Source organism: Ambystoma mexicanum, chromosome 2q (genome assembly GCF_040938575.1).
Source record: "Ambystoma mexicanum isolate Mex_15411 chromosome 2q, UKY_AmexF1_1, whole genome shotgun sequence".
Taxonomy (NCBI): Eukaryota; Metazoa; Chordata; class Amphibia; order Caudata; family Ambystomatidae; genus Ambystoma; species Ambystoma mexicanum.
In genome coordinates, this window is record NC_090924.1 from 1,038,625,764 (window position 1) to 1,038,697,852 (window position 72,089).

General features: G+C 46.9%; 1 protein-coding gene across 1 annotated transcript; it reads left to right on the forward strand.

Moving 5' to 3' along the window:
- The first annotated feature begins 30,320 nt into the window (after positions 1 to 30,320).
- On the forward strand, positions 30,321 to 40,438 carry RPP38 (ribonuclease P/MRP subunit p38). The gene is made up of 2 exons (XM_069648397.1): positions 30,321 to 30,467; positions 39,377 to 40,438. Exon 2 carries the CDS (start codon positions 39,394 to 39,396, stop codon positions 40,300 to 40,302), a length of 909 nt encoding a protein of 302 aa, XP_069504498.1. The 5' UTR covers positions 30,321 to 30,467; positions 39,377 to 39,393; the 3' UTR covers positions 40,303 to 40,438.
- The last annotated feature ends 31,651 nt before the right edge of the window (positions 40,439 to 72,089 follow it).

Sequence of the window (72,089 nt, forward strand, 5' to 3'; positions counted from 1 at the left end):
AAATATCAAAACGGAATCTCATAAAGGTTCGACGAATTTTGGAACAGGGACACAATGTTAAATACGACATACGAGGTACTTGCCGATGGACAAATTTACTATATTCTGCAAACGAAGTATAACTTGCTATCTGCATACAGGTTTCTGCCCAATCATGTTGGAATAATTTTTTCTTGATTTTTTCCTGGCAAAACTCCAGGTCTGTAACAGGGATGTTGATCTTTTCCATCACCAAAAACATTTGTACTTTAAATTGATTCATTGAGCGGATGTTATTCCTCCTTAACATTTGATTGAGGTCTATGTATAAGGAATTTCTGGGAGGAAACAATATTTTTGCAAAATTCAACAACAGACGCCAATTATATCTCGCAGAAAGCGAAGTGAGGCCAAGTTCGTGTCTAATAATGGCGTTTGGCATTGTAGAGGGAATCCCTAACGTATATTTCTAGATTTGTCCTTGAAGTTGATCTAATAAAGGACCCAGATCATAAAGAAAAAGCTCGACTCCATATAACAGAATAGCCTCCACTTTTTTCAAATAAAATTCTAGAAGAGGCGTTAAGGAAAAGTTGCAAGTTTTATGTAACAGAATCTTCATTTGGCATTTTAAGGGTACAGCTTTGACAAGGAAAAGATCCTTCATTCGTTTATACGTCGTATTCGTAGATAGTATGAGCCCCAAGTAAGGTAGGTTAATGGAAATTGAAATGGGTGAGGTGTCAAATTTCCATACAAATTGACGTACCTTCTTTTTGTTTGAAAATATGATTATATTAGATTTTTGCGGATTAACAGTCAAATTGTTTCTCTTGCAATAATACATGAAGCTTTCTAATTTGGATTGAAGCCCAACCTGGGTACGATCAAAGAGAAGAATGTCATCTGTGTATGCTAACCATGACAGAGAAAAATCACCAAGTCTAATTGCAAAAGATTTGTCTGTATTCCAAATGTCCTCTATATCAGAAAGATAAAAGTTAAACAGAATGGCTGCAAGTTTACAACCCTGTTCTACTCCTGTGAAACATGGAATAACCTGTGTTAGAGAGCCCAATCTGTCAATTCTGACTTTAAAATTTGTTTGAGAATGAAGCATTTGAATAAGTGTGATAAGGTATTGAGGGAGATTGGACTTATGGAGTTTCTCCCAGAGTTTGCCTCTAATAACACAATCAAATGCCACTTTTAAGTCCAGAGAAGCAACAAATATGGGGCTGTTAGCAGGACTGGTGGCATGTGCAATAATATGTGCCAAAATACACGCATTGAGGGGAGTACCCATCCCTTTACGAAAGCCGACTTGAGATCGGCAAAGAGAGTTATTTAATCGTGCAAAACTTTCTAATTTGTGTAGGATCAATGAAGCAAAAAATCTTGGCTGCAACATCAATGATCGCGACCGGTCTATAGTTATTGGGATCTGTAATTGAACCTTTTTTATGAAGCGGAATGATAATTGATGTGAGCCAAGAACTGGGGATTTTTTTGGACCGAAATATTTCTTGAAACATGCTCATGAAGATGGTAGCCCAGAAAAGCGGATCATCCTTAATTAAACACGGGGGTAGTCCATCAGGACCAGCACATTTGGATCCTTTTAGTTTCTGAATTGCAGCAAGGATCTCTGACTGTAACGCTCACCTGACTCCCACGGGGGCGCTGGCCTGGTTCGCGCTGCTGTGACCTCGTCTAAGGTGATGCGCAGGGTTCGGAAGACGGACTGGACCGGGCCCCAGATCTGGCTTGTTTGACTCGCAGAAGTATCCTTCTGTAGGTGAGAATAGGGGGTTAACTGTCTGCGGGGTAATGCAATCGGCCTCCCATTTACCCCTCTCACCCTCCTCAAAACCCTGCTGTGCTTCCCCGTAGCGTCTCACCTTAGGGTCTGGAAGGACGAGCTCTCCATCCTGCTTCTGATGCAGGGACGCGTTGGTATCCAGTTACGTCACTGGATTTTCGGATGGGTGAGAACCAAACTTGCTTGTCTTCCAGGTAAGTTTTTCTATAAGTGGTTCCCCTTGTGTCCATGCATTAATGTTCTAATGCTAGTGTCTTTTTCCCCATAGGGGCCGGGGTACGGAATGCCGGGGAACAGGCACCGACCCGAGGTGAGCGGTGAAATCCTTGTGGAAATCAGGGAAGTCTTTTATGAGTGTTTTGGTAATGTCTTTTCATTCACTCATTAACGCTGATGTCTTTTTCCCCTTAGGGGGCCGGGGTCCGAAAATGCCTGGATGCGGCGCGGACCCGAAATGAAAAGGGAATGACCCAACAGGTAAGTCTTGACATGGAGTTTTAGCTTCCCTTTTCCCTTCTTTCTCTCACCTTTATTCTTGTCTTTTTCTCCCTAGGCGCGGGGGCGCGACTGCGAATCCGGATGGTCGCTGCTGAACATGGAGGCACCCTGTAAAGGTGAGTAGAATGCGGCGCTGCAGCGATCGATGCGATGTGCTTTTAAAAATATATGTCTTCCTTTTCAGGATTGTCGGCGAAATGTCTCTGGGATGCAGATTTAGCAGGTGAGGCCTTTTCCTTCTTCTGTTCTCTTGTTCCCTTCCTTTGCAGGTGATTCAGGATGCTGGCAGGTGTGGCAGAAGTCAGGATGCAGGAGCAGACACGGTGAGCGTCCAGCTGCTAGATGCAGAACAACGCAAAGCTCGTGTGGCTGATCGGGTGTGGTTTAAATAGCCTTGGAAGAAGTTCCTAGAATGTGTCCTTCCTCCAATCAGGTATGTATCCTTCCCCGACCACGCCCGGGTGGTAAATGAGTCCCACATGTAAAGTAGTTCCTTTCAGGCCTCAAGGAGGCCGGGGTTCTGCAGCATGGTCTGGATCAGGTAAGTGCACCCAAACACTTTCATAATGAGCTTGGCGCCTATGGCGCCAGGACTGACGTTTTCTATGAGCCTGGCGCCATAGGCGCCAGGATGCTGTCCAAAGGGCCCCTATAAGGGGTTGCTGGGACCTTCCCCGGGAACTTGATGTCCGCTTTCGGGGACGCAGGGCCTGAGCCGGCACCCCGGGAGCGGGCATCGTGACACTGACTTGTCCCAAGGGCTACGATCAAGGATTAGATGACATTCGGGAAGCTGTTCAAAAGAAGTGAATTCTTCAGGGAGTGCATATTTGCGAAGAAAGAAAGAAGACCAAGTTGTACTGTCTATACAAGTCAAATTCACGTGAAGTTACTTTATCAGTTGATCTTATAGTTTTCCAGATCTCTTTAGATTTACGGTGACATATTAAGTTGACAATTCTTTGATTTTGCCGTATTTTATACAAAATCCTGGTCTCCTTAAGTAACTTTTTATAGTTGACTATGATAGTTTTTTTTAAAAGGATATATTCAGGATTGATCAAATTCATCCTTGACTTCCTAGCCTGATGCAACTCCCCATTTTTTTTCTTTTTTAGCAAAGCTACCGTGATGTCAAATGCTCTTCGATCATCTTTCTCAACATCTTGCCCAATCACTTTTTTAGAGATATCACACACGTGTTTAGCAATCATGTCCAAATTCCACTGTAAAATTATAGACAAGTCAACAGGATCTCCACTTATACAAGACCAGAGATCTCTATTTACTAACGCTGTAAGTTTCCTGCAGGTTGATGGAGACCAATTGATTGAACAGCGTAGTCTATTACATTGAATGGGTATTAGCTGGGGTTCACTCAGCGATTTTATAAAGAAGTTTGGGATGGAAGTTGTTAACATTAAATAGTCCCCCAAATTAGACAAGATGGTATCGACCTTGGACAGTCTGCCAGAAAGTTGTACGGTGGAAAACATATGATCGATCCAAGACTGAGCAGTGCCCCGTTTCCAAGTAAACGTCTTATGAGTGTCTGCTGGGGATGTTAGAACAATGTTCCATGCTTTGAGAAAATTTCTCCACACATTCCTTTTCTGAGGAGAGAGTGAATAATATGAATTAGAACCCATACAGAAGGGGTTAGATCCAAATGCTGAGTTAAAATCACCTCCAATGAGGATTTCAGCATCAGGAGCTTTATTAAGAGCCTCATTAAGGATTTCACCAAATAGTTCACCCGCAGTTTCAATGGAATATTGCATGGGGTGCCAATAAAGTGAAATTAAGAGGATATTTTCTTTCAGATTCCCATCAAAAGTGATATCACAGATTAGGCACAAATCACATTTGTAAACATTATTAAGAGTGAATTTTAACCTTATATCAAGCAGGATCATCAACCCCCTGAAGGTCTACCTTCTGAACCTTTGTTAGCATGATGAAAGCATACAAAAGAACCATCCAATTCTAAACACTTTAATGCCATGGTCTCCTGTATAAGTAATATGTTGGGCAAGTGTTCTGTTTTTATACTATCTCTCCATTTTACCAAATTGCAGAAGCCACAGCAGTTCCACGACACGATAGTGAGGTCATGAATTTATGATTCGGTCGTGGAGTTGGTGGTGTTAACTGCTGTTTTGATCAGAGGTTCAAGCCATTTAAGCCCGTTTAGGGCGTTTGTGAGGGCAGAAAGTTGTTCCATCATATTTTTATTATGATCGTTTGGGCCTTGCGTGGAAGGAATGAGATCACCATTTACTTTCAGAGGAGAAGGTTGAAATTCCAAAAAGTCCATTGCTGTTTTTAGTTGGGGGAATCCAACCATTTCAAGGCCTAAAATTAGAAGGTCGCCCTGTTGCTCCCAAATCAGTTTCGCGATAATGGGTGATAGCATTCTGGACAACTTTCTGTTATTGTTCTCATTGGGTAATCTAATCCACTCAATGTCATTGTTTTCTTTTTTTTTTTAAACAATTTATTAAGTTTGCAATGAACAGCAACTACCAATAAAGTAAACAATGTCTCACAGTAAAGCGTCACAACTTAATTTACAGAACAATATAAGCATCATACATCTTCAATCTGTCATAATAGCTTTATCCTGCGAAACATAACAGCAAACTGACAAATATACACAGAACAACACAAGAGACAACACAAGTGGGGCGAAGAAAAAAAAAATACACTATCACCTCTGCCTTATCCCCCTTTCCTCCTCAGATGACATATCCACCAGATCAGCTCCACTGTCACATTCATCATAAAGAGCCAAAAATGGGACCCATGACTTTATGTATTCCTCACCTTTATCTTTATTTTCCAATGAAACCTTATCATACTGTGATAGAATATGCAACTCTGTTAACCACTCCTCGACATTAGGCTTCTTCCTCTTTTTCAAAATTCTGAGAATTAATTTAATTGCTATCATCACTGCCCTATCAATCCAATAAGTACATTTTCTAGAACACACACATCTATTTTTATGTGACAATAGAGCTATATTAGCTGCAGACCTTTGTAAGTTTATTCCATAAATCAGATCAATCCTATCAATGACATCCCGCCAATACAATTGCACTCTCGGACATTCCCACATAAATGTAACAGGGTGCCTCTACCAGTGTCACAGCACCAGCATAAATCACAAGATTGAAGACCCAATTTAAACATCTTAACCGGTGTCCAATATAGCCTTCCAATGATATTCCATTGTTAACCAGGCTTCTAAGTGATGGAATCTTAAAAAGTGAATTAATTAAATAACATTGATTGATACGAGCCGTGCCATTGATCTTATTATCACTTTTCCAACCAATTATGTTCTTCATTTCACAGGGTATGTTCTGAAACTGTTGAAGAGTATCCTTATGTGTATCTTCAAGGGTAGTCTCTATTAGCTTTTTAATGCCAACAAGTTCCACTTCTTCTGCTTCAGTAACACTTCCGCAGACTTGGTGTGGGACTTTTGTAGATGTCGCAGTTCCATGCGTGAATTTTGATTTTGGAACGATCTCTGAGGTTCCATCCAGCCGTGGGCAGAAGATAAGGGTGTAAACAAATTTTGACCCTGATCCTTCATACGTTGATTTTGGTTTCCAATGTATCCTTGTTTAATATGAATGTCTAGACTGCCTTCGCCTTCTTTGGGAATTGCTTCCAGAAGTGATGCCACTTTTTCTAATACTTGCTTGGTTGTCTCAGCCTTTAACCGTTGTTCATCTTGCGCACATAGAATTGGTGACTCACGTGGGCAACCTTCATTGCCACTTATTTCCCCGATTTCTTTTAACCCATCAGTTTTGTTTGTGGAAATGTCTGTGAAAAATCGAGTTAGGCGAGGTTAGAACTTTTTTTCGATAGACATACTTAAATCTGATTCCGTGTGGTGTTTTCCAACTTTCTCGCTGACCTCACTTTTTACAGCTCTCAGATTCAAGTTTTGTTTTTCATTTGTAGTCGTCGCCTTTTTTTAGGCAATTACTTGTATAGTTGGTGAGCAAAGTTGCAATGTTGTTTTGCTCTCCTCATTTAATTCATTTAAATTCAAGTTTTGTTCTGAGGGAGCTACAAATGTTGTTACTTGGCTTGGACATGTTTGTACTGCATTAACTTGTACAAGTTCAGACGCCAATTCATGCATTTTTTTCTCCCGTGCATAGAGATAGCTTTGTTCTTGTGCCTTCTTTTTAGGGCTTTAAGATGATTTTTCTTAGTTCTCCTTGATAAGAAATAGTGATTTTCTTTTGCACTTGACCCATCTTGTTGCGAATCGTTACTTTTGTCCTTTTCGATTAGTTTTATCAGAGTCGAGGGACTATCAGGAGTGGATACCGTCCCACTTGTGTTCACAGCGGTAACTTCATCGGTTATGATCATTTTGCAAATTTTATCTTTCGGTTCCATTTGAGCCAGTGTTTTTTCAACTTGTGGTAGTCTATCGTGTTGCAACTTTGCAATGTCTAGATAGCCCATTTTTGCATTAACTCCAAGAGATGAAATGTCCACTCCTAAGTTTTCTTTACCACTAATTATTTGTGCGAATGTAGTTGGAATTCCATGATACAGAAATGGCTCATTTTTAGTTTGCGAACCAGCTTCTTTTTTTTCCATATTGCCTCTAGAATGAAACAGATCATTTTTTAATAGTGAAGCTGCTCTAACATGGCAATCAGAGTGATAGATGTGGCATGCTTCTTGTGCCAAAATGTAACCCTCAATTTTTGCTAATTGTGTGGTCTTTGTCACAAGATCTTTTTTGATCTCTTGCAGGAGCAGATGGGAATATTCGTGAACTCGATCGAGTAAATTTAGAATTCTTGTAAAAATGGGAAGATCATCGATCTTCTGCTCAGGCCTATCATCTACAGGTATTTCTTGTGACAAAGGCAAGTCTGGTAGATTGGAAAAGTTAAGAACTGGAACAGAAGTATTCGTGTTCGAAGGATTCATTCTGTGTGTTTATTTTGTAAATATAATTCATAGTTGGTGAACTGATCGTGGGCATTTGTTTGCAGCTCGCATCTATGTTTACATTCCCAATAAATGGATAATTTGCATCGTTAACACTTGATTTATGGAAATGTACATGCTCCATAAGCATACCATGTGTAGAAACCGGAGTGGAGGGCCCGAGCGATAGCCTAATTCTTTTGTCTAGATCTGTCATAATCACTGGAGCAAGCAGGGATAAGTCGGAAATAGGAAGATACTTGTTTTCATGTATGTCATCAATGATTTTTTGCACATTAAGTGTGTGTTCATCAGCAGCAAATGGATCGTTCGTAAGATCTTCATTAACTTTTTTTAAGGAGCATATAATTTTTGGGCTGGTTGCCTCGGCTTTGCTTTCAGGTATAGAAGTCTTCTCTTCTATTTCCTCAGCGTGACTTGACATAGATAAGAAGGGAGGTTTCCCATTCAGCGAGGCAGAAGGACTAATCTTTTTTTTTATTTTTTGGAGAATCTGTTGATGAAAGCATTTTTGCGGGCCCCACCTTCCTCTTTTTGCCGTTTCTAAGAACCAATTCCATATAGTGGACACTGGAAGCGTGCAAAAGATCAGTGCTCTTAGGCAACAGTGAGGAAGGAAAATAACGCCGCTTTCACTCGATTAAGTCGAGTCTATTACTCAGAAAAAAAATAGGCAATTCAGTCCCTGTTTTCAACAGGAATGCTCCCCCTACCGCGCCCAAAGGAGGCGTTAGTTAACAAGTAATGGGCTCTGCTGCACACACCGCGAACAGCAAACAGTACTTCGATGTACTTCGCAGTGCGCGTGCGCGAGGGCTCTGCTATTAGTTCTTGCAGAGGGGGCGGTGCAGCCAAAAGGGGTGGTATCCAAGATAGAGGAGACACCATTAGGAAGGGAGCAGAAAGAAATAGAATGAATGAGCAACAAAAACCACTAGAGCGGCACAGGCAGTATACACTAGTAAGTCAAACAAAATAGTTACGCATAAGCGACGTGACGCTGGTTTTGAATTAACTACAATGCGTGGGAACAATACAATGCTGAATACGTAACTTAACCCACTCTGACTGACACGATGACTACGTGTCTTAACGCACTGTAGCTGTCACGTGGGCACAGCGTGCAAATGTCTTGTGCTTAAAGTTTGTAGTTTAGAGGAGTATGCTACAAAGGTCCACGCAAAGGGTATTCACCTTGAGAGGAGGTCGGAGCAAGTCCAGGAAACCAGGTGTTGCCACCTCAGACGTCCTGAGCGCTTCCGGAGTTCCGTTGGTGTAGGGCCAAGTCGGGGTCTCCAATAAGCAGTGTAATCCGCAGCAACAGCAAGAAAGAGGATAGCGCACACGCCCGCAGCAAACAGTACTTCGGTGTACTTCGCGGTTGGAGAAATGTTTTTTCCATGTTACTGAGGTTGAGTTCCTCGGATTTGTTCTAACCCCTCATGGTGTGTGCATGGATTCACGAAAGGTGGATGCCATTCTCAACTGGCCGTCGCAAACCTCGATTAATGGAGTTCAGAGTATGCTCTGATTTGCAAACTTCTATCGGCGCTTCATTCCAGGATTATCGCAACTAGTGCACCCCATCACCACTCTGTTGCACAATAACAAGCGTTCACAGTGATCCGAAGAAGCTGAGGAAGCCTTCCAGGAGCTAAAACAAAGATTCATCTCAGCCCCGATCTTGAAACACCCTCGTCCAGATCTACCGTATGTGGTCGAAACGAATGCTTCCAGTTTGACAATGGGCGCAGTGCTTTCACAAAGGGATACAGAAACTGGTCAAGTGCACCCGGTAGCCTTTTGGTCACAGAAATGTACAGCTCCCGAGCTGAACTATGCGATTACGGACAAGGAACTGTTAGCCATCAAGGCGGCCTTCAAAGCCTGGCGACATTACCTCCTCGGAGCTAGACACACCATCACAGTAATTACTGATCGTCTCAATTTACAGTACTTGAAGGTGGCAAAAGCCCAATCATCTCGTCAACTCTGATGGGCATTATTTTTTGCGTAGTTTGACTTTGTAATTACCTACCGCCCTGGCTGTCGAAATGGCAAGGCAGGCGCACTGTCCCGTATAGGAGTAGACGAAGAAAACGCCAATCCCGACCCAGTGCCTATCATTCCTGGTGAGAAGATTCTTGGGATTACTACGTCTTTAACATTAGAAGACGTTCAAGAGAGTATCTCTCATCTCATGGATTCCAACACCTTAAAGGATTGGCCGACCAAAGGCCCTTACCATTCGGTCACTAACCAACTACCCTATTTTCGAGGACGTCTCTATCTACTCAGCAGAGAACTTCAGGAAAATGTCATCTCACATTACCATGACTCATTAGTAGAAGGCCATCCTGGAATTACAAAAACTGAGGCCATCGTCAAATGACAATTTTGGTGGCCAACATGGCGTAAGGACATCAAGCAGTTTGTGCTATCCTGTGGAGTTTGTGCTCAAAACAAGGCCCAAAAGAAAAAATCACCAGGTCTGCTTCAGCCATTAGACATTCCACCAACGCCTTAGCATACACCATCTCTTGATTTTATAACAGACCTTCCTCTGAGTAATGGATTCAACACAATTTTAGTAGTGGTGGATTTGTTTTCAAAAATGGCCCACTTCATCTCGTTAAAAGGACTACCATTAGCTTCAATTCTGGCTAAAGAATTTCAGGAACAGATTGTTCGAATTCATGGATTCCCTTCCATTCTGATCTCAAACCGTGGCAGCCAGTTTATCTCACGCTTCTGGAAGAAGTGTTGCGAGTTAGCTCAAATCGACGTAAGACTTTCCACCAGTCACCATCCCCAAACCGATGGTCAAACAGAGAGAACAAACCAGACCTTGGAGCAATATATCAGGTGCATGTTACATTAAACTGAAGGCAGCTGGAAGGATGTTTTATGGATCACCGAGTATGCCTATAACAACTCACTCCATTCCAGCACAGGTCAAGGTCCCTTCTATACAATCTCCGGGTTACACCCACGAACTTCCAACCTTGAACCGCCACAACTTCTGGAAATGCCAGCTGTGAAAGGTTTGCACTCTACCTTCTCCCAAGCCTTCAAAGAAGCAACAGATCATCTAAGGCGGCTAAGGAAAGGTATAAGAAATCAGCCGACGCACATAGAAGTGAAGCTCCAAGTTATCAGGTTGGGGATGAAGTCTGGTTGGCGTCAAAGCACATACCCGTTAAAGGGCCTCGTACGAGATTCTGGACTCAAAAATCACCAAATCAAAACTCTTTTACTTGATAGACTGGAAAGGGTACGGACCGCATGAAAGATCATGGGAGCCTAGCGAGAATGTACATGCTCCACGGTTATTGAAAAAGTTCCCCTGTAATCACCCAAACAAACCAGGACCAATGAGTGGATCAGCCATTAGGGGGTCATTGGGGGAGAGTGCTGTCATTGTGCAGGCACCCAAACCCCTGAAACTGGTGGGGCCATCCCGGACCTTGGCCCCCTTGGGGGCTTATCAGGCCCCAGCCAGGCTTACCTGGACTCAGCTGGTGCCAGGCTCATGGAGGTGTTAGTTACATGGTCCATTAACTTGGCTCTGAGAGGCTGAGCCATTCAGTTCAGGGCGTGGCCTGGAACTACTTTACCTGAGAGAAGGGATACGGAGAAGAGGACTATTTTCTTCGAACTAACTGCAAGGCTATTTAAACCGCACCCAACAATCTGAACACGCTTTGCATTATTCTGCACTCCTGCAGCGTAACGCTCACCGTGTCAGATCAGTTCTTGCTTCCTTCTGCCACGCCCGTCCAGAGTATTCCATCCATCGGTACCTGCGAACAGAGAATAACAGGAGTTATTTAAGCATCGAAGGCCTTACCTGCAGTGCATCCAGATCTCATCTCCTGCTTTCCCACGGACCGCCGCATCTGCAGAACAGAACGAAAAGCACCCTCTCGGGTAGCTACTCACCTGATCGGCCTGCTCCAGGAACTTCATCGGACAGTTCTTCACTCAGCAGCGTGCCGCAGCTCGACGCTGCTACACGGATCTTCTATTCTTCTTCCTGGACTCGCGCCGTACCTGCTGAACAGAAAAAGACAAACAGGTTTGTCGCACGTAGCAAAGGAAGGCTACAGAGGCGAACATTTGCGCGCCCGGCACAGCGCAATACTTACCGGCAGGAATCCTGAGCATCATTGTCAGGAGGGTCATCCATCATCCGAAGGTCGCTTAACGCCACACCTGTAAGACAATAACGGACATTAGTTATCTTGAACAGAAAGACTTAAAGGCAGTCATTCCAAGCAGTTATTGGAATAGAGACTTACCTGCTTACTCCCGGGCCTTCTACTTCAGCAACCAGAGTTGTGGCCGGTGGACCAGATGGCGTGAGTTGGCGGCTGGCTTCTGCATTTGTCTCCGGTCGGGTTCCATAAGCCCCACTGTGTGGCTTAATAGTCAGTGTGGAAGTGCCCCCCTGTGGCCTCCAGGGCGGCCGTGGCGCTTTTACCGTCCTCGGTTCAATGGCATTCGTGGGTTGCTCCCGGACCTCAGGCAAGTGTCACCCGTGTGTGATCAGGTCCAAAACGGAGCGTGTGTGTCAAGGGGCGACCTGAGTGGGCCCGTTACCTCCATGGGGCTATAACCGCTTATAGCGCCCAGCCCTGAGTTCCATGGCGTTTGTGGATTGCTCCCAGTCCTCGGGCAAGTATCAACCACGTGTGGTCAAGTCCAAGATGAGGTTCCTGTGTCAAGGGGCGCTGGTCCATTTCATCCGCGTGGGGATTAATGCGTTTCCAGTGGCCGGCCCTGAGTTCCACAGTGTTTTTGGGTTAGTCCTGGAGGGAAAGGCTCTAATGTGGTTGGAGAAGCTTTGAGAAGGGCCCAGCAAGAGTTCCAGGGAGATGGTCGGGGCTGCTGCCCCAGCCTTGGATGCCTGTATTGTGCATGGTTTCGAAAGCCCCCGAGCTCAGGGGTGGTCGCGGGGAGCCCCGGTGGGGTTCCTATCGCTTCCCACAGGGAAAAGCTCTAAAGGTAGGGCTTGGTGGGGGGTCCTGGCCCCGGCCGTGGTTGCCTGTCTCACGTCTGGGTTGACGGTCCCCAAACCCGGTGGCAATCGTGGGGAGCCCTGTCGCTCCCTGGAGGGAAATGCTCTAATGTGGCAGGAGAAGTTCTGAGATGGCCTGGGCCAGAGCTCCAGGGTGGCCGGGGCTGCTGCCCCCACTGGCCTTGGGCGCCAGCCTTGTGCCTGTGGGTCGAGAGTCCCCAAGCCTGGCAGCGGTCGCGGGGAGCACCGGTGGGGTCCCCATCCCTCCCCAGAGGGAGAAGCTCTAAAGGGGCCCTGCTAAAGCTTCGGGCCGGCTGGAGGGGTGCTGGCCCCCTGGCCTTGGGTGCCTGTCTCACGTGTGGGTCGAATGTCCCTCCCCAGAGGGTCAAGCTGCAAGGTGGATGAAAAACCTCTTACGTGGAGGGGGGGAAGCTCTAAGGTGGCCTGGCCAGAGCTCGAGGATGACGATTGGTGCTGGCCCATGCCCTTGGGCACCTGCCGGTCCCCTGTCCTTTGTCAGGTGGGAGGGCAAAGGCCCTTCCCGTCCAGGCCTATTGAAATGCATTGCTCTGCCAGATGGCCACTCTCCGAGCTCGGCCATTTGGTCAATGGCCATAGGAATGTCTGCAAGGACCAGATGGCTGGGCTGCTCTGGAAGTCCTGATGGGCGTCAGTTTGACATTTTTCTCCAGTTGGGTCTATAAGGAGAATGAAGCTTTTGCTGAGAGGTGCCACTCTGTCACTCTGGGTACACAGATTACAAGAAACTTTAGTCACCTTGCTCCGGATTACTATAGATGGGGTTAGAGGGACCTGTCTGCGCTCCTCTTGGTTCTTGCTGCCCGATCCGGGCTCCGTGGCAAAACCACTGCCCATCCCCGGGCTGGCCGGAGGACTTTCCCCACGCAATGCCCCAGCAGAGAGTGGCCTGCTGGGGGCGCTCTTCGGAGCACTCCATGGGATCGATTTGGCACACTTGGTCCGTCTAGGGTTGAACTGCTTGGCCAGCCTCAGCTCTTTCAAGCAATTCGCTTGCACCCGCCTTGGGACCTTGTCAAGAGTATGCCCCCCTTGGGGAGGGCCCCCTCCTGTGGGTGGCTCTCCCCTCCGAGCAGAGCAAAGGCCGAGCAACCCAGCAGCTCCCCATTGGTCAGATCAGACGGGATCCCCCGCAAGCCACGACGCAGCCCCTCCTCCACCATGCACTTTTCTCCAGCAGTTCAGAACGCACGTTGAGTGCTGACCCCCTCTGTCGCCACACCGGTGGTGGCGTGCGGGCAACCCCTTACCGGTTCAAGTTCTGCCTGGGCCCGGCCTCTCCCTCACACCCACCCTGTGGTGTGGCGGAGCAGCCCGGGCCACCGGTGCCCGCATGACAGACCTGTCCACCTGACCTACACGCATCGGGGGACGCTCTTTGACGCTCAGGTCCTGCAGAGGGTGCGAAGGTTGGCTCTGAGGTGAACACGCGGCTCTCCCCGTTGCCACCCTCCAGCAGGTGCAGCTACCCGGATGATGCTGCCAGTAGCATATGCGTGTCTCAAAGATTAAGCCATGCACGTTTAAGTACACACGACCGGTACAGTGAAACTGCAAATGGCTCATTAAATCAGTTATGGTTCCTTTGATCGCTCCATCTGTTACTTGGATAACTGTGGTAATTCTAGAGCTAATACATGCCGATGAGCGTGGACCTCCCGGGATGCCTGCATTTATCAGACCAAGACAGTCTGGGCTCGCCCGGCCGTTTTGGTGATTCTAGATAACCTTGGGCCGATCGTACATACCTGTGACGGCGACTATGTATTCGGATGTCTGCTCTATCAACTTTCAATGGTACTTTCTGTGCCTACCATGGTGACCACGGGTAATGGGGAATCAGGGTTTGATTCCGGAGAGGGAGCCTGAGAAACGGCTACATCAAGGAAGGCAGCAGGTGCCCAAATTACCCACTCCCGACTCTAGGAGGTAGTGACGAAAAATAACAATACAGGACTTTTGAGGCACTGTAATTGGAATGAATACACTTTAAATCCTTTAACGAGTACCCATTGGAGGGCAAGTCTGGTGCCAGCAGCCGTGGTAGTTCCAGCTCCAATAGCATATATTATAGTTGCTGCAGTTAAAAGGCTCGTAGTTGGATCTTAGGATCAAGCTGGCGGCCCGCAGAGAGGCAACCTATCGCCTGTCCCAGCCCCTGCCTCTTGGCGCCCCCTTGATGCTCTTGACTAAGAGTCCTGTGGGTCTGAAGCATTTACTTTGAAAGTAGAGTGTTCAAAGCAGGCCGGTTGCCTGAATACTTCAGCTAGGAATAATGGAACAGGACTCCGGTTCTATTTAGCTTTTTGGAAACTGGTGCCATGATTAAGAGGGACGGCCGGGGGCATTCGTATTGTGCTGCTAGAGGTAAAATTCTTGCACTGGCGCAAGACGAACCAAAGTGAAAGCGTTAGCCAATAATGTTTTCATTAATCAAGGACTAACATCTGAGGTACGAAGATTATCTGATACCCTCGTAGTTTCAACAATAAACTATGCTGATTAGCGATCTGGCAGCGTTATTCCCATGACCCGCCAAGCCACTTCCGGGAAACCAAAGTCTTTGGGTTCCGTGGGGAGGAATATGGTTGCAAAGTTGAAACTAGGAATTGACACAAGGGCACCACCGGGAGTGGAACCTGGGGCTTAATTTGACTCAACACGGGAAACCTCACCTGGCCCGGACACGGAAAAGATTGACAGCTCTTTCTCGATTCTGTGGGTGGTGGTGCATGGTCGTTCTTAGTTGGTGGATCTATTTGTCTGGTTAATTCCGATAACAAACAAGACTCCTCCATGCTAACTAATTATTTCCCATGAACCAGGAATTCCCATTAAGTGCGGGTCATAAGCTTGCGTTCATTAAGTCCCTACCCTTTGCACACACCGCCCATCGCTACTACTGAGTGGATGGTTTAGTGAGGTCCTCGGATCGGCCCCACCGGCAACGCCTGGCGGAGTGGCGAGAAGATGATCAAACTTGACTAGAGGAAGTAAAAGTCATACGGGCTGGGTGAACCTGCTGGGGACACCCCCCCACCGGAGAGAGGGAGCTCCGAGCGGCCCACATCCTCTCGTCACCGAGCGGCCCCTGAGCCGCCGGGTGTGGGGCGCTCCTCCACCCTGACCTGCCAGCGGGCGGGCATTGGTGAGAACACCCCAGTCGGCAGGGAAGTCCCGAGTGGGAGCAGCCGGGAGCTGAGGGAAGCCTGGCCGTTCGAGGGACGCCTCCTCAGGCGGACAGGGGTCCGGCATGCCGGGCTAGCCCTGAGCCATGGTGCAGACGGGCGTTGAGGTTCCCGCTGCCCACATCCATGATATGTTAATGAGCCTCCTCTCTCCCAGACAGGTCTTGATAGTTTCCAACAGGTGGGGATAGTTTGCTTGGTACATATCCTCTAGGGTACTGGTTATTGTCACCCTAGGTATCGAAGGGATCCCTCTGCTTGTGCAAATTGCCCTGTATCTGATGTTTTTGAGGGCGTGCCTTCTTGTAGCCCCATTAGTTCTGATTTTTGGTTGTTGGTCTTCAGGCCTGCCACTCTGCCAAATTCCCCTAGGAGTGACGTTAACCTCGGGTCAGAAGTGTCCATTTCTGTTAGCACGACCAGGAGGTCGTCGGCAAACGCCATTGCCTCATGGTCTTCCCCACCAAATGTAATCCCTTTTATTCCCCTCTCCTGTCTAATTCTAGCAAGGAAGGGTTCGAGAAAGATCACGTACAGGACTGGTGACATGGGGCAGCCCTGCTTTGTACCCCTAGTGACCCTTATCGTCTGGGAGACATGCCCATTGATAGCTAGCCTGATAAGTGGTGCTCCATAGTTGGCTTTGCCCAGGTGGAGAAAGCCCGGGCCAAACCCCATAACCTCCGTGGTAGCAAACAAGAATGGACCATTCGACTCAGTCGAATGCCTTCTCTGCATCTAGTGCTAACACCCCCGCCCTCAGGACTGCCCCGTTTGACTTCTCTATCAGGTTGGATATTCGCCTAATGTTGTCAAATGTTTGTCTCTCCTTGACAAAGCCTGCCTGATCCGGGTGGATCAGGTCGGGGATTACTTTATCCATTATAGATGTTTGAATTTTTGTAACGATTTTGGCATCAAGGTTTATTTGGGCAGTAGGGTGGTAGGAGCTACAGAGGTTTTGTTTCTTGTTTGGCTTTGGGAAGAGGATTACCCTGGCCTCCTCCATGGAATGGAAGATGCGGTCTGTATCGGAGAAGGAGTTCAACAGGTATGTCATTAAAGGGACTAATGTGGTCTGGAATGCTTTATAGAATGTGGCGGGGTACCTGTCAGAGCCTGGGGCTTTATTTGGTTGTAGCGATTCGATCGTCACGCGCACCTCGTCTTTGGTAATCGTCCCTTCTAAAGTGTCGTGCTGGCTCTGTTCTAACCTTTTTAGCCAGCAAGATTTTAAGAAGGCCGTTTGGAGGTCACTGTCCGGTGCCTCCGTAGAGTAGAGGCTTGTATAGAACTATGTGAACGCCTGCAGGAACTCTTCTGTATGTGTGGTTTCCTGTCCCCCCCACCATCTGAATGCGGCGTATTGTACCTGCCGCCTCCTTCTGCTTAACCTACCTAAGAGCCGGCCTGTCTTGTTTGCCTGGAGGAAATACTTCTGCCTCAAGAATAGGAGCGATTTTCTGCTTGTTTAGCTAGAAGGATATTGATTTGCCCTTTCATATGCCTATACTCCCTCCTGATCATTACCACCTCCCTGTCGGTCTCCATTCTCTCCATTACCCCTTTTAAGCGCTGTTCTAGGTCCACCTGGAGGGCCTTCGCCTGTTTGGCTCGGGATGCCTGCTTTGCTGTGAGCACCCCCTGCATGAATGCCTTAAAGGCGTCCCATACTACATGTTTCTGCACCTCTGGTGTTTTATTTTCCCCAAAGAAGTCGTGGATGGACTCGCGTATCTGGTCACAAATTACTGCATCTCTCAGCAGATAGCAGGGGAACCGCCACTTCCAGACCCCCCCTCCCTCCCATTGGATTTCTAGCTGCAGGGGAGCGTGGTCAGAAAGGGCTATGGGTTCCATTTCTATGATCTGTACTTGGTCAAGCAGTGTCACCAAAACCCATATGTAATCAATTCTTGAGAATGATCGGTGCACTTGTGAGTAGTAAGTATACCCCTTGGAGTCCCCTTTTAGTTCATGCCATGTATCCGCTAATGACATTTTGTTTATGCTTGCCTGTAGTTAACTAGATGGCCCTTTAGATGTGGGCGTCCTGTCCGTGGATGGGCACCACGCCAAGTGAAAATCCCCTGTCAGTATTAGCTGGCCCGTTGTTAACTGGTCTAGCTTCTCCAAAACCCCCTGCAAGTATCCGTCCTGCCCTGAGTTGGGGAGGTACACTGTCGTGATTGCTAGAGGTTCCCCCCCACTGTAGCTGGACGAAGAGGAATCTACCTTCCTTGTTGGCTTGTGCCTATTATTTCGACATCAGGTAGGTGTCTAAACGCTATGAGGACCCCTTGAGCTTTGCTCTTGTGGTTGGCCTGCAGAACCTGGGGGTACCATCTCAACTTCATTCTGTGTCTGTCTTTTTTACAGATATCAGTCTCCTGGAGCATAACAATGTCAGGTTTGGTATCCTGGAGGAGGTTCTCTAGTTTCCGTCTCTTAGCCGGTGTGTTTAGTCTCCAACATTGAGTGTTCGTATTTGGATCCCTTTTCTGCTAACCATACCCCGCTACCCCGAGAGTAACCATGTTGTAGCGATCCACCTTGATCCCCCCCCACCTTCCCTCTTGCCCCCTCCGGCTGGACTCGGCTCCACTTCCCCAGGCCGTAGCATCATCCTAGGTTGCCTGATCTTGTTCCCATCCTGGAGAACAACTGTGCGGGGAGAGCCATTCCTCTGCTCTCCCTGTTTCCAAGATCCGTCACCACCCCCCCCCCCCCGTCTCCCCGAGCTGACTCTTAGCTGACATTCCCCTTGTAACCCCACTGGGTCTTAACCCTTGTCTCGTGATCCCTGCCACTACTGTTAAGTGGACGGCCTATTCAGCCTGGGGCTTCGCTTGCTGCCCCTCTGGCCCCGCAATTGTTTGCGTCTTGTCTTTGACCTCTCTACTCTTCTCCAGCCCCATGGCTTCTCTTGGTGGTCTTCATGTTCTGGCCTCCTATTATGTCCTCCCCCTGCATCCCCTACTTCTACAATATTCAGGATCTTGAGTACCTCATCCAACGTGGTGATGCAGTGTTGGCGCCCTTCCCACTTGAAGACCATTCCAAAGGGGAATGTCCAGCTGGATCTTATCTGGGCTTTGGTAAGGGCTTTGGGCACCTCTTTGTTAGTGTGGATTTGGCCAGGTCATGGAAAAGTTCTATGACTGTGTCGTTCACCTTATCAGGGTTGCTTTCCACGCCGCTTGAAGGATCAATTTGTTTTGGTCATATCACTGTAAAGCCATCACCACTTCTCTTGGCCTGGCCCCCGGGTTTGTCTCGCTGCGGACCCACGCTGTGAATTCTATCTATGAGAATTTCTCCCCCGGCCTCTGTCCAGCAAATCTTTGGACACGTGCTATTTCCCTGAGGTCGGCATCGGTCACACTTTCTGGCAGCCCCCTCACCCTGATGGTGGACCTTCTCAAGCGGTTTGTGTGTCGCTACCGCCTGCTGCTTTGCTAATACATCTATCTTCTGGGTGTCTTCAGTGAGTTCTTGAATGGCGTTTTCATTTGTACCAATTCAACTGTCGCCTTTGATTTCCTGCAGGGATGGTGCAGGTTCTGTGCGTATTAGGCTTAATTGTGTCTGAACGGTAGCCGTCATTTGCAGCACCTCGCTCGTGACCTTTTGCCCCTGTGGCAGCGTTGGAGGTTCCTCCGACCCCTGCGTCTCTGTCACTGCTGGATCCTATTCCTCCAGGGCTTCCCCCTCAATTCTCCATAGCTTTTGGAGGGTCCCTTCCTATTTTCTTGAGATCTTGGCCCATGGGGGGCCCTTTTTGGCCTCCTTGGGTTTGTTGCACAACATTGCCTGGCGATGGCGAGTGCCTGCCTGCACCTTACTGTAGGTGGCTTCTCCCCGGGCCTCTGAGGTTCCTCTTGATCCCGGGATATTGGCCAGTTGTTCTGTATGAAGGGGATGCTCCTCTCCCCCTCCTGTGTGCAGTGTGGGTCTAGCTCCCCTTTAGAGCCTGGGTTGGTTGCCCCCTGGGGGCCGTGGGGCTAATACGTTCAAAGGTGAAAGTGGTCAAGGTCGCAGTGTCACACTGGCCCATAGCCAAGGAGCTTCTTGAATTTCTTCCTGGGGTGCCCCCGTGCTCCCACCGCTCCTGAGCCTCTAAGTCCGCTCTTGCCCCCCCTGGAGGTTCCTTCTCAGTTAATCTTGCATGGCAGGGTTAGTTTTCATAAGGGTGGGCGGTGGAGCGGAGCAGCGCTCTCCTGCGGAGTCAAATGCTGAGGGTTGGGAGCATGCGCCACCGACCCCCTCTCCCCTCCCCGGGTTCCTTCCTTGGCCGTTAGCCGGGGGATGCTGCAGGAGACTTAGTGCTGTCGCCCTTCTATTACTGCAGTTTGCCTCTGTTGTTTCTGAATAGTATGGATTTGGGCCTTTGCCTGGGTCTGGGTATGCTGCGGGTCTCCTGCCGTAGGGGGTCTCCTTCCAAGTGAAGGTTATGATGCGTTGGCAGATGCTTTCATAAATCCCCATGTCCGTTGTTTGGGATGGGAGCGTCCTTCGGGCACCCACTTCGTGGCTGCCAACTCCTTTAATTATGCCTGCTCACCCTCCGCCAGTTGGGACACATCACAGCTCATGGGGGCCCTACGCGGTTTGTGGAGGCCCTGCATCGCGTGGAGCCGGCTTGCTGTATGGGGCTGAGGCGGGTGCAGGATTTCAGGGGAATAGGACCTGCCCCCTCTCTTTACTTTTGTAGCTGGGTGTCTGGGCCACACCGGCTCTGCTGGATTGCCGCGCTGCGGTGCTTGCGCCAATGCTTCCAGGCGGGCGCACTGGTCTGGCAGCTCTGTCGGCCGCCACGGTTCCGCAGTGGTCAGCTCACACTACCCAGTCTCACCTATGTTGCCATGGCTGAATGGGCACCCCGTGTCTTCTGAACCACCCGCGGAACCATCTCCTCCGGCTAAGCTGCCAGGTCCCACACAGTGTTACGCACACCTGGTCTCTGCAGGGGCATTGGAGCACAGTTGCAGCCCTCCCGGAAATTAGGCCGCCCTCGTCTGTCTTTTCCCCCTTGCACTTATGCGGTGAACTGCAGCAATAGGTAACGCTGTTCAGGACTGCTCCTGTGAGATATAAAGGGACGGGGGTATGCCAGTCTGTGATCCAGATCCCCTTCGAGACCCTTCCTCCCAGGACGTGATTGCTGGTGGTTGCGCTGCCCTTAGAAAGCTTACCTGATGATTATTATTAGTGACCACTCCGTCCTGCTACTTCTGGCAGGGGTGCTTGTCTGACTGGGACCAAGTTCCTTCACTGGTTCCTGCACGTGGTAGCCCAGTCCAGCTGCGACTAAATCACTTCTCTCCGGGTGAGTTTTCCACAGTGTCTTTGTCTTTCCTTGCCTGTTTGCTTTCAGTCTGCTTTTGTTCTATTTGTATGGTTTGTTCCTGTATTGTTATTCGCTCCTTCCATAATGTTGTTTGTTTGCTCTCTCTCTCTCCTTGTAGGTGGCATTGCGGACCTTGCAGCAGTTGCAGGGCTTGAGATGGCAGTCGACGTGAACGAGAAGTGAACCCACGATGGTCCGTTAACAGGTAAGTGGGCTTCTAGGGATGCACGCGTCATTTGAATGTGGCGCGACCCTAGACTGATGGGTGATAGCTTGTCTAACCTTGTCTTTCGTCTTCTTTGCAGGAATCGACTCCATGGATGAGGAGTGCAGTGTCAGGATCAAGATCGCTGGGTTCCAGAGGAAGAGTCTGCAGATGCGCTGATGAACGCTGGATTCTGGAAGGTGAGTGTGCAGGAAAAACACTTTGATCCAAATGGCAAGTAAGCTGATCGCTGGCATTGGGGCTAGCACAGCTTATATAGCTGAGCTCCTGGGGCCACGCCCACTGGTACTGGCCAGCCTGCCACACCCTGCAGTTTCTAGAGTCTGCAGGTGTAGTCTGGGCATGGATAGCCACACCCAAAGGTATGCTTGTGAAAACGTTCTCGAAATAAAAGCACATGGAAAAGTTCTTGTGCATGAAGCGCTCTTGCACAATAATAAAGTGTTCCTGCTTACATTCTTACATGAGCCTGGCGCCAGGACTTAGTCCAGCTGGGTCCCTTGTGTGTCTACGTCCTGTGACCCATTACCCCATCACTTGATGGTGTGGCGACTGTGTTCTTGGTCAGTGATCATGACACACAGGCATCGCTGCTGGCGGTCTCAGGTCCGCTCACTCTGCCCCTCTCTGCTTTCAAAACGCTCCTGTTGGGGTTTTCTTGGGGACTGTTCTGTTCGCGGGTTGTCCCCTTTGCTTTTGCTACCCTGGGGTCTTGTTTTTAACGCTGCTTATTGCTCCTTTTCGGGTCGCCAGGGAGGAGCGCGCTCCTCACAGTGGAGTGCTCACGGCGGCCATCTTGGAATCTTTTTATGAAGCTTTTTGAAGCCTTCGTCTGCCCTTTCCTGAGTAATCTTTCTTCTTCCACACTTCCCAATGTGGTTTTCGTCCAGGACGTGGCACAGAGGGGGTGCTGGTCTCCAATGTTGACGATGTGGTTTGGATGCACGACTCGGGTGGCGTTGGTGCTTTATTGTTACTTGACTTATCTGCCGCCTTTGATACCATTGGCCATGCTGGCTAGCTTGTGCGGGCCTGCTTTTCTAGTGCCATTCTTACCTGGTTTTCTTTGTTTCTCTCTGACCGAACAGTCAATTTCCCACCCCCCCTTTTCACTCTCTGCCGTCTGCCTTCAGATGAGGAGTCCCTCAGGTTTCCTCCAGCTTCCAGATTTTGTTTAACATGTACGTGCAACCTCTTATCAAGCTTATCTGCTCTCACGGCTTCCATTGTTATTCTTAACAGATGACATAGATCCTGGTCTGTTTTGATCTCTCTTTCTTGTCGACAGCGACCAAATTTAGTACCTGCCTCGAAGCTGTGGGTGCATGGATGTACAATAGCTGGTTCAAGTTGAACGGGGAACTAATTGTGGTGTTGGTGGTTGGCCCTCCTTCCTCTACTGCCTTTTGGACCCCCTCTTTAGGTGTAAATATATTAGCATTTATGTCTGCGGAATCTCAGATAAGTCCAGTATGTCAAAGGGGCTATCTTAAACTGAAACCCCCATAGTAATGTTCTTTATTTACTCCTTTCTCAGTTACGTGCCCATGTGGTGTCCTTACTTGTTATGTCCTCCATGGACCACTGCATCACCCTATTTCTGGCACAACCTGTATACTTCTTATGGCACCTTCAGTTCCTGGCAGGGTCACCGTCCTTTCCAGGAGGGAGAAGCTATAACGCAGGCCAGCCAGAACTCCAGGAAGGTGGGGGTGATGTCCCTGGCCTTGGGTGGCTGTCTTGCATGTGGGTCAACCGTCCCCAAGTCCAGCTGCAGTTCGGGGGAGCCCCAGCAGGGTCTCCATTCCTCCCCAGAGGCAAAATCTGTAATGCAGCACAGCCAGAGATGCAGCCTGGGCTTGCGGACAGTCAACCCACATGGGAGACAGCCGCTCCAAGGGAAACACCAATGTTATGCTGGCATGGGGGGCAATTTGTGGCCTGACCCTGCATTTGTGTCCCGGCCCACCAGAATACCTCCCCAGACTGCCCAATCCCGTAGAATAAAAAAAACTACTCGCATAACGTTGCAGATCCTCGCGTAAAGAAACCTGTAAACGAAACAAAAAACATTCATTACCCATGTTCAGCCCAGCAAAAACAAATCATAACTATCACACTTCAATCAGTGCCCCCCCCCTTCAAGCCATCCCTGGTGGTCTAATGACCCTCACACCCCAGTAAAAACATATTTGCCCCTTCGTAGGGGCAGATTTTTATTAAGACTATCAATGACCATAACACCATTTAACAGTATAATTATAGGTTTATGGATTTTGACGACCGCTTCCCCCGCCCCCAAACTGGTTGAAAATCTGCTGCCCCCTCCACCAATTTCTTTAAATTTAGTTTTTTTTTATTGTGACATTTTAGTTTTACATTTTTAAACTGATCACATTCATTCCCATTAAAATTCGTCCATGCCAATTAACCACAAAATTTTCTCATTTTCACCATTTCAGTTCAGTCCAAAATCAGCCATTGCCTCATTATTGTCCTCCGTGTTTTTAAGAATATTCTCTAAAACGTTTATGCCCTGGCATGTGAACTTGTGGTTGTGTCCTTGTAAGAAATAACCCCACCTTTCCTCCATGTTTTTTGCTGTCGAAGGTAACATGTGGGCTTGTAGCTTTTGTTGTCTCATTTTATCTTCTGCGCCACATTCCAGTAGAAGGTGAAATGCTGTTTCCATTTGGGTTTCTCTTTGGCAAAATCTGCACTGTCCATCAATAACCCCTCTTTTGCCTGTCCCGATTCTTATATTCATTAGTTGGGTACACATCCAACCTAATTTTCATGAATCTTTCTCTATGAAAGCTGGAGGGGAATTTGGATAGATATTCAGGCATAACGTTTCTTTTCCGATGTTCATTTACCATTTTCCCAAAGTTTTGGAGATACATTTTCTATACCACCAAAGGTAGATGGTGGGTTGGGGTCAGGCCATTTTGGATTGCGTAAGGGGTGGGGAGGTGGGTGGTGGAGGGCGACCTACCCACCAATATAACATTTAAAAAAATTAGGTACAAAACATTTGGAAAAATTGCATCTAGTTCAGGTTCAATTAGAACACATAGATCCATAATTATGCCTAAGATATCTTACACTTTAGTCCAATTTAATTGTTATAATCTTGAATATGATAAATATGTAAGAACCATGAAATGATAACTCAAGTAATATAATAAATGAAAATAAGGCCTACTTTAACAATACAAATACTTTCATGGAATATAAATGACTAAAAATATAGAACTGTCAATGAAAAGAATTACATATCGAGTACAACAATGAACTGAGTGACAGCATAAAAAATGGAGTGAACTGTGACCATGTTTCTAGGTGGACACTCCGGAATGGAGCTACAACACCCTGGGGGTGAGGGGGTGGGCGTGTACCTTCAGAAAGATAATAGCCAGTATATAAGGTATTCCCAAGGCGTCTACCCTATCCACTTTATCCTTTGCCCGGTACCAGTCTGTAATTCAAGACCTGGTAGAGTTTTGAAGAATGAACAACTCTGTATTAGAAGGCCAAAAGGTCTTTGGGTATTGTCTATGATCCCGCTAAAAGTACATTTGAATACATAGTCTGCAGGATGGACTGTGAAAAAGACCTGCTTGAGGGTATGTAATGAAGTTGGCAGATGAGGAGGTTCAAGGTTGGCAGAGTTATTGTGCAGCTGCCTGGAGGAGGCACCATGGTGGGGTCAGGCAGCTACAATGACAGCGCTGCTTGACTTCAAGTTGGAAGCTGACAATTTATAACTGATACAAATCACAAGATCTGAAAATGGTGAGTTACTCAGAAGAGCCAATCACTTTGTCGCGTACACACAAGGACTTGGGCCCATTAATACCCTTCCTTTTCCAGTTTCAAAAGAGGAAGTACTATACAGGGAGGCTTCGGTAGAAAGCCTGGTATAGGAGTTTGGAAACAAGTGCTGCAGGAAAGAGCGGAGTAAAAGAGGAAGAAGGAAGGCAAAGGGGGTGGAAGGAGAGTAAGACTTGAGGTGGATGGGTGAGGAAGGTGAAGATGCGTCAAAAGAAATGAAAGGGTAGAGCAGCGTGAAGAGGGGAAAACTAGCAAGTGGGAAAAGGAGAGAGATGGAAGGTGAGGCACAAGAGAAAGGAGGAAATTACTTGGAGAACAGTTTGCAAGGTACAGACAAAATTGGTGTAGGAAGATGAGGGCCACCGATGGAGGAACATTTTGGAAGAGGTACTGAGGAAGAAAAGGAAGGAGGACGAAGTGAAGAAGGTGGACACTGAAAATAAGGTAAAAACTGTGGAAGAAGGCCTGTGCCCGTTAAGAAGTATGCTAGCTGGCGCCTGGTTGTATATCTTAACCTAATAACTAGCCCATCAAAAGTAGTGATGGGTAGTGGAAAGACGAGGAGGAGTGCCGTACCCTGGGTAAACCAACTTGACCAGGGTTTAACTCTCAACACCAAACTTAGTGGGCCTCTCTTTGGTTTCTGTCCCTGCTGATGCATCACGTCATCAGTTTCTGGCCCCTGGAAGGGCCTATCTTTGTCCTCAAGCACAGGACAGACAAGTGGTCTTTCTGGCCAGGAGAGCAAACAAATCTTCATGCCTAATAGGGCCAATTCGTCGTCAATCCTAGGAGGGACAACCCATGCTCATATAGAGCACTAGAGGGGGACTAAATGAACCATTCACACTTGACAATACAACTCTAGTTGAGTGATATTAGAGTAGCCAAAGTGGCTATGGGAATAAAGTCCTCTAGAAGAAAGGGGGGCTCCTCACAGTGTTAAGAATGTCCACAGAGGGAATGTTATGGGTGTGGAATGCTAAAAGAGAACACTATAAGAGAATGAAAGGCAAGTAGTACGGTGGTTGGTGTATGGGTGAGGACAGAGAGAGTTGTTACCGCATAAAGATGAACTAAAAAGAAATTAAGTCACACATACTGGATGTGTTCTGGTTCACTTCCTTAACTGGTGATGAGTTGCAGCAATGACAAAGGGCCTGCACTTGCCATTGATTGTGGTTGCCCTGGCTGGGCAGGTACAGGGTTAGTTGCACAGTTGAATGGTGGCTCATTGGGACTCTCCAGGCCTGCATTGGGGATTATCTGGGCTGTGCGTGAGCCTATGAGGACACAGGGAGCACCCTAGCAACATAGTCGTGCATGCACATGACAGAACACGTGATCAAAGGACGCATCGTCCAGTGTTGCTAGTTGTTACCTGGCAATTTTAGACATGATAAGGAGTTGACATGTCTGTTGCTTAGTTATGTAGCTAGCTGAAGGCCTTCACTGCGGGCACTGCGCTCTGCTCGTCCCACAAGCAGTGTAGCGACCGAAAGAAACACTTGCACACATGAAGAAGGGAGCATGCCGTAGCACAATTGGCTGTTACTCTGAGGGTTTTTTTTTCATTGCACCTTTAAAGGGAAATTACAGACATTTGAAAATGTGAACAAGGTGACAAATACCAAGGGCACGAAAATAGGGAAGCAACAGAAACAAATTCAAAGATTATGGCAAATATACCAGGCACTGGGTTATTCCTAGTTTATTAAAAGGAAAGAAAGATTCCATAAGTATATGTTGGCAGTATATGGTCCTAATTATTTTAGCAAAGAAAGAGGCACTGTTTCATTGTCGAGGTCGGGCTGGACAACTATTTATTAAAACATATGCATAGCCAAGATGGACAAGCAATACGAGGTGAAGGGGAATAATATTTTGGCTTGTTATCAATTTGCCATCAGACAACAGAAATATTGTGAGACCTTTGAGGAGTTTGTTACAGCACTGTGAGGATTGGCAATAAAGTGTTGTTTTGAACATTATCAGAAAGAGTACATTCGGGACTCATCTAATGGGAACTAGCATACTCCCACTGAAGCAGCTATTTCCCATTAGAGAAACGGCCCTCCGATCTGCAGAGTCAGAAAGGTTCTCTCGTCTAATGGGAACTAGCCCACTCGCACTGAAGCAGCTATTTTCCATTAGAGAAACGGCCCTCCGCCCTACAGACACAGAAATATCCTCTCGTCTAATGGGAACTAGCCCATTCACACTAAGAAGGCTATTTCCCATTAGAGAAATGTCCCTCCAACCTGCAGAGGCAGAAAGGTCCTCTCGTCTAATGAGAACTAGCCCATTCACACTGAGAAGGCTAGTTCCCATTAGAGAAACGTCCCTCCGACCTGCAGAGGCAGAAAGGGCCTCTCGTCTAATGGGAACTAGCCCACCCACACTGAAGCAGCTATTTCCCATTAGAGAAACGGCCCTCCGACCTGGAGAGGCAGATAGGTCCTCTCATCCAATGGGAACTAGCCCACTCACACTGAAGCAGCTAGTTCCCATTAGAGAAACAGACCTCCGACCTGCAGAGGCAGAATGCACCGGAACAGCAGGCACAGGGCAAGTGCTCAGCACTTGGAAGGGGATTGCAGGTCAGAGGGCCGTTTCTCTAATGGGAAATAGCTGCTTCAGTGTGAATGGGCTAGATCCCATTAGACAAGAGGACCTTCTCTGCAGGTCGGAGGGCTGTTTCCCTAATGGGAACTAGCCTTCTCAGTGTGAATGGGCTAGTTCCCATTAGACGAGGGGACTTTTCTTCCTCTCCAGGTCGGAGGGTCGTTTCTCTAATGGGAAATAGCTGCTTCAGTGTGAGTGGGCTAGTTCCCATTTCACAAGGGGACCTTCCTGCCTCTGCAGGTCGGAGGGCAGTTTCTCTAATAGGAAATAGCTGCTTCAGTGTGAGTGGGCTAGTTTCAATTAGACGAGAGGATCTTTCTGCCTCTGCAGGTCGGAGGGCCGTTTCCCTAATGGAAAATAGCTGCTTCAGTGCGAGTGGGTTAGTTCCCATTAGACGAGAGACCCTTTCTTCCTCTGCAGAACGGAGGGCCGTTTCTCTAATGGGAAATAGCTGCTTCAGTGCGATTAGGCTAGTTCCCATTAGACAAGAGGACCTTTATGCCTCTGCCGGTCCGAGGGCCGTTTCTCTAATGGGAACTAGCCTTCTCAGTGTGAATGGGCTAGTTCCCATTAGACCAGAGGACCATTCTGCCTCTCCAGGTCAGAGGGCCGTTTCTCTAATGGGAAATAGCTGCTTCAGTGTGGGTGGGCTAGTTCCCATTAGACCAGAGGACCATTCTGCCTCTGCAGGACAGATGGCCGTGTCTCTAATGGGAAATAGATGCTTCAGTATGAATGGGTTAGTTCCCATTAAACAAGAGGACCTTTCTGCCTCTCCAAGTCAGAGGGCAGTTTCCCTAATGGAAATAGCTGCTTCAGTGTGAGTGGGCTAGTTCCCATTGGATGAGAGGACCTATCTGCCTCTCCAGGTCGGAGGGCCGTTTCTCTAATGGGAAATAGCTGCTTCAGTGTGGGTGGGCTAGTTCCCATTGGATGAGAGGACCTATCTGCCTCTCCAGGTCGGAGGGCCGTTTCTCTAATGGGAAATAGCTGCTTCAGTGTGGGTGGGCTAGTTCCCATTGGATGAGAGGACCTTTCTGCCTCTGCAGGTCGGAGGGCCGTTTCTCTAATGGGAACTAGCCTTCTCAGTTTGAATGGGCTAGTTCCCATTAGACGAGAGGACCTTTCTGCCTCTGCAGGTCAGAGGACTGTTTCTCTAATGGGAAATAGCTGCTTCAGTGTGAGTGGGCTAGTTCCCATGGGATGAGAGGACCTATTTGCCTCTCCAGGTCGGAGGGCCGTTTCTCTAATGGGAAATAGCCTTCTCAGTGTGAATGGGATAGTTCCCATTAGACTAGAGGATCTTTCTGCCTCTGCAGGTCGGAGGGCCGTTTCTCTAATAGGAAATAGCTGCTTCAGTGTGAGTGGGCTAGTTTCAATTAGACGAGAGGATCTTTCTGCCTCTGCAGGTCGGAGGGCCGTTTCCCTAATGGAAAATAGCTGCTTCAGTGCGAGTGGGTTAGTTCCCATTAGACGAGAGACCCGTTCTTCCTCTGCAGAACGGAGGGCCGTTTCTCTAATGGGAAATAGCTGCTTCAGTGCGATTAGGCTAGTTCCCATTAGACAAGAGGACCTTTCTGCCTCTGCCGGTCCGAGGGCCGTTTCTCTAATGGGAACTAGCCTTCTCAGTGTGAATGGGCTAGTTCCCATTAGACGAGAGGACCATTCTGCCTCTCCAGGTCAGAGGGCCGTTTCTCTAATGGGAAATAGCTGCTTCAGTGTGGGTGGGCTAGTTCCCATTAGGCAAGAGGACCTTTCTGCCTCTGCAGGTCAGATGGCCGTGTCTCTAATGGGAAATAGATGCTTCAGTATGAATGGGTTAGTTCCCATTAAACAAGAGGACCTTTCTGCCTCTCCAAGTCAGAGGGCAGTTTCCCTAATGGAAATAGCTGCTTCAGTGTGAGTGGGCTAGTTCCCCTTGGATGAGAGGACCTATTTGCCTCTCCAGGTCGGAGGGCCGTTTCTCTAATGGGAAATAGCTGCTTCAGTGTGAGTGGGCTAGTTCCCATTAGATGAGAGGACCTTTCTGCCTCTGCAGGTCAGAGGGCTGTTTCTCTAATAGGAACTAGCCTTCTCAGTGTGAATGGGCTGGTTCCCATTAGATGAGAGGCCCTTTTTGCCTCTGCAGGTCAGAGGGCCGTTTCTCTAATGGGAAATAGCTGCTTCAGTGTGAGTGGGCTAGTTCCCATTATTATGCAGGAAAAAAGGCAATCTCTCTAATGGGAACTAGCCTTCTCAGTGTGAGTGGGCTAGTTTCGATTATTATGCTGGACTTGGCCACTAGGGGCCAAAAAGGGCCATTTCTCTAATGGGAACTAGCCCACTCACACTGAAGCAGCTAATTCACATCTGAGAAATGGCCCTAGCAACTGATAGTCGTTTCTCGGATGGGACCTCATCTGCCCTGACATCCTGTCGCAGTGCACGGCACGGCCGTAAATCACTTCTGTTTGGGGGCCAAGGAGCCAGGGACTGGGATAACACCGGCCAAGAAGATCTACAAAGATCTGCTGTTGCAGCATCAAAAGAGGAAAAACAAACCCACCGGCACCTAAATATACCTGGAGCTTCGAAACACTTCGGAGATGGATAAGCGCCGTATAAATAACGAATAAAATAAAAATACCTGCCCGTTCACGACGGAGTCCTCTCCCTAAACACGTTGACGCCCTACGTGTAAACGTCACGACGACTTAACGGCATTTCCGAAATACGTTAAAACGTCGTGACATCCTAAAGGCATTTCAGAACGTATCGGCAAACTTTTAATCAAATACAATGCAATCGGGTCTCATAAGGACTTTAAACGTGTTTCAATTAATAATGAAAGCAACATAAGGTCCCCGTTTACGAAATGCTCCTGATCAACTTTAGTTTCCAGGCAGCATCAGGTGAGTACGTGCGATCCAGCTCTTGCAGTGAATTTTATATGGATTTCTTTTAGCAGCCTTTAAGTTAGATCGCTCTCACCCCTTTATTATTATATTGGCAAGAGGAGCCCTTTTGCAACCTCTGAAAATGCACGTTTAAGTAAGAGGCTGCAGCTGAAGCTGTAATTCGTTTTACTTATCACATGTTGAAATTAAAAATGGTAAGTACGTGACTTTATAAAAGTCTGGTTTTGAAATTCCACAGGGTAGCCACAGTAGCTGCTCCGAAGCTCATTTACGGTATAGTTCAGGCCTTCAGGCTCTGGAATGCTCGCAGCTACTACACAGACCGTGGTGTGTGTCTGTCTTTCTCTTATTCCTGCGCCGGCTAATTATTGCATGCGTGTACTGTCTCCAGTTCCAGTGCCTACTCTGAAAGTAATGATTCCCCAGCACTAATGGCTGCAGATCCGGTACTTTCTCTATGAATCTTCTGTGGATTATAACTGCAGGCAAAGTGCTTGTTCTAGGTTTAATAGCTGCAGACACAGAAGCACCCTGATGAATATCAGCAGACACTACCTTCTCTAGCGCTAATGTTAACGTACCTGCACATCAGCTACATTTGACAATACCTGCCCTTGGAAAATAATTACAGACCCAGTACCGGATCTGGGATAGCGATTCCAGATACAGTACCTGCTAATCCGTTACATGTGACAGAATACCTGAATGATGGCATGCACAGTACGTACTCTGGGGCTAACGATTCCAGTCACAGTATCTGCTCTGGAGCTAATGGTATTTAACATAATACCTGCTCATTAGCAAATCTGGCGTAAATGACTGCAGAAAGAGTTTTAAAAAAATATGGTGCCATGCCTGGCTCCTTACCCCTTCTGCTATAATCCTATATAACCCTCCTACCAAATGCCTGCCTGTCCCCGTGTCCATCGTTCCGAACCGTTCAAATGGCGTTAGATACCTGGTAGCTGCTGACCTGACCATTGGGTTCGTAAGCCAGTGCCTTGTTTGAGATTAGCGATACCTCTCCCCCTCATCTAGCCAAAGTTCTGCTTGCACTGTGCAAAGGATTTCATGCCCTTTCCCGCGAACATGCTACGTAGTTTGCGGCACCCTGCCGCCTTCCACCCAATAAAGGCACCCCTTTCCATACTCGTGTGAACTGGGGATTCCTAAACAGCGATGTCAGCAGGGAGGGGAAGGTGGTCGAGTTCACCCTACGCACCAGCTCAACCCATAAGTCCCCCACTAGGATCCCTATACTGCTACGGTACAGGTTTGCAGGTCTATCTCCCTTGGGTCACCACAGCACCTCGTCCAGCAGCGGGCGCACCACCACTTTGTCCATTCTACACCAGACCTTCTTGCAATCTCCACATAACCAATCCCAGATCACTCTGATTTGAGCCGCAAGGAAATGTAGGCGGAAGTTTGGCGCTTACAGCTCTCCCTTGCTTCTGGGAGACATTAGCATCTGCATAGCTACCCTGGGTCTCTTGCGGTTCCAAATAAATGACCCCACATGTTTTTGAAGGGTCCTGAAGAAACCGTGGGGAACTCCCACTGGCAGGGTCGTGAAATGGTACTAGATTTTTGGCAAAATCACAATTTTAAGGGCATTTATTCTCCCCATCCAGGATGTTGATAAGGGCACCCATTCCGGCAGCAGCCGGTGCAGATTTTCAGCTAAAGGCGGGTAGTTAGCATGGTAAAGTAATCTGGACCCCCAAATATCTAATGCTGGTGTCCTCCTATCTATAGGGTACTATACCCCGCAATTCCTGAGCCTTTTCTGAGGGGGGCGGTCACGTTTAATAACTGACTTGTGGGCATTTATTTTTTACCCTGCCACCTTCCCAAAGAGAAGTTCCCGCGAGATCCCTGGAAATCAGGTTTCTGTTTCTGTGTTCATGAGGAGCATTTCATCTGCAAACGCTGCAACTCTATGCTCCTCAACCCCAAAGGGAATCCCCCTAATATCCGGGGAGGCTCTAATGCTGGCCAAGGGCGCCTCCAGGTGGATAGCATATAAGAGCGGGCAACGCTGCTTAATGCCTCGTGAGACTGATCCTCTGGGAAAGTTGCCTGTTGATTCCCAGATGCAAGGAGGGAGTTCAGTAGTTTGCTCTTACCATTGAAAGGAATTTAGAACCGACTCCCATAACCTCCATGGTATGGATGAGGAATGGCATTTCGACCTGGTTGAATGCCTTTATGGCATCCAATGCTAGTATAAGTGCAGGGGTTCTATCAGATGACAGATCCACAGATAGGTTTTCGAGGTCTGCCTATGCCTAATAAATCCCGACTTGTCTCATTAAATCAATTTGGGGAGGAGCTTCTCCAGGCGTGATGCCAGAACCTTGGTGTAGATCTTTGTGTCTAGATTATTAAGAGCAATCGGCCAGTACGAACCCCATAGAGGGACATCCTTACCCAGCTTTGGGAACAGTACAACCATGGCTTCTTCCATTGTCAGAGTGATGCACCCTTCCACCTCAAAAGAGTTGAAGCGCAGTATCAATGCCTCTCTAAAGGTTTTGTAGAAACACGATGGAAAGCCTTCTGGGCCGGGGGCCTTTCTTGATGGCAAGGCAGCTATAGCTGCAAGACAGCTATAGCTGCCCTTACTACTTCGAGAGTAATGTCTCCCTAAAGTTACTTTCGTTCTTGAGGAGTGATCTTGGGGAAAGGGCACTGGGACAGTTCCCTCTGGGCTCCCTCCTCACGGGATTCTGATGTGTACAGGCAGAATAATATTCTGTGAAGACCGAAATGTCAGGTAGCGCAGTGCTTTCTTGCCCCACCCCGCCTTTATTTTCATGATTGTCCTTGACACTCTTTTTTTCCTAATCAACCTCGCTAAGACATAATACCTCTATTGGAAGTAGAGCAATGAACGCTCTGCAGCTCTAGTCTGCAAAACATCTAATTGCCCCATATCAGCCAGTATTCCCATTGCAGCGTACTCGGAGCTTATTCGCCATTTGAGCCATTATTTGTTTAAGTTTAGCTTCCAGTTCCTCCTGTAAGAGACCTGGTTGTTTATCCCTCTGGCACTTCATCGCAATGAGCTCCCCCCCTCAATGTAGCCTTAAACGCGTCCCACACCACTGGGTCGCGCACACTCTCTGTTGTGTTAAGTGCAAAGTAATCCAAGATTTTATTCTTTATGACCTCACATAGGAATCCATACTTAAGGATGTAGCTAGGGAACCTCCACTGCCATAGGCTTGGTTCGTTCTGCCCCATATTTAAGGTAATCGTTATGGGCACAAGTTCTGACAGGGCAATCACTCCTAGCTCTATCCCCGTTATCCTACCCAATAGTGACCTCGAAATCCAGGAGAAATCTATCCATGAGAAGGATCTATGAAGGTGGGAATAAAATGTGTAGCCCCCCTCAGTTCCCCCCTCCATCTACCAACGCCAATTGGGCCATGTTTTCTTTCAAGCAGGCAGATGGCGCCACCTGGTTGTGGAACATCCTTGCGCTCCTGCCTTCTCTTGGGTCCCACGCCAGATTAATACCAATTCCTTTGGCAAAAGTCTCCAATTTGGTCAGTCGCCTGCAAGAACCCATCTTGCCCCGTATTGGGGGCGTAGATTGCTGCCACTGTATATGTCCCCCTTGTGATGCTGGAAATGCATTTGAGTGACAGGGCCTCCAAGACCTTGTTCTGTACTCCCTTATGTGTGTTCTGTGTTGTTATCTGGACAGAGTCCATGTGGGACTCCTGGAAGTGCAGCTCTTCCTCTATTTGGTTGTGGTGAACAGAGACCCTTGGGATACCCTTCTGATACCCATGGGTGGGGGTACAACGCTGTACCCCTAGTGTATGTTTTTGGGCACCTCTGTGTGGCCCACAGAGCAGGGTATGGGCTGGTGGCAGCTCCATGCTGAATTTAATGGGTGCTCTGAGTAACCTCCATTTTGGGATACCCAGGCCCTGCCCTAGGAATAAGTGGATTCCTGATAGGAAACATGATGGCCCCTGTGGCCTCTTGGTTTCTATTGCCTGGTACCTTGTTTTCCCAAAGTCCTGGGAAGCCCTGACTCTGTCTTCGACCCGATCCTAAAGCTGTCAAGGACTGATCAGAGAGAGGACCTGGCTAGGAGACCTCTCCCCGAGCTACGAGGGAACATTGTACAGAAAGCTGCTTCACCGAGGCACCCTGGAAGCCAGTCCGGAAAGGCTGTCGACCGGAGACTGAGTCTGCTGAGGAATCTCGAAGTGAAGCAGCCGGACATCGAAGTCCATTGCCTTCGACCGGAGTTTGGAGGATTTCCATACCGCTGGAAGCCAGTCGAGTCGTGTTGCCCAGAGGCGGGGACAGCTTGACACTGTACTGCTCGATGACCGGAGCCGCAACGCTCCACCTTTGCCTAAGACATTTGAAACAAAGGACTCCCTTGCTTTGTCCCGCTGGAGAAAGTCGAGGTCACCGACGAACCAAGGAGAATCCGCCAGTGGTTTTCCCGCCACCCGAAGCCCACAAAGACACTGACCAAGATCCGAAAGCCAGCCGTGGTCAAGCCCCGATCACCGACACTCGACTCCCTCTGCCGGGCCAACAATCTCATTTCATCAAGAACTCTCGACGACTCTCAACGACAGGGTTCACCTTGTTCGAGGACAATCAACGCCATGTGGCTCCTGCTTTAAAGGGAGTTCACCCTCAAAGGATCCGTCGAAGAAACTCTGCTAAACTCTGGTACATTGGGGTAGTAGAACATTTTAGCAGGAAACAAGACTAAACCTGTATGGACTGGGCTTGTTTGTACAATTTACAGGTTGCCCAGGTGGGAGGGATCCTCACACAGAACTGTGACTTAGTAGCTAAAGTACTATTCTGCCATTGTTTAACTTAACTTGTCTTCCTTCCTATGTCTGATGTTGATTCACTTTACTATTTTATTTTGTATGCCATTGAAACTGTCAGCAGTTGGTGGATTCTAAAGGAGTTGAGTGAACTGTTGTACCACATAGTCATTGTACATGTTTACCATATCAGATTTGCTAAAGCACAGAGTGTGTTATTGATTGTGTATATATATTGAACCTTGCTTGAATAAAGAACTGCGTTGTCGCATAACATAATGTGTGGACATTCCTTGGTGGGGGCTTGGAACTACACTGTACTTAAGAAACAGCCTGCATCACCTCCTGAGAACTTAAGCCTTGATTGCTTGTCCTTTGCTACCCTATACAGAATCTTGGCTGGGGTGCTCTGTGCTTCTACTCTGCCATATAGAGGGCAGGAGTACAGATACGCCCTCCAGTCTTTACACCCCTCTCCCATTGGAAAGAGGCCGCCAGATACTTACCCTCTGTGTCGCCTCAGCAATGATCTGATCTGATCTGGAAGCCTAGGATGTCCCGAATAATGATTAAACCCCCCCGCCGTCTTCCCAGGGGCATTGGAATGGAACAGATGGCGGTACCACTTGATTTTCAGCTTATGACGGTCTTTCTTCCAAATGTGCATCTCTTGGAAAGCTAAAATTCCTGACTTCCCCCACCCCAAGAACTGTTCCACCTTCCTTCTCTTAACTGGGGCATTAAGCCCCCTGACGTTTAGGAAGGTCACCCAAAGCACTTCCCTCTTTCCCATGGTCGTCTTACCATGCAGCTCGTACTAATGATTTGCAGCCGTTGGGATCTCCCCCCTTTTCACCTCTCCCTTCACTCTCCCGCTCCCCTCTAGGCGGGCTCAACCCTCCCTCTAGCTCCCCCAACCCATCATCTCTGGGATTGATCCCTTGTAACAACCCAGAGTAAACCTGTGTGGGTCCCCCTAGACCCATGTAGATAAGCCAACACATCCTGTACCACCCACCTCCCCTTGATACCTTACCCCTAACTAACGCTCCCAGGCGGGCTACAACATTTCTTCCTGTAACCCCCCTTTTCCCTCAGTGTGTCAATGGGCACCTTCCACTCCTGCCCTCTCGTTGGGAGGTTAAACCGGACCCCTTAGGTACTTTATTTTAGCCCCTTGTTGAAAACTTTGCACACTCCCACGTTTCCCTCTTGAGCTGTTCGTTTGACCTCTTACCTTCCTCGCAGGTGGTGACCCGATGCTGTTTCCCTTCTCATTAGAACAGTAGTCCAAAGGGAAAAGTCCTGTTATAGCGTAAATCAGCTCACATTAGGGCGCACACAACCGGGCCCATCATCCTAGGCTTCACCAGGGTGGTCTGGGCTAGGTCCTGGAATAGCTGAAGTTCCGAGCCATTGTAGCTGATTGATCTGGCCCTCCTGGCAGCCGCCAGCACCTTCTCCTTCTGCCCGTACTCGTATGATGCCACCACTACATCTCTGGATCTGGCCCCTGGCTCTTTGGCCCCACTCTGTGTATGTGGTCCAGATCTATCCCCGACCAGTCTTCCACCTCTAGCAGGTCTGCGAACACTTGTTGCGCAATAGCGCGTAGATCCTTGTCCGCCACTGCCTCAGCAAGGCCCTTTATTCTGAAGTTTGATCTTCTCGAGCGGTTTTCAACATTTTCACTCTGGGTCTCAAGGTCCGTGTGACCCTTGCTAATTGCTCTACCAGCTCGTCGATCTTCCTTGTGTCCTCTGCAACCTCTTGTATGGCGCTCTCCGCTCCATCGGTCTGCTCCTCGTTTCGTTATGTCCCCTTCACCTCTTGCAAGATTGGGACAGTTCCGCTCGCATCATGTTCCACTGCGATTGAGTGGTGTTCGCTATCTTGTTCCTAAAATCCTGAAAGCATTGGCGAAGGACTGTGTGGGTGACCACTTAATCTTTTGCGGTGCCTGCAAGCGCCCCCAAATCCTCTCCTGCCCCGGGCCTACCCCAGCCGGTATCTCGCTGTCTCTGCAGATTGCCCTCCTGTGGGTTCTTCACCGACTTGGGAGCAGCTTGCATGTCCTTTACCTTGTTTTTAGACATAGTGCGTAGGCATGTCTGAAAGGGATGAGGGGAGCCATGTTGCACCCTTCAGACCTCTTCTGGGCACTTTTTTCAGATTTTCTCCAGAAGCTTTTTCTGCCAATGGCATGTTTGCTGTTTGAGTTCATGTGTGTACCAAGGTGTGGAAGGCCTATGTTTGAGTCCGTTTTAGTGGTACATACGTGTTGGTGGTCTCTGTAGGCAGTTGAAGGTGCTGAGCTCTGCATTGATATTGTCCAAGTGCATGGAGGTTAGCGGTCTCCTTCTACTGCGCCCATGGGGAAGTTCTTGAAAGAGCATGTGGTGTCTTGGTTGTTTTGGGTTTGCTCCAGTGGGGGAAGAGGTGTGTGTGTGTGTGTCTGTGTGTCTGTGTGTCTGTGTGTCTGTGTGTCTGTGTGTCTGTGTGTCTGTGTGTGTGTGTGTGTGTGTGTGTGTGTGTGTGGTTGTATAGGATGGGTATGGCTGCAGGATCAAGAAGTAGTGGGGGGAAGACTTACAATGGCTGGAGAGGCAGTGAAAACCAGGTCAAGTTTCTTGCCTCTTTTGTGACCTGGTTCTGTGACTAATTGCTTGATGTCCATGATTTCCGAGCAGATCTTTGCATTTGTTTTAAATGCCTTGGGTCCAGGGCAGGTTGAGGTCTCCGAGAAAGATGTTATTGTTATTTGTGCTCTTGGTACATGCTGCTGTTTTTCAAGTCACTGATTTTGTCAAGAAAGGCATTGTTGGTTTGGGGTGGTTGGTATACCCGGTGGAAGTTAGCTGTCTGAGCATGCTTAAGCAGGAAGTGAGCAGTTCCATGGGTGCAGGTGCGGTGTGCTCTTGGAGGATACATGCCCATGAGCTCCTGTAGATCAGAGCGAGCCCTCTGCCAGTCTTCCCTTTTGTGATGCTTGTGCTGGATGCTGTAGACGGTGGGAATGAGGACATCCAAGCTGTGTGGAGGTGGGGGTGAATCATGTCTGGTAAAGCATGCATCGACATTGTGAGTAGTGATGAAGTCTGCAATTCCTGCTGCTTATAGTACTTCAGAATGACCATGAGGTTGCGTTTGGGTTTTGGAAGTGGGAGTGTGGGTGGTGAAGAGAGGAATGTTGTTCTGTGGGTGGGAGCAGAGTATGGACTGTATGTTTGCTTGTGTGCGAGGGTGGGCTGGGAAGGGGTCAGTGGGGGTCTGATGCACATGCTGATGTTTTGTTTGGGATGCCTGCAGCAGGGGATTGATGCCGTTTGTTTGTCCACACTGGAATCAACCTTTTCTTCATCTGCTTATCGCTTGGACAAGAGACACTCTGGGCTAGGATTAGCTGGTGCATGGAGCAGAGGGCACATAACCTAGATTCAGACCAACGGCACAAGAAAAAAGGTTGCAAGGCAGCCAAATAAGGGAAAGAAATTAGCCAGACTAAGAAAAGGAGTTTGGCAAATGGACAACGCTGAGGTAGCGATTACATGACCAAGATCTACTTGCACTAGCTGACCAACTGCATTCCTAGTCCGAAGCCAGGCTCTCGGGCTCCTATTTTAAACCGCACTCAGCCCACTGGGATGACTTCCAACACACCATCTCCTCTGTATTTTCTTTGTCCCTTCTCTTTTCTGATGTCCTCTACTACATTTCAGTATATGCTTCGTATTTTTAATGTAGCCTCTTCTAGCTTACTAAGTCAGGTTCTGTATACTGGCTGTAATAACTTAAACTTCAGTCAAAATCTTCGTCTTTTTGCGGCCGTTCTATGGCCACCTTTCTCTTTGTTTTTTTCTTCCATTGTGCCATGATGGTTTTACCGGTGGGGTTATACACTTTTTGGGTAAATTGTAAATGCATTTCTCAGATGCAGCTATTTCAAAATGGAAACCTAAGCATACAGATTACTTGGCATACAATAGTTTGAGATGAATTCATTTCTGAATGGCAATTGTTTACTTGTGATGTTTAACTGACAGGCTTCACTCATATTTAATTTTTTGTTTTGGGGCAATTCAGGTGTATAATGGAATAAGATGACATCTGCTACAACAGCTAAAAAAGGATCCGTAGGAAAAGTCAAACCACCTCCAATAAAAACTTCTTTGGACAACCCTTACATGATCAAGTGGAATCCAGTGGTAGGAGATGATATGCAATTTATACTTCAGACCCTACAAAAAAGGTTCCAACAACTTGGATTCCAAAAAGTTGAACCATCAAATAAACCCAAAAAGTTTAGTTGTAAAAAAAGAAAAGGTGCCAAAAAAGGCCAAAGTAATGTAATTGAGGCAAACTTGGAAAACATGGTAGCAACAGGAGATGCTGGAAAAAATGACGCTTGCTTGGAGGAGGCTGGAGCACATAAACCAGGGTGGACTCATGTTGATCTTCGGAAACAGCTTGCTATTGGTATTAACGAAGTTACTAGAGCTCTAGAAAAGAATGAACTTTATTTGGTGCTTGTATGTAAATCTGCAAAACCTGCTATGATCACCATTCACCTCATTGAACTAAGTGCCAGCCGTGCAGTACCGGCTGGCCAGGTCCCACGCCTGAGTGAGAGCCTAGCGCCAGTTCTTGGTTTAAAGTCTGTTTTAGCTCTAGGCTTCCGAAAACATTCCAGTCATTTTGAAGATGAAGTGAAAGCTATAAAGGAAAAGGTGCCTCCTCTGATTGTTCCATGGATCAATCCGCAAGCAGTTGAAAATAAAATAATTTTTTCCAGCCCTGCGGAAGAGCCCTCCGGGAAGGCCATGGAGGAATCTGTGAATGTTTCCCAAGCAAATCTTAAGCGTAAAGCAGAGGACAATCCTGTTCAGAAGTCTGATTCCAGAGCTACATCCAGCATAACTCTACAGCCACTGAAAATAAAAAAGTTGGTTCCAAATCCTAATAGAACACGGAAACCACCCAAAATGAAGAAAACAATCGCCAAAAAGTAGTTCATGCAACTTTGACATAGGGTTATTATTTTCTTTTATTGTTTGCACCAAAGTAAATGCATGTATAAAAAACGTTTTTGTTTGATAGGATTGATCAACATTTATCAAATAAACTAAGCGTACATGTTTTCTAAAACTGGCTTTTCTACTTCTCATCAGATTTATTCAGTTTTGGTTGTTGCTGGAGTCATGTTACTTAAACTACCAAACGGCCATAGAGAAACGGGGCCATGTGCAAATGTCAGTAGTTTTAGGATATAAATACTCTTCACTTAGCCGTAGGCAGATCACTTGCTTCTATTGCCATCCTAATATGGTCTTGTGACATCTCTGGAGAGGGTAATTTTTAACAACGAAAGCTAAATCAATAACATTATTAAACTCTCAAAAGTTTGGAGAATGCAAGAAACCTGCATGAGTGAACAATCCATTATATCATGGACTAGCTCTGTGAACTATTTGGCAAGGCTAAACAAGCGTTTGACCCTTCAGTCACTGGTGCACGTATTCAGCTAAGGAAGTAGCTGCTCTCAAAGTAGAATCGTTCTTAACCATTGACAACATAAACCAGAAGTATTTACCTCAAGACATTAACTTTGTGTTTTACAATGTAAATGAAGAATATTTAGGGTATATCTAAATTTAACGGATCATGCATAATGGGCAAAAAGTTAGTGTGCATCTCCTGTGGAAGTCGGATTTGTAGTACGCTATGTACTCGAGCCTGGTTCCCCAGTGGTTGCTCCGGCCTACTGGGTGATGCCTGACACCTAGGAACGGGTTTTAGACCTTGCTCAGCAGATCTTACTTTCGACCCCTGTTGTGCACATGGTGCCCTGGCAAAGTCCAATTCTTGCAAACTGCATGGAAAGAATCACAGATTTATAGAATGGTGAATGCTAAACAAGAACGGGAAAGCATTGAGCTGGTGACCATATAAACACTCCTCCAACATGCTAAATGGAGGAGTGATGCAGGCAAGCCAGTCCCTTACTATTGTAGGACTATGCAAGCTCAAGTCCAACTCGGAACATTAGTGGCCATCATGTTGCACTAAACTGCATAGAACAGATATGGTGGTGAAGTCCGATAACATATTCTAAGTGACTCAATTTCTCCATTGAGCGATCATCTGAGGCATGCCTGCCGAGAGCTTGTTGGTTAGTCTTAGTAATACTTTCCATTTGTGCCAGTAAGATCGCATATCTAGTTTAAGGGCTCGTCTAAAACACCTGCAAGCAACCTCAGGTCTGGTTCGACTCTCAAAAGGCCAAATAACTTCATACAGATATGCAGTCCATGAACTGAACAATGGCCACTTTTATTTACAGCACTTAGAAAGTGAGGCATTCAGCACTATATTAAAACGCGATACATATTATTGTAGTTCCGTTTTAGATTATCAGGTATAGTAGGAGAGGCCATCAGCGCTAATGCCATTTGAAACACTGCAAATGTGTGCCTTGCTGAACGTGTAAACAAAAAGACCCACTTCCTCAACCTGATCCTTCCATCTCTATAAAAATCAAAGTTCAAATGGCCACACTTTTCTAGAAACCTTTGGTTTCTTATTGATAAATGTTTGATCCTTTCCTCGCCCCTGCTACTCAATTTTTCTCTGCCTGCTTCCCTAGTTTCGGTGTTTAAGTTAGCATATGCCTCCAATAGGCCAGGACCTATTTTTTCTGGATCGTATGGTAAATCTGACTTTTGTCAGACCTGCAAGCCTAGTGCTGGCAATATCGATGGTCATCAGCTGACATAACTCATAAGCATCATGAAGTAGCAATGTTTTACTAATAATTGTACAACATTGTGCCACAATAAAAAAAAAAGCCATGCTGCTTGACTGAGAACATTTATTAGCAGAGTGCTAATTGGCACGTTTGGCAAATTCCAGTGCGTGCCCCCCCCCATCCTCCCAAACTGTTATTAGAACAGATGGATCTTGAATTTCGCCCTAAAAAAAAATCGTAGTAACGTTTTTGCTCTTTTGGGAGGTTGTTCGAAGAGGAGGAGCGATTGCAGTGAATGCTGTACCTTCGCTTTACGTTTCTTGTAGGATGCATGATGTAATGCCTTGGAGGCTTGTATACAAGCCATAGGATCTTAAAGGTTATCCTGGCCTAAACTGTAAGCTAATGTATGGTTTTGAGTTGGTTGCTGACTGATATGAACATATCTGCTTCTATTAATCGCGTGGAGTTGAAAGAGTGACTTGACAGAACATCCTCCCTCAAGGAATCGCATGCTTAAATGCAAGGTGGATTTAGTTTTGGTGCTGTTTTAATTTTTTTTACTGACCACCATCTCTACGTTGTTTGAGGACATTCCGTGGTTTGATTGGCTAGCACATGTGAGCGCAATAAATTCGTTTTTCGAAATGCCTTAATTCTACTGCATGACAAATGTAATCTGACTTTTTTCATATTCCACCAGGGTTTTCAAAATAAATGCAAGATCAAAATGTGAAGAGATGACTTTTCTGAAACCTGTAGTTGCTGATCACATCTTTTAATTATAGCTTTTTCAGAATGAGCTGAGTTTTGGATCGCTTATAGCATGCAAGCAAACTATTGTGGTATGAAACGGCTGCTCCTTCTAGCATACGGGTCACTTGTTCCTGCTGATCGTCGTGTCCCAATCCTTCATTAGATTATTTAATTTTGTCTCCTCCATAATTACAAAAGCCAGTCTGAATATTTGTTTTATTCTTGCCCTTATTTCATGTGCTATTTAATTATAATACTGTGGACTTTTCCAGAAATGGATCGAAGAGCATGAGCATATGGACAGTGGCCAAAGTTTAAAACAACCTGGTAACTCTTGTTCATCTTTAAATGTACCCATCAATTTAATGCTTCTGGATCACCATCTATGATAAAATATTTTCATGGAAGACTCCCGTCTAATGAATATTGACAACACTAAGAAGAAGGTTGTCCTTGATTCCTTTGCAAGGTGCCATGCCAGCTGAGCAAGAGCACTCCATTGCTGTCTGCATGCCATTGAGGTATGCCATAGGTAATAGCTATTCAGTGGTGCTAGAAGCCCAATGCTAGTGTTTCTGAGTGGTCGAAGCGAGCGGGAACGGTCGGGAGCAGTGTTTTTTTAAAAACATTTTTTTGTATTTAATCGTGGTTAACAATTTTTACAAACTTGGTGCAGATTTTTGTTTTATAGTGTGTTTTTTCTCCTTTCTTTGCTGAGCGAGAGGGACCTTGTCTTCAGGCCGCTTTGTCCTCTCCATGTAAGTTTTAGTCTATTGCCTTTCCGTCTATGTCCAGGCTATGCAAAAATGTTGCTGTTGCTATTGTCAAAGATGTAGAATCCCCGCTCATCATTTCGTTCCACCAGGCTTCATCGGTTGTCATCTGATGTTTTAGACTGTGGGATCGGAGGTAGGTTGTTCTTAATGTGTCTGTTGCTGGGCAGAGTAGAAGAAGATGACGCACTGTCTCGATGATTTGTGTCATTTGACAATAGCGACAAGTGTTGTTTTCGGATTGCTTTCGGAAATGCAAGACTTCGTTCATCTTTAGGATGTTCAGACGTGCTCTTAAAAAGATTGTTCGTAGGTGTTTATTCAGAGATTTCTTTAGATAAGTTCTCACCTCGTCTATTTTTTGAGTGTTAAATACCAGATGTGATGAGGATGTGTATTCACTTGTCTAATGTTTCGATCCAATCTTGGGTTTTCAGTCTGTCCTTGAATTTGTCCGGAATTCTTTCGATGTCCCAGTCAGAGCATCCGATTTTATCTGCCAGTTCGAGTTGGTTTTTGTACCAAGCAGTCAGCATCTGGGTCTTTTCACTTGTCATTTCTCTGTATATAATGTCCAGGATTCATGGACGAGGCGTTCTCAGAATTCTTCCCAAAAACAGGAGACTGTTTCTCTTGATCGCATATTTCATCGATGGTAGGCTTAGCCCACGTCTGATTACTGCTATTGGTGTCGATTTTGGCAGCTTCAGCACTTTGTGCCAAAATAGGCTCTCGAGTCTGTCCCATAATGTAACAGGAAGGTGTAGCATCGCCTCGGCTCCGTATGTTATCGCCGGCGTAGCTTTTGTTTTGAAAAAGTTTATCACCGGAAGTAGTAAAAATTTGCTGTATTTTCTGTCCAGAGTCAGGACTTGGGCAGCGAGAGTTTTTATCCTTGCAAAAAGATGTTCCTGCATTGAAATTTCAATTTTACTGTGGCAGATTTTTACCCCCAGGTATGGCAAGCTTTCTACAGTTTCCACTTTTTCAGAGTTTATGAACCATTGATGTTTTTTTTTGTTGATGTTTTTGACTTTTCGATGATCATAATCTTCGTTTTGTTTGAGTTGGTGTCCAAATCATTCTTTTTTAGATAGGCTGAAAGGCTATCTAATTGGCGTTGTAGACTGATGGCCGTTTGGTCCAACAAGATTTTGTCATCGGCAAAGAGCAGTCTTGTGACCTTGGATTCTCCAATTGTTGGGGGGGGGGGGGGGGAGGAGCGGGTATCATTTTCCAAATCCACAATATCGGCCATGTAAGTTTTAAACCGTGCAGGGGCCAGAGGACAGCCCTGCTTGACTCCTCTTGCTGTCTTTATTGATTTTGACAACAGGCCGCCGCGTTTAGACGCACTCGCACCAACGTTTCACTGTGTAGGGCTCTAATTGGTGTTATAATGGAAGAAGGGCATTTTGATTGTTCTAGTTTCTTCTACAGTCTGTTTCTATTTACCCGATCAAAAGCTTGCACCAATTCAATGTAAGCTATGTATGTTGTTTGCTTCCCTTCCCAAACTCTTGCCTTTAAGATGCTGATCATCATGATATTAATAGATGTTCCCAGGTTCTTTTAAAATCCAGATTGAAACGGATCTAGTGTTTTAGCTTCTTTCTGCCATTCTTTCAGATCATCTAGAATTAGTGATCCGAATAGCTTCCCTATAACGTCCAGTAGGGCTATTGGCCTGTAGTTCTTTGGTTCGCTCTTCTGACCCTTTTTAAAGATTGGTAAGATATTGGCCGTTTTCCAAGTTTCGGGGATAGATCTTGTTTCAAGGCATCTGTTGAATATTTCCGTAATTAGGTCTGCCCAGATTTCAGGGCCCTGTTTTAGTTGGATATTTGAAATTCTGTCATGGCCCGGAGCTCTTGAGTTTTCACAATAGTTGATTTGTTGAAGGCGATTGACCAGGCACACTCGACGTTGTTTGTCGCTTCGTCTTCTCCAGTGGTTTTAAATAGGTTGTCGAAATGTTCTACCCATTTCTCCTCACTGACACTATTTGAGATGGTCGTGTCTGTTGGGGCTGTTAAATTTTTGACCAGGGACCAAAAGTCTTTCGAAGATCTTCCGCAAACTGCTCTTACCATGGTCTCAGCATCATAATGATATAGCGTCCTTCGATGGTTTTTCAGCCATGATTTATAGCCTTTTAGTTGTTCCAATGCAAGGGCTATATTTTCCTTAGTTGGGTATGTTTGGGCATGTCTTGAAGCTTTCCTTTACAACGCCTTCCTGGCCCTGAGTTCCTCATTAAATTTATGAAGATGTTGGTGCACTTGACCTTTACTCAAAGGCCTTGATTGCAAGTAAGGGACTAGAAGTGGACGATAGTCCAAGAATGCTTGTCTTTGTTCTTTAGTTTCCGGTACCATCTTTTGGTTGTAAGCCGTCGTGATGGAGGAAATGGCTTCTTTCGTCAATTTTAGCCGATTCTCTTGGGCGTTTATTTTCAGTTGGTGTTGCATTTCTTTTGGCATCTCTTTGAATGAGGACCAAGTTGCTGTGAGTAGATTGTGGTCGCTTCTGGTTTTTATTCCCTCAAATGATTCCATTACGGAATACAATTCCTTCGAAGCAAAAATATAATCGATGGTGCTTTTGTGTCCTGGTATTTCCCATGTCACTGCAGGCGGGGAAACTGTGTCCAAGGAGTTCAAATTATGCAGGTCACGAGAGTCCATCAATTCCGCCCAGGCACTGCCTCTTTTCTTTGCTTATAGGGTATGATTTGATTGCAGAGTGCTCACAGAGTGACTTCCTTCTAGACCTGGACAGATGGCGTTTAGGTCACCACAGATCAGTGTGTGCTTCACACTGAAGTTTGTTGTTGCTTCGGCTAGGATTGTCTCGACCTTGTTGATGAAGTCCTTGATGGAGATCGCTTCAGGGTTCCAATAGATGTTGAGAAGAAGTATAAGCTCACACGTATTACTCACAGATGGCCTGCTGTATTTATCCCATTCTAAGATAATGGCTTGTATGAAAGCTGATGACACCAAGGTTCTGTTTATTCGCAAGCTCCCACCTGTACGGACAATGTTGGGCGACCCTTTGTTCCTTTATGTGCTGGTGAGAGACAAATCTCAAAGCCGTCTATGCTGGGAGGGAGCTGGAGCCAAGTCTCTTGAAGGCTTAGGAGATCAAATTGACCTATATTGATCTCTCCAGCCTGGGTGAGGTGGGTGTATCCTCAGGTATTCCACAAGCCAACAGTACGTTTTTGAGGAACTGTTTTCTCCACGGGTGGATGTGTATCAATGCTCGTGGCCACTTTATTGGTTGCTATTTTCTTGAATATCGAGCGAGTGCGGAAGGGATCCATGCCCACCTTTTTGTTTCTTTCTCGCTGACTTTTTGTTGTCCTTCTGTTGGTACTGTCGGAGTTGTAGGTTCTCTGCTCTTTCCGTTGTTAGTTTGCAAGTAGATTGGACCAGCCGGTTTTCCAGGTCTGTTTTCCTCCGTATCTCTGGTCATCTCTTCTCTTCCCGGGGATTGATTTCTCTTCGGTGTTTTTTCTGGTTTGTGATTGGTTAGCCCGATCTTTCCCCCGCTGAATTATGCTCTCGTTGTGGTTTGTTCTCTCTGTGTTCTTTGTGTTGGAAAGGTCGACACCTCTTTCTTCTGCAGTTGTTTCTGAGAGTAAATATCCCCTCTTCAGGAGGTCCCCAGCCACTGACAACAAAGTTCTTCACTGAGCGAAATGTGATAATGCAAGAAGATGCTGTCTGAACGTCGTTTGTGAGCAAATTCGACAACCTTTATGTCAGTAGTTCGGTTACGGTCGTCTTTCGTAGTTTTTACAGTCTTAACATTGCTTTTCTATTTAGGTGTATTCCCTCACTTGAGCCTGACTGTTTTTCCAGTTTCAGTGTTCTCGTTGACTTACTTTTATGAGTAAAGAGAGCTGATGTTCTTCTTTGGTTGACAAGTGAAGACTTGGTAGAAATTCTCTGTTATCTATTGTTTTTGTTAAAGAGGTTAGCTTCCAAGCTATCGCTTATGGTAGAATGATGATGTCTTCAGTCATTGTGGTAAGCTGGTTTTGATTTGGTTTCCTTCACGTTTGCATGGATTTCTTTATTTTTCCTTTCGCTAATAGGCGTTCTTTCGTTAGGCCTAGAGGCTGCGGCGTTTGAATGGTTTACTCTGTGTTTCCTTTCGCTATTAGGGGTTCTTTTGTTGAGCCTAGAATCCTTAGCATTTGAATGATTTTCTCTGTTTCCGTTCTCTACTAGGCATTCTTACGTTGTGCCTTGAGTCAGGAAAAGTATGAGTTGTCTGGTGTCTTGAGTTTGGTGTGATCTGACAGTTATGGTTCCTTTCTTTGATCGAATAACCTTTGTTTAGTTTTTGGCCTGAAAGCCGCTGAAGGGTGCTCCTTTCTTGGTGGGACCACTGCCTCTTGCTATTTGTTTTGTTGTTCTTTTGATAGTTTTTTTGGGGTGTTACTTTGTGTTCCGGACGATTTCGCCTCAGAGTTTCCGTTGTTTGTTCTTCGTCCCTGAATGACACCTTCCTCTTTTTTTTTGGTTTTGGACGTGAGATTTCTGATTCTGAGTTCTCGATGGAGTAAACGCTAATATCCAGTAGGTCAATCAAATTGTCTTCGTGTTCTTCATTGAGCCCCTCACTCCTTTCGGGCTGTGCGTTTTCTATGTTTAGACTTTTTTTTTTCTAGGATTGTTATCCATTTTGTCATAGTTTCTTTTGGCTTTTCAATAGTCCCCATTTGCAGCTGAGGTTGGTGTGTTTTTGGGCTTTTAAATGCTGAAGCTAACGTTTATTTTTTTAAAATTTTTTTTAAGAGACGCCTGTCCAGGAAGTTTTGCTCCGCTTGTCCCAGCATCTAGTGATAGTTTAAGATTTTTTTTTTTTTTTTTTTTTTGCCATTCTCCTTTGAGTTTTGTTTGTTTTGACCAGTGATATCCATTTCGGTTAGCTCCTTTTTTCTTGAATTACGCTCAGTAAACTCTTCAGGTGATTTTTTTTCCTTCGCACCCGTTGGTTTGTTCAATTGAGTTTTCTCTGCGATCTTTAGAGGGCTGGTTGGTCGGATATCTCTCGGGTGCCCATCCTGGGACGTCGTTGGGTGATCAGTTTCTTTAATTGTATCGGAAACACACTGTCTGGAAGTTTGTGTGCCTGTGTTTAAGGATTTTTAAGTGAAAAACCTCTTGTCTTTGGTAGTCCAGAGGGATACTAGGAGTTTGTTGCTTGTCTGTCATTGTACCTTGATCTCCTGTATTCTCCTTCCATGCTTCTGCGGCCATTATGTATCCTTCAGTGTGGCTCAGTTTTGAGCTTACAGATGCTAGCAATGATGTATGATCTTTTAAAGTTTCGTTGAGGGGTTCATATAGCTTTCCAAAAGGCGCCAAAGCTATGGTCGCCGTAGACATTTTAGCTAAGATGTCTTAATTTTTTGCCAGGCGAATCTTTCTCTAAAGTTTTAGTAGATTCTGTCGCTTTTTCCTTTGGATGGAGTAGACTGGAATGAACGGGATATGTCCACTGGGGTGTTGTCCCTATGGTGTTGAAGTGTCAGTTTCGGCCTAGAATTCTTCTCTCTTTGTTTTGAAGCTATGAGATCGTTATGATTTGGGAAGGCCTCTTCAGGTTCAGCTTCCTTGCTGCCCTTTTTGTCAGAGGCTGTGAAGTTTGCTGTCGGGACTTGAATAGACTGTCCCAGGATAATCTTCTCTTTCTCTGGGGACTTATTCATTTGTTGTAGACTTTTGTTTCTAATCTTGGGAGGCCCTCCTAGCCTCGTGGTTTCGTTGGCTGTGCTTTAGGAAAGGAACTCTCCTATGGCACTGAGTCCTGGGTTGGCCGAAGTGCCAACGGGCTTGGCTGGCAAATGGGACATTTGTAGGCGTCCGTTGTGTTTCCGATTATATGATGAATTTGTCACAGGGTGATGGTGGGATCCCCTCTAGTAATTTAGCATCTGATAGTGCAAATTGGCTTGTAGGTTGGATTCTTACCAGTTTGTTAAAGAACTTGCCTATTGGGTTGTTTGTGATAGGCTGTGTTGAGGCTTTGACGTTCGCTGGATCGGTGTTGATGACGTCGTTTTGGTAATTTCTTTCTGACTATTTCTTAGAGGACTTTGAGCTTCAAGGGATTTATTCAATTTCAGAGCGGGTGTGTTCCTTTCTGTATTTGGCTCGCAGAGCCGGTGATTTTGAGTGGTGTTGGACTCAGTGTTTAACTCACTCAAGTTGGGACTGTTCTAAATGCTTAACCAATGCTGAGTCAATCCCGTCTTTTGTCCAGTTGTGTTCTCTCAGTATGTTGAGGTCACCTGTGTCCAAATCTTCCAAGTCTCCTGAGTTAGTTATTGTTGTATTAAGAAAATTGTTTGGCCTTGGATCTGATACATTTTGGTGTGGGCTCGGTAGATCTGCCCTTGCTATTACTGGGTGAGTCTCAGTTTCTGTGATTGGGTGTGATCTATGTGACAGAGGATCCTTTTTGATTTCCTCTTTATCCTTGTTCATGTTTTGGGATGATTTAGGCGTTATTTCCTTGCTGGTTTTAGGTGGGGGACACAGCTTTTTTCTGGTGTGTTTTTTCAGTGAGGTTAATGATCCCCCTTGCAAGGAGTTTCTGAGGGTTTGAACATTTGGAATCTGTTGCAGTGCTTTCCCACCTGCTCTCAGTCAGCCTCTCCTCCGTGAGGGGCCGAGCGTTCCTCTGTGCCTGCGTCCGTCCTCCCAGCAACAGACGAGCCTCCTCCCGTGGGCAGAGCCAACAGGACGTCGGGAACCCGGGCGAGTTCATAGTCCACCAGGGCTCTCCCGCCCACGCTCCCCGGCGCCACCGAAGTCGATGGCGCTGTCGAGGGACTGGTAGACGGCTCCAGCTCGCCACCGACTCCCTCACATTTCTCTCCCACGGCCCCCCCGAGCACCTGAACCCCCCCGGAGAGGTGGACTCCTGCCCCAGGCCCACGGCGCATCCGATAAATCCCGAGGGTCCCTGCCCAGAGGGGCCAGGCGGGTTGCCAACCAAGCCCTCATCTGCAGCCCCCTCGGACTCCCGGGCCTCCAGACAAAAGTGCCACGCTGAGGAAGGGAAGCCCTCGCCCATGCCTGAGACGCCACCAGGTCCAGCAGGGATCCAACGCTCTGAGGGGCCGAGCGCCTCACAGGCCGGGCCCTCGTCCAGGGGTAAGTTATGTTTGTGGGGGGATCGCAGGGAGGGGCATTGGAGGGGAGTGTGTGATATTCAGCAAATCTGTTGGTCATATGCCATTGTTTTGGCTTAGTCCTTTTTGGGGGTTCAAGAAGGGAGGGGGTGAGTTGGAGGTTGGATGCTGTGAAAGTGTTTTACGGTCCACTCTTACTAGCGTGTCTTTCACTATACAATGACCACTTCAAAGTAACCGACCCTCTTCTTCCTGGGTTACCTGGAAATCCTGAAAGTCTTCTGATGTAATCCTCTGCTTCAGACTTTCTTTCATGGATGCAGGAGTCTTCCCGTCCAGTTTAATCGTGATGTCTTCATTGTTAGGCAGGACGGGCCAGACTGCCATCCTGCCAGACTGCAAGACTGCACCTCTATGCGGCCGCTTTGCGGCTGGGATGGGTTTTTAAACCCTCCTCCTCTTTCAGTAGCAGGGGAAAAAAGACTTGCTTCTTGCTGCTATAAAACAGAGATTACTGCAAGACTGCACGCAGCTCTCCGCAGTGTTCTTATTTTTTTACTGTCAGCAGTTCAACTACTTTTTGCAACCATTTTCACCATTCTGGGACTGTTCTTTGTGAAGTTAAAGCGCATTTCCACCACTTGACCACCTGATAGAAGTTAGAGCTAAATTGAAATCTGTTTCAACTCCATTGGCTGTCAACCAGCATAATGGCAGCTCTTGAACATTTTTTGCATGTTGCTCCCTTCTTGACTACTCTGTCCCCTTGCCAGTTCCACTACTTTTGGGTACACTTCTACCGCTCGTCTTTCTGAGATGTTTATGTGGTGTGCGCGTCAAACCCACCATTATAATGTAATATGCCACTGTGGTTTTGCCCGTCTACACGAACACTGCGCGTTTCTTGATTGTTTGGAATGAGCAGAGCTCTAGCTGGTAGTTGTCTCACTTTCCCTGATCTTGTCCATCAACCTTGAGTCTAGGAATGTTGTTGCATGGGCCAATGTTACATTTTGTGATTTTTTTTTTAATCTGTTTCTATAGTCCTCTATGCAGATAATTCTCTAAAAAGGCTCCGCTTATTGCAGTTAGTCTTATATTAATGAAGTGAATTGTTAGTTTGGCGGAGCATCAGTTTTGGTTGTCCCAGTGTCCTATGGGTATTATAATTGCAACATTTTCACCTTTGGAATGGTTACCAAGAATATGCAGCACTTTGAAGGTCTACCCTATCCAAAATGCTGATGTCATAAATTGAAGAAAAATGTTGTTGTTCATCCATAAACCTTTGATAATCTGGGCAAGCATTGTGTGCCGGTAATGGCTTTTGGGAATTTAGGGCTGTTTCTGGAAATGAAGCTATTCCTCATTGTGCAAAGGATCAGATATTGAGGATGATCGCTTGGGAATCTCATCAAATGGGGAACGTAACTCAGAAATATGAGCCAAAGCATTGAAGCAGTATTAGATTGAGGAGTTGTCAACTTTCTGTCATTTCAATCCTTGGAAGAAAAAGTTGAATAGGCCCATGACAAGATATGTATATGTGGCACTGTGCCTTGATGCAGTGGTTTTGTCTTGTTGGAATCCCAACACCTTCATTGTGGAGGAATATGTTCTTTGACTGAGTGATCTGCTTTGAGAAAATCCAAACCCATTTCCAGTCTAATAGCATTTATTTAATAGCGAACATCTTCAAGGCGATGACATGGAACAATGGGCACTTGGAGTTTTTAGGGTCCTCCTTGTCCAAAGGTACATGTCCAGTCTAATCCGTCAGTCCCATTGCACATTTAATGGGGGGAATGGTGTCCTGGTTAAAAATAAAGTTATAAATAACGGGTCTGCAAGATCCAGGACTAAGCCTAGCGGCAAAAGTAGTAATAAAAGAAAAAAATGCTTTCAATACAAGCTGCTAAGAAATCTAATTTCATTTTCCATCAAAGAGGAAGCATTCAAAGTACTTCTCCTAATTCCTGTTATAGTGATTGCAATCCCTACTGCTCCGGCGTGATGGTCACTCTGATAGAAATAACATCACAGAATCTGGGAAGGTATTAGCCTGCTGTCATGAACTTCAGATCACGTCCCTTTTGGACCTCCAGGTCCTTGTTTCAACGGGGCTTACATTCCGTACTACTTCCAACATGGCCACCCAGAGCTGAAGCCTTTGCTCGCTCCATGCGCTGAACGCGGCATGATCTATTTATAGACCACGCCTTCCGTGGCTCCGCGCGTCTCAATGCTATTGCAGAGTAGCCTCAGACGTGTGTTCGTAGCTCGCGGTATTGTTTCCTTTGTCCCAGTGCTATTACCCGCTCCTGACCCTTTCCCCCTTCCTGATTCCGAGCATTACTAGCCTTTCCCAGACTCCCGGATTCCGGGACTCCGCGCTCCCGGAACTAAACGCAACCTGGAAACAGACGAGACTCGAGCAGCGCTGTTCAAGACCAGGAGCGTTCGCAATAACGTAGCGATTGAAGACACCGGCAAACACCGGACCCAGGTGAGAAGAGGGGGGGACTCCTTGACACCCAATCCATATTACATAATGATCTTACCCATTTCCTTCTGCTAATATGATGGGTTATAGGGATAAATCAAGCACACAAACTGCCCCCTCCCCGTTTCTGTGCAATAAAAAACACACAAGAACGTTGTTCTTCTTGTAAAAAATGTCTTTGAGCAATGTGATGGAACACAGTACCTAAGAACCACATAGACCAAAAATAGTGCCACTTCAATAATAGAGGCACCCCATTAAAATCATCCACACTAATGGACAACCCCACAGGAAGACCGTGAGCAACGTGGTAAGGAGCATGAAGGCAGGAAAACATAGGGCATATGAGGGAAAGTGGCAAGTGAATGATGAGGGTAGGATCTAGGGTCAACAAAAAAAAAATACTAGAATCTGCCACATTCAATGCCCTTCGAGTGTATGCAGAACATCCAAAAGGAGCCATCAACCCCAAAACTCCCTCTCTCCATTACAGTTCCACCAGTATTGAGTACCACCAAACGAATTTGAAGATTGGGGTATCACTCTACGCTTTTTCCAAAAATGACATATCAGCCTTAGCATCGGAAAACACACACCACATTTCTCCATAGAACACTTTTTGTTTTACTGGGACCACACTGAGGCTTGTATCTGCAGCAATGCCAAAGCTTTCCAATCAGAAAATGGGTGAGCCTATGCAGAAACCCGCTAGTTAGGAGTACATATATTTAGAATAATATTGCAATGCACAGCATGCATTTAAAAACAGTCTTTAATTGCAGGCGCAGGCATCGTTGTTCGTCCACTGCATTTCGGATTGTGAAATCCATCTTCAGGGGCATATCTCAACTGTTTTCATGCAAGGGAAAGCGTTTTCATGCAAGGGAAAGCGTATCTATCGCTTGATCATGCAGATTAACCTTTCATTATTCGTGGACCAGGATGGAAACAAATTCCCTGAAGTAAGGTAGAAACCTAAAACGGTATCAGTCTTCTCTTAAGTGGAGAAGTCCGTTAGGATGCCACAGTTGACTGTCCCTTACATTACGAGACAGTTCAGATATGCAATGATAGAATGTGTATGTGAGAATGTTATGCCCATGGAGTTCCAGTTGAGGAGATTTAGCCTCCCTTCTCCCTGATTTGAGAATCTATTGTCCTGAAAGCAGGTAGAGAGAGGAGGATTATTTTGGAAATTGGGGGTTGAAAGGTATCTGGGAAAGAAACTTAGGTTGGGTGGTGGAGTATTTCTTCCATCCTGAGGGACGTTCGGAGGGAGGTTTCCTGGGGCAGTACTTACTGATTGGGCCCTCCCCCTTGTGCCGGGGGAGTCCATACATACCCCAGGATGGGTCTGTTACCCTTGTATCTTGGGCTGACGTAGGTGGCAGGGTCAGATGGAGCCTTGGTCTGATACCCTGTCTGGCTACCACCCGATTGGGTTGGATCTGAGGGTTTCCTCTGCCGCTCATTCTGCTTGTTGGCGTTAGTGGGAGGAGTATTTTTAGCCCCCCATTTCCAAGTTCAGCATGGGAGTATTTTTCACCTCTGCTACCTTTGCCTGCTGCAGGTGTGTTTGATGGTTTGGGGTTTTTAGGGTTGTTTTGTTTTCAGAAGGCTTTTGGCCTTCATAAATATGGGTGGCCCGTTCTAGCACCCAATCCAGGGTCCTATGCTCATGGACGTCGCTTACTATTTGGGTCATAATGTATTTTCGGGGGGGGGGGGAAGCATGGAAGTAAGTGTTGATGAACTTGCGGCTATTTGTGTTGACCCACCTAGAGGTCTGTTCAAATGCTCACTTCAGCTCTTGCACAAACTCTCTTGGCACTTGGTCTTCCCCCACACTACAGGTTGTAGGCCGCCTTGCGACCTCCCAAAGGGTCCTGTGAATAGAGAAGTGCTTTAAGATGGCTGCCTTGTAGGTGGACCACTTTTGGTGATCTTGGTCCTCCAGCCCGGCAACGAAGCTAGTATTCAGGGGAAAATGTCCATTTGACAAACTCCATGGAATATTTATCATTCTTAATACCAAATTAAGTCCTCATTTGGTCATAAAGCTCTAGATGCTTCCATATGGAGTATTGGCGTTCTTATGGTAGGGAGTCATAAAGCTCTTGATGACCTTTATCTGCCAGATGGGGTCTCTCACCAGACCTCTCCTCTGTTTGGCAGACTTTCTTTTCTGCTGCACCGAGTCCACTCGCCATCTGATTCAGAGCTGCTGCTATTGGTGGTCCACTCCCTGTCCTCTAGGCGCTACCTACCTCTATGAGACTGGGAATCCCTCCCAGAATGATGACGGGATCTGGTCTCTTCTCCCCTTTGGTGCTCAGGGTCACTTCCCGTGTACTCCCCTTTTCGCACAGGGACGGACTCATCCTCCTCCTCATTCGTTCCGCGTATGGTGGGGAAATCTCCCCACCTCCCTGAATGTGTGGAGGTTCTAAAAAATACTCTTTTGAGGCCTGAACTCTGGTTCTTCTCTGTCTGCAAAGCAGACCAAGTGGTCCCTTTTGTAACTTCAGTTTGTGCCAATCTAAATCCTTGATCCTTTCATCATAGGAGCCCTCCTGGTCAGAAGTACATGCTATGGTATTTTTAATTTCCCAGAGCCCACTGGTCCGGCTGCCTTCCCTTCTACTGGGTAGAGATTAATATTCATCAATAGCCGATAATGACAACCCTTCTAGTCCAGCTGCCTCATGTTTCCCTGTTCTTGAAAACTGGCAGGTACAAAGTTAGCTACCACCTGCACATATGAGATGGTGAGTTGGCTTGGGGTTCCTGGTAGAGGGATCACTCTGTGGTCGGAGGTTGCCTTTCCATACGCTGACTGGTCGGTGTGCCTCAAAGCCTGTTTGTTTTTGGCCATTTCCTTTTCCCACCTCTCACATTTATTTTTCTCAGCCCCTATCTCTTGGTGATATAGAGGCCTGAGTTTTAAATTCTGACACCAGTGCTTGAGTAGCTTCTAGCACTTTATTTTGTGCCATCGATCGGTCTGAGTCCCTTCTTCTCCTCACAGTGGGACTCATTTTCCTTTTGTGACTCTTCTATTGTCTGTGTATATTCCAACCTCTTCTTTTTCAGGAGACTATTTCCCCACCCCCCTTGTGTAATGTTGGCATGTGTTGTCTGCTCTGTCAACCTCTGCTTGCCTCATATGTTCCCTTAATTTTTCATTGTCTAGCCTTATGTCAGTCAGTTTCTGAGATCATAACTCCCTTTTCTCCACGTCCGTCCTTAACTGACGCACTTCCTGAAGGGTACTATTCTCTTGACACAATTTGCTATTTGCTTCCCTCAACTGCTCTCTCTGTTGTTTCAGTGTTCAGATCTTGGTGCACGTGATCGAATTCCCCCTGAGAATTGACATCCCTAATTACTAATTGGCTGTTTTCAGCTTTCAGTTGTTTAATCTGTGCTTGAAATGTGAAAATATCCTTTAAGCAGGCTCTATTGTGAGCAACCTGCTCACTTAATTTGTGTTGATTTGCGCTCAGGTTTTCAACAGATTCTTGATACTCCTCTTGCAGTGCAGAAAATGTAACCTCTCGCTCTGCATTCGCTTGCTGTTGTGTCGCTAACTCATCCTTCGGGTGCTGAATAATATTTTCAAATTTTGACTCTAAATTTTGGCTCTGTTGCACTTTTTCCTCTAATTGTTGCAACCATCTCTGGACTTAATTCAAAAGCTCTGACCGGAGGCTACACTATCCTGGTATCTTTCGTCCATGATAATCATATGGAAGTACATATATGCTGTGAGCTGAGCCATTTTAATTTGCTCATCTTTGCTAGTCTCTGTCATGTAAAAGTTGGTCAGGGCCTGATGTAATGACACCTTATCCTGCCACATATCAACATTTGCAGAGGTAACCTCCTGCATCATTCTAGCCTGCCACATTTCATGTTCTTATTCTACCCATTCACATTTAATAAACAATTTGGATATGAGGTGCTTTCTGGCCATATTGATTTCTACAGTGCATTTTCTGAAATGTGTTCTGCCCCTGATATACTCTCTATGCAAGGGCAAAAATCGCAACCCTGTTCCTGCTTAGTTTCCACTCACAATGACAACTCAAAATCAACATTGTTTTATCCATACACCGCCCTGGAACCCGGGGTACAGGTCTGAATGGCACCTTCACAATGGAACACAACTTTCCATCCACTGCAATGCCATTACACCCAAATGAATAGTCTGCTGCTACTGCACTGTCACAAGTGAAGACTCTCTACCAATCCCAGCACAAGCCCCCAGGTTTGTTGCGCTTTATTATGCGGTCACACTCAACTCAGGGAGTTCCTTTCCCACAAGCAAGGTGGTGCACAATAAAGCACTCTTTATTCAAGTTCACTTTGGTGAGGCCTCCAACCCATCTCACACCCAACCCCAACAAATACCCTGTGTCACCAATGGACTAAGAACCAGGCCGGTGTGTAGCAAGAATATACATTAATTAATTTGGACAAACAGGCTAACATCAGCCACCAATGGTCTGGCAACACCCAATATCACAACAATAAGTCTATTCGTCAAACAACACAGATGACATTTTGAAACATGCGATAACTTACAACAGACTTGATTTCGATTCAACCAATGAAAAACATTCACAATATAATACAAGATCCACAGGAAGGACTTAATTTGAAACAATACTTTTCTCCCAGCTACCACCACCCTCCAGGCCTCAATTAAATATGACCCCTTTAATTGAAAGGCAAGGTGCAGGGACTGAGAGCACAATGCAAACATCGCTTTGGCTGCTGATTTTAAAAAGCTGCCATTGGGGAAGGGAATTCAATGGGAAAAATACATTTTCAACTTTTAATTAAAAGACCAGGTTGGTAAAAAGGACTCAAATCGTTTTTCAACACACATGGAATGAAAGGCAGGATTTAGTAACTTGGGATCAGAACAAAATGGGAACCAAAAGAGAAATTTCATTTTGTACACACATACAGATAAGATGCAATACTTTTACTCAATAATGGAAAGGGGTAAAGGCAGGTGGCTCCCCACACAATTGATGGCTTTGGGATATCTACTTACATGGGAGGCTTTGGTCAGAGAAAACAGCAGGGCTCCTCTGAGGACAGCACAGGTCTGGTCAAGGACTCTCAGTCAAGGAATTTCTTCTGCACCCAGTCTCCTTCGGCTCCTCTGGTTTGGGTCCCAGCTAGCTTTTCTATTTCCCACTCACTGTCTCCAATTCAAGGATTGAGGCATCTCTGCTAGTTGTTCCTTGCAAGAGTGCAGCAGAAGCTCTCTTGGAATAATTCATGAAAAGCCTAGTTCTGATGAAAACCTGCCCTTTTCTACGGCTAGTGACACTGCAACCTGGTCATAATTCCGTCAGGATTGGCTCGCTTGCTCCCTTCACCTCCCACCAAGACACCCACTGATGGGACCAGAAGTTGGCAGATAAGTATGATGTAGGCTGAGGAAGGAGAATAGATGCATCATTTCAAATTGACCATGATTCATGCATCTATTATTCTGACAAATTTCATACTGTAACAACTCCCTTGGTCTTTCAAAAACCCCATGATGAATATATAAGTTCTATATTTCACGGCGAATCGGGCCATACTAATTTTACTTCAGCACATCCTTCCTAAGCGGGGCTACCATTTTTTTTCACGGTTTTCTGCTGCGCTGAAAACCTAAAATTGGGACCATTTCCAATTTAAACCTTATGTTCATAATCTACTCCTTTGCCAACTTTCCCATTTCATAGTGGCTGAGGGGAAATGGCTAGCTTCTTGTGCATCCTCTGACAAACTAGCCTGCCGCCTGCTCCAAGTCAATACCGGCTCTCTGTCCGCACTAAGGAGAGCGCCCACATCCAAGCCTGCGTCTCTGTGGCATCTAACAACTCGGCCGAATTCTTTAAAATCTGCAGGGAGCTAGCCAATCCTGCTGCAGTCTCTACCTCTCCTGTCCCCTCCCAGGTCCTCTGCACGGCCCTGCCTTCTCATTTCATCTCCAAAACCCAGGACATCCTGTCCACCCTCTCTTCTTCCTCCCTCTACTCTCTCCTCTACCTCTGGCCCCCCTGTGGCCACCTCTCCTTCCTCTTTCGCTGCATTTCCTCCGTTCTGCCCTGATGAGGTTTCTAGACAGGTCTGATCTATGAAAGTCTCATCTAAACAGGTTCTTCCCTGATCTTCCAAAACCATCAAGGACCACATTGACACCCTTGCTCCTGCCCTGGCTGACTTCTGCAACCACTCCTTCGCCTCTGGAGCCTTCCCTACCCCCCGAAGGACTCTCTTGTGCACCCTCTTCTCAAGAAACCCTCAGCCGATACCTCCTGCCCGGCTATCGCCTGATCTCCATCACTCCTTTCCAGGACAAACTCCTGGAAAAGCTGGCCATCTCCCAGCTTAATCTACACACTGAATCTGTTGGTTTGTCTCAATGACAGCCAGAAAGACGGCAACTGCTCTCCTGAACATCCGTGAAGACCCGCTCTCTAACCTTGATTCTAATCTCCCCTCTGTGCTCATCTTACAGTCTCTCTCTTCTGCCTTTTGATACAGTCAACCATGCCATCCTGCTCAATTGTCTCCTGATAACCTAGCTATCACCGATCAAGCTCTGGCCTCGCTGACCACTTTTTTTTTTTTTTTTAAATATTTTTTATTTTCAAAATAAAACAATACAAACCAAACTTGCAGCATTATACATTACACACTGTAAACCTCAATTAATGCCATGTTACTGCACTTCAAACCCTCCCCCCAAGAGCTTATCAACCTTACAGTTCTGTGTACACTTGGTGGGGCCGGGCGTCGCCCCTCTCGGAAGCAGCAGGGTCCATCTCCGTGCCAAACAGTCCCGTAATTAACATTCTCTAAGCCGCCAGGTTGCCCACTTCTTCCTCCCCACAATTACCACACGCTTCCTGCCATACCACCGTTTCAGCCTCCGCCCACTTCTGCAGGTCCCGCCACCATATCTCTATTCTTGGCCCATGGCGTTGCTTCCAACTCATAGCTATCCTTCTCTTAGCAAGTACATACGCCAGGTCTCTCAGTTTCCCGAGATGTTTGGTGTTCCGTGGTCTAGGGAATCCTCCCAGGAGGCAGGCCCAGGCCGTGTCAATGCGTAGCAGAACACCCTTATCTGCTAATTTCTGTGCCACTTCCCCCCCAAAAGCCTTCAATCACTGGGCAGGACCAGAACATATGTGTCATACCTGCATCTTCTTCATCGCATTTCGGGCATGCTTGTCTACCTGCGCTCGCAAACTTGGCTATTTTCTTCGGGGTCATATATGCTCTGTGCGTGATGTACAGCTGTATTTGCTGCAATCTAGCATTCCTGGACACTTTCTTATGGTATCCCATGGCCCGTTCCCACATCCCATCAGTCATCTGTGCCCCTACTTCCGCTTCCCAATCGAGCCTCAAATCCATCAAGTCCTTCCCCACCCGGGTCATCACCACCTCATATAATCTAGAGATCTCATGCCCGCCCTCTGATATATCATATATCGTTCCGATCAGTGCGTCCGGATCTTCCGCTAGCACCGTCTCCGGCCAAGTCTTGCGGATGATCTGTACCAGCCTTAGATATGTAACATATTGGCCCCCGTGCAGCCCTGTTTCTTCACCCAGGTCTACAAATTCTCTAATGGCCCCATCCTGCCATATGTCTCCCAATGTGGCCAGCCCAACCGTTTCCCAATATGTCCTGATGATTTTCCTGAGCTGGCTGTCCCCCATAGTTAGGGCGGCCAGTGGCACATGCGGGGAACACGGGCACGGGCTCTCAATCAACTGGCACATTCTGCGCCAAATTCTCCACCCCAACAGCAACATACATGGGCGTCCTTGCAAGTCCGACCTAGGGACCCAGACGACCTCCTTTAGATAAAACGGGGCGCAGTCCCTCCAAACCAGCCTAGACTCAGAAGTTTCCTCATCAGAGAGCCATTTGGTCACGTATTGCAGCTGGCTGGCCACATAATAGGCCTCAAAGTTCGGCAGCATGATGCCTCCCCTATCGTGGAAATTTTGCAGTTTCCACAAGGCCACCCTGTTGCGGATGCCGTGCCACAGGAAGTCCCTACATACACTATCAAGTTTGACAAAGAACTTCCTGGGTATCAAGTATGGTATATTGCTGAAAAAGTGCAAAAGCCTGGGCAGGACCACCATTTTGAGCATCGCCCCCCGGCCCACCATTGCCAGCGGCAGCTTCTCCCAAAACCGCATACTATCGCGGATTTTCTTTACCGCCGCCTCGGTATTGTGCAAGTGTTCTTCCTTCACAGCATGATATACATCAATTCCGAGGTAACGGAAAGACTCAGTTGCCCATGGCACGGGCAACACCGGCAACTGTTCCAGAGGGACCCCAATGAAGCTCCCCAGCGGGAACATGCTCGATTTACTGGGATTAACCGCTATGCCGGACAACTCCGCATACTTTTCCATGACCTCTAAAATGTACTGGAGGTTTTCCTCCGGATACTTCAGGTACAACAACAGGTCGTCAGCATATAGGGATATCAAATGGTTCTCTCCTCCCACCTCGATGCCAACCAAGTCATATTGTTGTCTGAGGTACACCGCCAGGGGCTCCAGGGCCAATATGTACAGCATCGGCGTCCAGGGGCATCCCTGTCTGGTGCCTCTGCTAAGTCGCCACCTTTTTGGATATCACAGATCCCGTGCGCACCTTGGCCAGTGGCTCGCTGTACAGCAGTTTCGCCCACCTCACGTAGCCAGGCCCAAACCCGTACCCCTCCAAGGCCGCCAGCAACCACGGCCACCTCACTGAATCAAATGCCTTAACTGCATCTAGGGACACCACCACCATCTCTTCATCACTTCTGTTCCCCTCTTCAATCACCCGGTGAAGTCGCCTGTGATTGTGAGTTATGTTTCTGTTGGGGACATAGCCCGTCTGATCCGGGTGTATCAGTTTACTGATGACCCTTCGTAGCCTGTTGGCCAGGACCGCCGTCAGGATCTTGCTGTCCTGGTTCAACATCGACAGCGGCCTATACGATCCACAGCTTTGTCGGGGTTTATTAGGCTTGGGGAGCGGCACTATCAGCGCTTCTCTGAGCGTTTCCGGTAACAGACCCTTCTCGAAAGATTCATTGAACATTTCTAGCATCGGGGGGAGTATCTCTGCCCCATACACTTTATAAAACTCACTCGGGAGTCCGTCCGTGCCCGGAGTCTTACAAGTGGGCAATTCCTTCACTACCTCCTCCAGTTCCTCTAGTGTAATAGGTGCGTCCAGCTCCTCTCTTTCTTCATCACTAATCCTGGGCAGCTCTATGTCTTCCAATGTAGTTCTGATATCTGCCTGATATTCTCCCCCTTTGTCCTCATACAGTGCTCTGTAATAATCAAGGAAGGCTGCATTAACTCCTTCCTGGGTGTCTACCTCCTCTCCGTCCTCTCTAACTATCATCCTGATCGGGGGCCTAGGGGTTTCTCTCTTATATAGCCATGCCAGTAGGCGGCCAGTTTTGTCTCCACCCGCATGCTGCCTCTCAACATATTTCCTATAGTTAAGGTTACAGAGCCTTTCCCAAAGCTCCGAACACCGCTGCTGCAGCTCAAGTACTAGGTCTGCGTCCCCTCCTGCCTCGCTACATTCGCGCTCCAATTGTCTCTCCGCCTTCTCTAGCTCCATCAGAACCCCACCCTGCAGGCCCTTTGACTTGGAAATAGCGTCCCCTCGTAACACAACCTTGAATGCCTCCCAAAGTGTACCAGCCGAATCTACACTGCCCGTGTTAACCTCAAAGTACCGCTGGATCGCCTCCCTGATGTCCTCCCTAAAAACCGTGTCCCTAAGCGCCTCCGCACGGAGGCGCCATGTAGGTATCCGTGCACGAGGGTGGCCATACTGCCAGGTCAACACTAAGGGCGAGTGGTCCGACAGGACCCTCGCTTTATATTCAATTTGAGTGGTCGCCATCACCACTTCTGACGTGGCAAAGAAGTAATCCAATCTCGTGTGTAGGCGCTGTGGAGCAGAGTAGTGAGAATACTGCGAGGTATCAGGGTATTTCAGTCGCCAAACGTCCGCCAGCCCAAAGTCGCCCAGCAACGTCTGTAATACTCTGGCCGCCGGGGTGGGCCGATCAATCCTATCATCGGACCGATCTGCCCTTGGGTCGAGAACACAGTTAAAGTCCCCTCCCCAAATGATCGCTCCCCCCCACGCATGTGCCCAGACGGGTGCATAGGGTCCTGAAGTATGCAGCAGCATTTTGATTGGGGGCATATGTGTTAATAATGCAAACCTCTCTATCCTCAACCAGGGCTCTGAGCATAACCAGCCTGCCCCCCGTGTCCACCTCCTGCCACGTGACTCTGAACGGAACGTGCGGTGCTACCCAGATTAGCACTCCCCTGGCATAGGCAGAGTACGGGGAGCCCACCACCATGCCACTCCACTTTTTCTCAACCAGTTCTAACTTGTGCCGGTTCAGGTGTGTTTCTTGCAATAGTGCAATGTCAATCCTCTGCCTTTTGAGGTACAACATAACTTTATTCCTTTTTAAATAACTATTAAGTCCCCTGACATTCCAGGTGACAATCTTAAGGTCTCCCATGGCAAGTACGTTCCTCCCTGCCTCCCATGTAGCGACCCCCAACCGCCCACATGACACAGATAGCGTTTCGGTCCAGTAACTCCTCATATAAGCTCAAACTCCCTTCAACTATATACACAACTAAACCCCAACTTCCCTCCCCTCCCCCCACCCGTGCCTTCCCCAACATCACACACCCCAACTGCTGCCCAGCTCCAGCATCAGAGCTCAGGCACCCCCACATCTAGCTCCGCAAGCACCGGTCGGTGAACGGAGCCCAGTAGGGTGAGGTCACCCTAACAGCCACCCAACTAAAACTATTGTGGGGTAGAGAGTATCGCCCCGTAGGGCTCCCGATCAAATAAACATTCACAGTGTCTTGACAAAATAGTGCAATCATCTGACCTTCTTTACCGAAGGTGTCACACCGACTATATTCAAGTCCATCGAGCCACGCCATCTTGCGACGCCATTTTACGATTCCTGTATCTCTTCCGAGCCCTTTCTGGGCCGAACCTCTGATTCCTGGGGGCATCCTTGCGCATCGAGCCATCCCATAGCATCCTCTGGGGTTTCAAAAAACAAGGTTTTATGTGCATGGAAGACCTTCAATTTTGCAGGATAGAGTAACATATATTTGTGGCCCGCTTCTCTCAGCCTCCGCTTTACAGACCCGAAGTTCATGCGACTACGCTGTACAGTCAAGAGTATAATCTGGATAAGCCGTGATGTTTGCCGCTCCTCTCGTGATCGTCCCTCCTTTACGGAAGTATTCCAGTATCCTCTCCCGGTCGCAGTAGTTAAGGATTTTGGTGATCACAGGCCTAGGCGGGTTCCCCGGAGGTGGCCTCCTAGTTAGGGCTCTATGTGCTCTTTCTACTGCAAATCCTTGAGATAGGGCCCCTCCAGGTATCTCCTGTAAGAACATGGATTCGATGAAATCCGTAGGGTCACGGCCCTCTATCCCCTCCGGTAGGCCCACGATGCGGATGTTGTTGCGACGGGCTCGTCCCTCAGCATCCTCCGCTCTGCTCTCCAGGTTGCCCATCCTTTGTGTCAGGGCATGCAAATCGGCCTTATGAATGGCGCAATCTGCTGTATTCGGGCCAACTTCTTTTTCGAGGGACTCCGTGCGCTCCGCCAGGGCCCTGACATCTTGTCGTAGCAGATTAACGTCCTCTTGGACCTCTCCAACCTTGCGGTCCAGTGCAGTCTTTAGTTCAGTAACGGCCAGTTCCAGCTTTGATTCCCAGGCCGCCCTCAGTTCCACAATCGCCGCCAGGATTTCTTGGTTGGTGCACGAGGACGTCGTGCCACTCCCAGCCAGCGCATCCTTACTTTTGGTAGTGTCCTGGCTCGGGGGAGTTTTAGTGAAATCGTCTAAGGTAGGCTGTTTCACCTTCGGCCGCACCGGCCTGCTCGACATGACTCAGGAAATCGATCGGTTGCTAAAGTAGCAAGTTTGTGTACAGTGCACCTTCACAGCCAGGCCACCGTTCAACTTGCTCCTATTCCAGTCCCGGGCCCTGGTCGGCCATTTTGAGTCGCCCTTTGTTCGCGGAGTCTTTTAACTCGTAGCCACCGATCTCCGTCGCCGTTGATCCTATTCTCTCCAGAAGTTCACAATGCGTGGCCAATACCTTCACACACCATCATGTGTATCGTTGGTGGTCAGCGATCCGTCGTACCGCACATATTTGCCCGGATCATTGCAGGATCTCGGGAGCTCCTCCAGAACGCGTCCTCCTACATGGCTCTCGTAGCCACGCCCCGCCTCGCTGACCTCTTTTCTCTCTGATTGACCTTTCCAGGTCCAACTTGGGTCCTTCCTTTCCTCTATCGCACTCTTTACCTGTGTTGTTCCCCAGGGGTCTAACCTCTCTCGCTGGCTGTTCAACCAATATATGGCACCTCTCGCCCACTGCATCGCCGCTCTCTACCCCAACTTTCAGTGCTATGCGGATGACACTCTGCTTGTTTTCAGGCTCCCATCTGCCACCTCTACGCCTTCTCACATCTCTGACTGTCCGACTGCTATGCAGGAGTGCTGTGCCGCCAGCGATCTCTGCCTTAATGCCAGTAAAACAGAGATTCCCCTCATTGCCACAACGGCACCCTCCTTTCCTATCACTCTCTGGCCGGCCTCCCTTGGCCCTCCTGCTCCCCCACCTGTGATGCTAAGAACCTTGGGGTCATCTTCAACTCCACTCTCCTTTTCTCCTCACATCTCTGACGTCTCTAAGAAGTCAAACTACCAACTGCACCTCCTCAGAGGTATTCTTCCCTTCCTCTCCTTTCCCCAGAAGCTCACCGTCTCTAGAGCTCTGCTTCTCTCTAGGCTGGACTATTGCAACAGCCTCTTTCTAATTCTGCCTGCTTCTTCTCTCCGCCCTCTGCAACTCATCAAGAACAGGACTGAGATTTGTCCTCGGTCTCAAGCCCAGGGATCATATCTCACCCGCACTGAAATCTCTGCATTGGCTCCCAGTGGCAGCGAGTGTAGAGGAGGAGGCAAGTACCCCTCAACTGTTCTGCTCCTTTTACCTGTATGTTGGAAATCAGAGTATGTGACATACACAGAACAGTTGAACCAACAAAGAGCAGAGTATGGACTCTGTGCAGTACCAGTGAAAATACTGACAGCAACGAGACTCCTGGAGGCTAGGTTCCCATTGAGAAAACCATACCTGCATACAAGAAAATATGATGGCCATTTGAATGAAATCCTGGAAGAAGCGGAGCCGATAAAAGGCCAGGAAGAATGGTAACATCACCAACCATCGCCAGTATACATCACACAGAGCTCAGATGATGTACCTAGAAGAGATGCAGAGACCAGAGAATGCAGATATTCTATAAGGCATCAAGAAAGTATCAAGGATAAGTGACATCTTGGGATCAAGGTGAAGAAGCTTATGCCACAGAAACACATGAAGACATTGATTCATTTTACACGTGTACAGATGCAAAAGAAACACAAGCAGGTAAAGTAATCTTGAAAGCTAGCTTTAAGCTTTATAGTGAATAGATTGCGGCAATCACCGACATATACATGTATACCTATGGACAAGTAAAGGATGGATGTTTCTACTATGCATTATAGCAGTGATGGACATTAATAAGAAGGCCTCTTTTCTTGTGTGTCGCAGTTAAAAAGCAAATTGAATTATAGAGTGAATCTCCGCAGACGAGGCTGGATGTGCCAAGAAGCCAAGGTCTTATCAAACTGAAGTGAACTGACATTGGATACAAATCGTGTGAAAGAACAAAACTCCCATTCAGAAGGCATGAATATAACAAGAAAGACGTCAGAGGTCTATTAAAAAATATTAAATGCACTAAAAGGCTCGATTTTATGGTCTCTAGTCACACGGAAGCATGAAATTGGATGAACGAGATGGTCACACCTATGCACGAGTGCAGAGCGTGACCTCACTCCCTAAATTTTCTCAGAGCAAACTCAAGGCAGAGCTTCAAAGCCCGATTGGCAGTAGACCAAGGAGGTGATGAAAGATTGATATGCTTATTGGTGGGCGCTCACCAGCACCTGGATGGCCAGCCTGCATGCTGCTAGACGTAGATGGAAAAGTACTGATGGAAATTGGAATGCCAACCAATTGTAGAGGACCTTGTAATTAGGGGTCTTATAGTTGTGGAAACCGATGGGACGTTATGTATTTAGTGACGTTCAAAGTGGTCATTTTTAGGGGAGGGCTTAGTTGCCCCACCTGATAAGTAACCAATCCCATATTCACACTTTTTTAGACTAATATGGATTGTATACTTAAATGTTCACTCGGAGCCAACCACCCATACTCCTAGGTTTTTGTAGTTTGCAACGTAGGATGACATTAGTAACACGTAGGTAAACATCATTGATGACAAGTTTTTCTTATAAGAGCTCCGTTTTTGCTAAGAATCTTTAAGTGAGAGGAACGAGCGAATTTGTTGATGTTCGTTATGCTCCCTGTTTTAGATAATTGATATTAAAACAGTCTTCCTTTTGCCAACTACCTGAGTTGTTTTGATTGACATATGAATAAATCTGCATCCCCATCCATCTCCAGGGTATTTTGCTAATCATCGTAAAGGGCTGGTCTATCCAGTTCACTTGGTAGCGGAGAGGATGGTTCAAAGCCATCGACATGAGTAAACTTTAAAGTTTCAGAAATATCGGACGACCTTTGCCATTCGGCTGAAAGGACGTGAAGCTCCCCGTAGATTGTGGTTGGTGTAATTTGAAAAAAAGCTTGCAAGCTGGGTGTGACGGGTCCCCTAGTTTCCATCGAATTCCCTCCCACGTCTATGAGAAGCTGATCGGACGGAAGTTTGAAGAGGCAGTAAAAAAGGTGTACGATCCCGAGAGTCAGAAGACGAAAAAGGGAGCGGCGAGTAAAAACTGAGTGAGTTGGCAAAAGTATGAGTGACAAGTGAAGGAAAAAGCAAGTAACGGAGGGTGGCAGAATAAAACATAATGTGAGACTAAGGAGTGTTTTATATGGAATGAGATATTGACTTGAGTGTGGCCAAGCAATAGAAATCGTGCGTGAGAGGCCACGATAAGAAAATACGCCCTGGCCTGCGTTTTTTACAAACTTCTCAGAAGAAATTTGAACCCATAGTCCCATAGCAGAACATGTAGAAAACGGATTTAATTAAATACAAATCTAAAGAGGTTAATTTACACTCTGTATGGAGTATTTTAGAGGGCAAGACAAGTCTTAAAGAGAAGAACATAGAAGATTTATGTGACCTATTGAGTTTGTCTGTTTTATGTGGTTTTGAAAATGATGACATCATAAACGGAAAAAAACTAACTGATTGTATTAAATTGAACTTCATGGTTGTTTTTTTTAGCAAGATTACAGTAAAAATTGTAATTCAAGGGATTGGACCTTGAGACGATTCGTGCTCGCTCATATTGTATTATTTTTCTGAAACGTATTTTCTAAACCTGTGAGTAAAGCAAGCGAGTGTCACAGATTAAGAATAGATGAGTTGAGAATGGAGGATATTTCTCCACTTGTGCATCTCTGCAAGCAGTTGCCAAAACATGCACCTAAGCTTAGACAGTACAGCACGGAATGGGTTAAAGGAACCGCAGACAAAATGTTTAAACCATGGCCGCAAGAAGGGTCACTATCGAAGGCAGTCCTGCAGCATATGACATATTTGCATGCAGCGTACACAGGAAAAAAGCTAGACAAGCGACTAGCAAGCTTAGAGCTTTGAAAGATGTACCAGGTGGAGCGAAATGTGCCACCTCCTGTAGATTGGATACTTAATGTATGCACAGAGGGGGGGGAGGAGCCCTCTGTACCCCCCACCCCGGGTGAAATAGAAGGCGAAAACAAGAAAGACGATGGGTTATACCCACTGAGGGAGCTTAAGACAGCAACGGGTTATAGCAACCCGGCATATCAGCCACCTATGCAAAGTAGTGACGAGGGTCCAGACAAAGATACTGAGGGAGATGTAATCTCTAAGGTCCCAAGGGACAGGGAGAGACGCGATAAAGAGAGAAGTGATTGAGCAAGCACATCTCTAGATATAGGAAGAGAAATAAAGAGATTGAAGGGAGAAAGAGACAAAGCTGATGAGAGAGCGCTCTTACAGAACAAATGGATGGGTGGCCAGATTTTGTTCAAACTCGATGGTAAAGGCATCGAGGATGTAAGGCAAAGGGAAGATCAAGACGAGCAAGGTAAAAGAGATAAAGAAAGAAAGGAACAATCAAAAGACGAAGGAGTGAATAGGAAGGATAGGCAAAGACGAGAGCCGTTATATCAAGAGGAGCAGTCAAGAAAACAAGAGAGCAGATGAGCAAAGACAACGTGATAACAAAGAGCAATCAATGAGAAGGAAGGCTGGAAAGAAAAAGAATAGAAGAGGAAGAACAGAGGTTAAGGGATAAGAGAATATAGAGATGAAAGGATGAGGAGATATGCAGGGCAAACAAGAGAAGGGCTATGAAGAAAAAAGAGGAAGACAGAGTCAGAGGAAGCAAGGAAACTAAGAGAATTTGATGATGATATGGAACGTAAAAGAAGGCAAAGAGCTTGCAATCCTGATCGCCTGGAAAAGGAGATAAGGCATCCTGAACCAGAAGTAGCATGGGAGGACATAGAGGAATTCTTCTCAGAATACGAGTCATTACCAGGGACGTCGAGAGTAAATATAGAGGACGAGTTTGACTCTAGGAGCATTGGAGAAGCGATTGATAAAGTATATCATGAAATGAGAGCCCAGAAAGAATTGCATGGGAAGGGAAAAAATGATAGACTTGAAAGCACTCAGTTGTATGACACAGAGGGAGCCTCATGTAGTGCGAAGCATAAGGAGCTGTCTCTAGACAGATTGACTCTGAACAGAGATGAGGAGGAGAAAAGTTGCACGAGTTGGGCATAAGAAATATCGGACGAAGATAGAGACACCTTACATGGGGAAGAGAGGGAACGTATGTGGTCTTGAAGGATGTTTTTCATCGGAGAAAGAAGTCGGATGGTCAGATTTAAATGCACCTATACCTAGGGCGTCAGAACCAGTGGCACAGACCGACCTAAAGGGCAACTCCATGGTGAGAGGGGCGAGTCGCCGCCTTATATAAGCAGATTAAGATCGCTACCAGAAAGAAGCCGATGTGGGAATATTGTCCCTGCGGTGGACAGGCAAATGATGAGAGACGAGAATGAGTTTGGGGCTTCAGTTTCCCTTATTGTAAAAAAGGTGGGGCCAGACCACAGTATATACTGTGGCCCCAGATGGATAAGGATAATTTAAGGTGTAAACTCCCAAGTTTAACTTCTGGCACTGGGAAATGGATACATGAGTTAGAAAAAATGACTGGAGGAAACACGTTAGCTATGGGGACATTGAAGGTCTCCTGATCGCCATACTTGGTGAGAGAGACGATGACGTGTGGACGAGGGCAGGATATGCTGGTGTTACTACAGTTAACACTGCTCACGATGGAGCACCATTTAATAATTGCAGGGCGGCAGTGTGGAAAGCGCTTAGAATACTGTATCCAGACACGTCTGATATGGGAGCTATAATGACAAAAAAGATGCAGCACGGAGATGATCCGCTTGTTTACATTCAGAATTTTCAGCAACAGTGGTCCTTGGAGACGTGCGAATCATGGGGAAAATCTATACCTGTGTTCCATTACATATTGTGCCAAGAGCTGCCAGACCCTGTACAGAAGCAGCTTAAGATGTTAGTAGGTATAGAAGCCAAACCGTGGTCGGAGATTCAGCTGACAATTGCACATTATTGTAGACTCTTGCAGGAAAATAATCGCAAAAAAGATGATGCTAGGAAAAGCGAAGAGGCAAAATTAGTACAGAAGAAACTGTCTAAGTATTCCATTGAAGGGGCACTGTTGACGGGTGTAGACGGATCAAATTCACAACAGATGACTAATATGCCGCAGGCGAATAACCAAAGGCAGTTTGATCAGGGTAATAATGGATTCACTCCGCGAGGAAGGGGATGATTTCGAGCAAGAGGTTTTCAGAATAACCAAGGGAATTGGCAGAATAATCAGGGAAGCTTACAGAACAATCGAGATGGGTTCAGAAATATGCAGAAAGATGGTAAAAACATGCAGGATGGGCAGATTAAGAGGCCACCTACATGTTGGACATGCAGAATGACAGGGCATTTTGCTCGTATGTGTAGAAGCCAAACGGCCAGTTTGTAAGAGGGGGGGACTTCAAACCCGCCTGCGTATTCACAGCAGAGTGGTGATGGGGTTGCTCAGAATGAAACGATGCAGCAGCAAGCACCGAGAGTACAACAAAGCTTGCAAACGCAGCAGATAGCAGTCAATCCACCACAAGGGCAGTTGCGGCACTTGCACATGCAGAGTACAAGTACAGGACAGTTTGACTCCTAGAGTAGGGGGGGTGCCACTGTCGATGGAGGGAATCCTTTTACAGGTAACTGAATGAGGCTGTACCCACAACAGGACCGCTCACTGGGAGACTTGATGTGTTCAGTACCATCTGTGACGCTGAATCCTCATGAGGAGCCAAGGGTAGATGCCAATATAGGAGGCAAACGTTTTTTTCATAGACACGGGTGCAGCACGCTACTGTATACGAGAGGGAAAGTGTTCAATGTCTGGAAATGCCATGTATACTCAAGGTTTTTCAGGAGCTACAAGTAGAGTTAATTTTACTGAACTACCAGTCTCTATAGGACAATGTGACATGAATGTGCCGTTGCTATATTCAAGGCAGACACCTGTCAATATATTGGCTCGAGATCTAATGA

Coding starts and splice junctions, on each gene's coding strand:
- RPP38 (XM_069648397.1), top strand. CDS start 39,394: ATGACATCTGCTACAACAGCTAAAAAAGGATCCGTAGGAAAAGTCAAA.